Here is a 65,157-nt window from a genome sequence, read left to right on the forward strand (position 1 = left end):
TGCCTTTGTCATCAAGAGGAAGAGTCATCTTTCATCTTTGCCTGCTGTTGCGTCTGTCCCGGTTCAACCCCGTGGCCACAATTAGACCCACATGACCTTTCACCTTGAGGTGATGCCCATACAAGTCTGCTTCTGTGCCGTTCTGCCCGTCTGAATCACACCATTTATTTATTTGTTTTGTGTAGATTTATTGCTCTTACCTAGACCTGCCGTCTGGTTTCAAAGAGCCCTCCTTCAATGTTAAACAAATTGACTCTCCTGACAGGCACATAAAAGCCCTCCAACCGCTCTCTCAGTACTCCTCACAATGATGTTTGCTTTTCAGCTAAAGCTTTCATGGATTTCCAATCGAAAAAAAAAAAAAAAAGTACAGTAGACGAACCTCTTTAGCAACCCGTGGAGAAACGTGGTGAATAAGCACTCTGAAGAAAGTCAGGTTCCTGCTCAAAAAGCAAAATTTTGATGATAAATGATGTGGAATGAGCTGACGATAGATTTCTTTACAGGATTATTCAATCCTTTTTTTGTGTGGATTGTGTCATACATACTCATGCTCACAGGCTCTCATTGTCACGCACGCACGCACGCACGCACGCACGCACGCACGCACGCACGCACGCACTCACACACCCCCCACACACACACACACACACACTACGTCTCCGTCTTTCTCACAGCCATCTACATTTCCACCTCCATGGCCGTGCTGCATGGCTGCAGTCTGCGCCCGCATCTTGAGCGCGGGTTTTTGTGTGAGTTTAATGTGTGCTGATTGTCCAGCGGTCAAGCCCCGGCGGAGCAGTGTGGGATGTGTGGAAGCGTCCATGGGGGAATTGGGAGAAGAAAGGGGGGAGGGAGGGAGGGAGGGAGGGCGGTTGAGGACACTGTTTCCTTCAGCGGTGGAATGTCTTCATGCGTGTTCCTGTTTGGAGAGGCTGCTCACAGCTCCCAGAAGTTGGCAGGAAACCACACGCTGCTCACACTGGGGCCGATAAGGAGGAGGAGGAGGCGAGGAGAGGAGGAGAGGAGGCGAGAGGAGAAGAAGCGGGGTTGTGGTGGTGTGAACGGAGGGAGGGAAGAGGTGGGAGGAGGGGGGGCTTTAGTAAACCTTCAGGAAGGTAGATTATCCCACGAAATGCTGGCAGAGCTTCAGCCTTTGTGCACGCCTGTGTGTGTGTGTATGTGCACACGTGTGTGTGGTGTGTGTTGAGTAGAGAATGAAGAAAAGAAAAAAAAAGCAGCTCCTGAGTTTCAATGAATCCGGGGCAGGCTCCACAAAAGGGTCTGCAGAACAAAAGGCCTGCAAGCTGAGAATGTGCATCGCGGAGGCACGGCCCGATCTCACGCTTTGTTAACTCTCAAACATAACACTGAATAAAGACTGAGACAATCACGCCTCGCTTGTCAATTACCTGCCTGTTGATGACAAAGCTGACCGCTCAGCACCTCAGACTGCTGGGTTCATACGTGAGTCCTGTCGCTGCTTCACGCAGGACGACGGAAATGTATCTGTGTCGCAATTCTGAGCACACCGTGGAGAAAATTGTTGTTTTTCAAGAGCAAAAATTATGTCTAGCAGAGAAATTAGTGTCAAGCATAGAATAAATTATTCTGAGCAAACAAAAACAAATGAAAGGCTCAATAGATCTATTTTCGTTTTTTTCTCCAATCCAATGGAGCACTGCAGGAATGAGTCCTAAAACCATGAAATGAGTTAGGATTTAGCACTTACGCTTCCCTCGTCCAAAAGTCAATGGATTTTTGTTTAGACGCCCTTGAATAAGGTCTGTGATTAACACAAACTTAAGGGTCAGTAAATATTCCTCTTGTGAATTTTGAAGCTTATACATGTCAAAAAAAAGAAGGTTGCTAACAAGTGGCTAAATGATGCCAAACACAAGTCCCCCTATAGCTCAGTGGTGGCGACATGACGTTATGTGACCTTGGTGTCGTTTGGTATTCCAATGGAAAAATCCTTTTTTCTCAAGGGAACCAGTGCGAGTCTAATTTCTCAGTTTGGCTATAAAAAATATGTTATCCCTTCAGCACACTATGGCTAGCAGGCTTATCTACAGTAGGGAAATAGTTGAACTTATTCTGTGGCAGTTAAAGAGCAAGTGTGCTCAATTTAAGTACTTCTTTGATAATGCTACTTGGGAAAAAAATAATTATTCTGTGTTCAAAATGTCCCACGCCATAACTCAGAATTCAGACCCAAATATAATTAGCTTCTTGACTCATTATGACGCTTTACATTATCACACAGTTCATCATGGTGAATCAAAAACGATAATGAACCCAGTCTTCACAACAGTCATGCATAAAGAGACGTGACAAATGAGATTGGATAGAAGGGTCGCCATGGGTCACCGGTTTCTTCCTCGCAACGCCGCTTCTCAGAGAGTGGATGGACCAAGAAAAATGTCAAACATGCACAATTCAGTCCATTTTTGGATTCTGTTTCTCCGAATGCATGGGCTGTTTTTTAACCCACTATAATAAAATTGCATGGGCTGAGCCTCACATGTCCAACCGCAGTCTATAGTAATTCCCTCAAGTGCGCACACACACACACACACACACACACACACACACAATCCGGGGATTATAAATCACAGGCACTTGGGAAAGGTTTCAGCTGACTACGGCTGATGTTTATGGTTTTCTATGACTGGATCCAGCTGTTTTGGAGCCGCACAATGCCCCGAGAGGCACAGTCAATTTGGCAGATTAGTGTATTGACAGATGGCATGCCATCCATCCAGCAATCAATATGTTTTATTTTAATCCCTTCAAATGTTGACTCAAGAATGTGGATGCAGAAAACGCCTCTCTCCCCCGGGGCTCCGGTGGCTATTCTACAGCATCCCCGCCCTCCTATTACACCTCCTCCCCCACCCCCTCCGGCTTTCCTCTCACTCTCACAATGACTTTCTGGCCATCCGCGCAAAAGCAACACTCTCCCCCTCACCCAGAAAGTGCAATAGGGAAACGCTCCCCTCTCCTTAGAGTGGGGCAGCCAAATCGAGCCAATCAGAGAAGACATCCATCACCATCCTGTGGGGTGGAGTAAATGACCTTGATGTAGTCTTCACACTCAATTTCAGATACCCTTGGGCTCCATTATGAGGAGATTTAGGCAGCGAGAGCTCGGCCGGCCTTCACATTTGATTCGTGCGATACTCGATGTGATGAGTGTGTGATGCAGCGCAGAGGAAGAGAGTAATTAGGGAGGAGGTACAAGGAAGGAGGAGGGTGAGTCAGCAGGTGATGAAAGCCCCGGCACGAAAATTAAGATGGAGTAAGAGGGCTCTGGGAGATGAGAGGAGGAGATGGTTGGTAGTGGCTGGAAGAGCGAGCATGCGGGTGGAGGAGGATGGATTGTTTTTCAAGGACTTGTGCCCCTCCTGAAACAGAACGCTAACTCAAGAACCAACAGCACTCCAGGAAGAGTACAGATGCAATATAAGGGTCGTTTTCAGACAGGGAGGGGGAAAAAAAAGATCTCAAAGAGTGATCCATCACTGCGGCAGCATGTGAGTGAATTTAAGCATCTGTGAATATAAAAGCACTGGCGCTCTCTTCTCTACTAGCTGCTGGAGAAGAAAGCCAGACCCGATGTGAGGGGGAAAAAAAGCATGCACAGAGGAAAACGTGTTTGCATACCAACATCACACACAGGAATGTACAAGACATCCGCAGCGACTAAAACAAAAAGGGATTTTTTTATGTAAATGGATACGGACAATGGTTTCCTTTTCATCTCCACTTCGACTGATCCTTTATGTTATACCAGTCCAGGAGGAACGAGACGCTCCCCCGGGAGTCCGCTTGAGAAACTCCACCTGCAGCTTTGAGTGGCATCATTAACAAAGGTCAGGTGTGCTCACTGTGAAATTATACACACATGAATTTCTCATTGACTTGTTAATACACCAGATTTCCTCGCCCGGGGTGACAGCTTGCCCTTTGCCGACTTCCGTGGGGGAGAGTTAGACGAGAGTGCGCCACGTGGGCGCCGCGCATTTTGATTTAATTAAGAGGCTGCTGATAGAAACACTCGAGTCAAACAAGCATGTAAATGTTCATTGACGGACCAAGAGACAAAACAAGCCTACGGGATTTTCCAGAGTGTACAGTTGATTGTGGCACGGTGATCGATGTCTGAGGCTGCAAGTTCTCAGCTTTGCTTTGGAGTTCTCTTTTTTCATAAACTTTACATTTAACATAACTATTCTATTGTTCTTTTTGTTCCAAGCGAAAAGGTTACGTGATGCAAATTACTTTTCTTTTTATGTGGATAGCCATTCAAACAATGTGGATAAACTAACCCATTCAACATGATATTGGTAAGCTTTGCCAGGTTGGAGCGTAGCAGTCTGTTGCTCTGACAACAGGTCCAGATAAACTCAAAGCCAGCCTCAGAGTGCTGAAAACCTAGAAAACAGCTGGTTGGTGCGACGTATTGTCGGACAACGTCGGAAATCAAAAGTGTTTATAGCTGTTTCGAATGGTCACACTGGAAGGAGGTTTGAATAGCCAGTTGCCAAAGAGAGAGGGATAAGAGATTGTATATATACATGTATTTATAGGATTTTTGTATCTGCAGAGATGATGGTTTCTCCTGTAAGACGGTCATAGTGTTGCATTTGATTGTTTGCATGAAAAGAGCCAGATGTATCGGAGTAAGGAATGAAAATAAAAATTGCCAATCCTCTAATTTCCAGCATCTGAAAGCTGTGGGGGAAGGGGGTTCCAGCCTTTTGACCATCACAATGACAATTTTGCTACGCTTCACTTAAATCTTAGATTTATCACCACATACATGCATACATGAAATTTGCCTCATTTGTTTTTATTTTTCAGGAGCAGCAGGAAGCATCCAACTTGGGGTTCAGTGTCTCGCTCACTTCGACATGTGCAGAGGAGGAGTCGGGGATTGAACAGACGACCCCAAGCTCTGAACACATATAACAGCTGTGCCTGATGGGAATGTCATTACATTTTGCAGCTTTTTGGTCATAAATCAAAGTATTGGCCACGTTTTAATTTTGACCTGTTAGAAGGGGGACATACTTGTTATACAATTTTATGAGAATCCACCCATTTCACTCAAAACCACAAATGTCAACTTAATCGTGGCACTGAGGGAAGGTCATGGGATTTAGATTCATTCTCTGAGCAACATTAATGTATCGAAAACATTTCAATGAAAAAAAAAAAAGAACACAAAATGTCAACTTCATGGTGGTGCTAGAGGAAAAATAAAGGGGTCACCAAAGTCGTTCGGACTCTATGCTCTGGGGACCATAAAGGTCTGTACAGAACATCATGGCAATCCAACCAAAAGCTATTAAGATATTATCTTCTGAACCCAAGTGGTGGACCGACTGACCTCCATTGCCCGACCATCCATAGAGCATGACTAAAGACATTTCCTTTAAATCATCGACAATCAAATCAAGCATTCTGCTCCTACCAGTTTAATACACGGGGAAACACACCGACGAGCTATTCACACATGTCCCAATACATCGCAGACGCGGCTTATCACCAGGGAGGTGAAAACACTCCCAGATAAATCCTACATGTGCATCTCACTAATGATCCCGCATAGCATGAGCAATTGGCGGTCATAACATTGTGAGAAGGGCTGTCATGTGAGGGAAACACACCATTAAGAGTCAAGCAGCTGTGTCAGATCCGACTTTTACACAGCCCGCTGCTTTGTCATGTCAGAGAAAGGTTGCAGCTTGTCCTTGTCCACTGAAGCGAGTGTTTGCACAGTGGAAAACGAGCCCAGGGCAGGTTACGGGTGCTGCGCTCATCCATGTAACTGTAACATATAAAATACTCCGGGGGGGAGGGGACTTCTACTTCTCTGCCTTGTGAGCAAGTGTTGCATGCTCACGTGGATGAGATGCAATCATGGTGACACAGTGGAACCAGGACGGGTGCAACAGCGCTGTGTGTCATCACATTGTTGTGAGCACATGAAATGTGACTCGTCCTGCAGATGACAGACTGTCACAAGGAGAAAAACTGCATAATTAGAAGACGTGCTTAATGAGGTCACAGTTTAAGAGTCCCCCTCCCCCCCAATTATACATATATATTTATTACTATGGAGTCTGAATTCTGAGCATGGGATGGAATATTTTTGAAGCACAATAATATTTTGTCGTGAAAATTATATTTAGGCAAGGAAGTATTTCAATTGAGAAAACTGGCTCTCTAAATGGCATAGAGTAAGTTTAATTAACTCCCTACTTTCCGGTCATCCTACCAGCCATGGTGTGATGCAGGGATCATGTGTTTTTGTAGGCCATCCCAGAAGTTCTGGTACTGGTTCCCTTGACAAAAGGCTGTTTGGATTTTTTCATTGAATTTTCGATTATTGCAGAATATAAACTCTGTGCTAAACAAAAGTTTATGATATCACACGTTTTGTTCTGAAAGATATTCTTCAGAATGTTTAAATATATATATATATATATATATATATATATAATATATATATATTATTTTATTTTGAAGCGTGAAAGCAATCGTCAGAAGTAAAAAGCATGAGTTAGGCTATAAACGAAGCGCACCATGATCGCATGAGCGCACGGGGGACTAGTGGGCGTACCAATGTTATGTAACTTATTAGCAACCACCTTTTTTAAGACATAAAATCCTAAGAAGGTGTTTACCGATGTCATAGAAATAAAACTTAAATTATATCTTAAGCTTGCGTTTAACCTTATTTAAAGGTGTTTAACAACAAACACATTCAGGAAACACATCGCCTTTGAGAAGAAGGAACCGAAAGTGTAAAAATGCTAACTCATGTCTGTGTTGTAGGACTCATTACTGCAGCGCTCTGATCCTTTCTATTTAAACTCCCTCTAATGCACAAATTGAAAGAACTAGGGGGATTACATTTCACTGGAATCGTGTCTTATATAATTACACTCGACACAAAAAACTGATTGATTGATTGGCTGATGGGGAATCATGTGAGAGCATTTAAAAACACTTTTACTAATACAGGGTTTAGAGCCGTCTCAGATATAGCGCTTGCGCTTAAGGCATTTAGTTAAGGAGTTCATCAGGAAGGTCAGGTCAGGTTAGAGTTCATTAGGGTCAGGATTATGGTCTGTCCACTCGGGTTTCCTGGAGGGCAGGATGGCTGTCCTGGAAACCGATCCAGTCTAAGCCCGACCGAATAAGAAGGATCCATGTGTTGCACCAAAAAGGAGAGGCATGCATCCACTTTTCTAAAAATGAATGATCTGATTGTGATAGAAGTGTATTCTGGGCTTCTGTGACACATAAGAAAAATAATGGGCTCGCTTATTAAATTATGCCTCACCTTTGGCTTCCCGTAAACAGTTAAAAAAATTGTCCATATCCCTTAACATGGTGTTGCCTGTAACTGGTCATGTGATCATGCAACAATGTCAAGTGATTGCTTTTTTTAGCTAGCGACATAGCTCTACTGACATTTGTAGCTCCCAGACAAAATACCCCTATGATCTACAACATATTCATCTGATCCCCAGAGGATGAATCATTCTGATTTTGAAGGTCCTCTGACGTTTTTCTCCAGCAAAACCACAAGATTTACATTTGTGAATAATCAGGTCGAATCAGGTCATCAGATCAGGCAATTTCTTTAGTCAAATCCTTGCAAAACTAATAACATTCACATCTGCCTTAAACTATACTTTGTGTTTTATGCTAATTAGCAACAGTAAGCATGGTGAACATGGTACATATATCTGCTAAGCACTAATATCTGTCATTGAGCATGTTAGTATGCTTACATAACCATTAAACTAACTTAATGTCTAACGTCTAAACACAAAATTGTTCTGATGGATCAGTGAAGAAATAATCTGTTCAAAGTTTTACTGCAAAGCCTACTGCCGAGATTGCTGAGTCATAACTGTTCTTGGTATTGTTGCAAAAGTCAATGGGCTTCCACTTCCTTACTTACTTGTAAGAACCGGCCAAGAAGCTTAGTTACAGTATTTTACAAAGCTCACACTATGTAATTGTGACTCACTTATTCTCAAGTGAGTCAAAGAATGAATGACATGTGGTTCCATAGTAGGGCGAGTGAAAAGTTTCAATGAACCTTTTTTTAGGTCACAAAATAAGTCAATAACAAACATGTAGATAATGTGTAATAATGACGCCAAACAGACTAAACAAGTTGACAACAGCACGGCATCCTTTCCCTATTACATTCTAAATAGACATCATCTCACAGCTTGGAAGATCACAAGATGCTCGTTTTCTCTCTAAGCTCGTGTCCAGAATCGAGGTCTGTTCTCGATTAGAGCCTGTCACGAAGCCTTCTGTCACACGCTGGGATCCTCCAACAAGCTAGACGGTTGTTTGACTGCCAAGATGTACATCTCCAAGAATGAGCCTGTTGGCATTAGACTCTCTGCTATATGTTGCACTCCATCTCTCACTCTCTTCTGCTGACATGAACACTGAGGATCACCTACTCTCTGATTCATTCACTGCTGCTTTATTGGCTTTTGAGAGAGGTCTGTGTGAATGCTGAGCACTTGTTGAGCTCCTTGACATGTACACAGCGCAAGAGTAAAATAAGTGAGGTCAACTTTTCAAAAGAATTTGACCTAGACCAATGTTGCACTTTGCACATATTAAACAGGGGAAACAGATAAGTATGTAATGCTTTACTTCCCTTTGAAGAAACATGCTTTTAAAATGTATTTTATTTTCCTTTGCTATGGTGCCATGTGGACACAATAACAGAAACTTCACACATTCCCCATAGCTACAGAATAGGTAGGTATTTTTGAGCACCTTTTTCTCTATAATGTACATATTATAGAAAAAACAAATATTTTCTTGAACTAGACACAATATTTTTTGGGTGAAATGTGCTTTTTTGCAGAGGTCAAATTGGTAGAACAACACAACTCTTGTGCCTGTACGCTTCATATATGAAGATAGAGCCAACAGGCAGTTTGCTTAGCATAAAGACCGTTAGCCCAGTTCTATTTGAAGCTCATAGAAAAATCTGCCTAACAGCTCCTCACTTGTGTGCATGCTATATCATGTTTGATTAATCCGTACAAAAAGGGAGATGTAGAAACAACAAGTTCTGGTTTTATAGGGAGTTATGTGCTGGAACTGTTTTCCCTTTCTTTCAGTCCTTTTGCTAAGCTATCGCCTAGCTAGCAATAGCTTAGCTAGCTAACAACCTGTTGGCTCTAGCTTTAAATGTAGCGTACAAACATAAGAGTGGCATCAATTTTCTCAAGAAAATATCAAGACAATTTATATTTGCCAAAATGTTGGACCCTACTTTTAATGTGAGGACAAAGGAATATTTGCCTATCAATGCGTTAATGACTATTTGCATAATTTGTAATTTTGTGGAGATTAGGTGGGACAGTCAGCACAAACGATTATCCCATTGTACTAATAGTTTTAATACATGAGATGAGTAGTTTGTCCTGAACAATAAGCATTTGTAGAGCAAACTCTACTTGACCCCTTAAGGCAAAGTGACATATCATCTCATATTTTTCTACACTTGGAAAAAGTCCTGAGTTTCATTAAAGGGGACTGGCGTGTCCTGACATAACCCACGGGCTGTGGGGGAAGTGTGTGAGCAAGCGTGCATGGCTTATCAGCACACAAGTAGAACCACGAGTATAGCTAGCATCCCACAGATGTGTGAAGGCTGGAGTCTGCTGACTGGGTGGGCAGGCGCCTCATTGATTTTTGTGTTGGAGAGATTAGTGCATGTTAGGGTTACACACTCTGGGGCTGGGACATATTAAAGAGGAACATACACATTTAGCCCGACTGCAAATCCCCCCCTCCCTCTCTGTTCATGAAGATCAGACGATGGGCTGGACCAGGGTGCAAACAGATGTATTACTAAAATTATGCATCTCATGTCTTTTGATCTAATATGAATGAATGCTAATGTTATTCGACTGAGAAGACATTGTTTGAAATAAATCAACATTTCTAATTCCAATGAAGAGCGTTATTTAAGTTCATAAATGTGCACTTACTACATTTTGGAGTTTTTATCTTATGGTCTTCGTTCAGAAAATAAGGGGGCTTTCTTAACTTTCTCACTGTCGATGACTTTGACCAGTTCTTTAGTGTTCACTGACAGTCAAAGCTGTCTGCTTCATTTATTATGTTACCCAGGCTTCTTGGGTTACACTGATGTGCCTCACAGCTGTTGCCAATGATTTCTTGAATCAAGCACCAGTTGAATGATCATCCAACTGTTGCTGCTCGTTATACTCAGGTGACTCCATTCTCCTGGAGTCAACACGCAGCGATTGGTACCCGAGAACGCTGGAAGCTGCGCTTTTGGGTGGCAAAGTAATCGGCAGTGCACTAGTCTGTTCCTGGTGTCCATAATCAAAGGCTCCATCGTAGAGAGGGGAAAATCACAGAAATGGGCATATCGACAGAAACTTTCAGACAGTCGCTACTCAGAAGTCGTCAAGAGTAGGTAGCAACCTGGCCAATCACTGAGTGGGCATGCTAATTAGATTGTCACGTTAGCAAAATTACAAATCTTGTCGGACACAGCTGTCCGATTCTTATCAAATCGTTTGCCCCATACTGACAACTTTGAAGTATAAAACAGTGATATACGATCAGAAAATGTATAAAGAAATATTTCAAAAATTTTTACCTCCAAAACACCAATGCAAACGACCAGTCCAATAACATCCTACTAAATCTTGTAGCACGCCTTCGGAGAGATCAGAGTCTCCATCCAAATTGCCTTTGGACTGACCCAAGGTCAGTTAAAGCAGCCACTCAGCTGGGGGTTCACAGGTCAACCGCCCTAGCGTACAAGTAAATAGATCCACCAACCTTAACAACAGTTCTCCAAGTGCAAGCCGGTTATCTTATAGCTTCATTTCTCTTTCAGCTCACAGCCAGCCCCGCTGCAGATAGTTTTTATTCCCCATTATCAGTTCTTATCTGATCTGACACCGTTCCCGTGGCTTGACACAGCATTTACATACAACATGCGTATTCCATTGCTCTGATGTCAGGGAAATCCACTGAGCTGCCAGTCACCTCGCTGTAGATGTCGAACGGCAGAGCCGAGGCCCTCCATTCTGTAAACCTAATGACGCTTTATTCATTTTCTGTTTTTTTGCTCCTTGTTAACACGCTCGCTGCAATGTTTCATTAGCCCCAAGTCTGGTTCTTTGATGAGAATCAAGTCTTTTAAACTAGAAAGACAGTGTGAGCAGGAAGTTCAGACTTTTTTCTTTAAGTCGTGCTACACTGAACGCAAATTTCCTCTCTTCTCTCCCCCCTAAGCCCCGAAGTATTACCCTCTCCGTTGATGCCGCGTGTCAGCTGGTAAGCACGGCGCTGAACCACGCTGATGTAATCTACACCTCTCCGTGCCAGAGAACAGCGATTGAAACGCAGCGGGCGGCCGATCCGTGACATGCTGACAGGATCGGCATGGCGACACATGTGCTGGTATCTGCTTTCATGTAACGCACCCCAGGGGAGGTTGGAATATGGTAGGAGGCGAAGTCTTGTAATGTGTGTAGGGGTTGAAAAGAAGTGGTGCGGGAAAAAGAAAATGCTACACGACTGGGTGGGATGCATGTGGGTTGGCTGACACCACGTGAAAGAGATCTGCGGAGAAGTGCTGGGTGGAGATAAGGAAGAAGGCCAAAAGTGAGAGGGCGAGTGGGGGTGGGGTGGGTGGGAGTGAGAGTGACAGAGCATGAAATAGAAAGAGCAGGTTAAAGAAAGTGGGGCTGACTCAGTGGGAGGAGAGCCTCAGAGTTGCCGCAGAGGAAACGTGGCAGGGTGATCAGGGTGGAAAGTCCACAAGTTTGTTTGCTCTGGGCATGTCAACAAAAAGAAAAAACACCCGAGCCAAACACACTTAGAAAAAAAAGAGGAGGCGGAGTGCGTTTGTGTGTTGACGCTCGAGCAGGAGCTTTTATCTGTGGCAAGATCCCATGTCGGCAGTGTCAGGGGAGCTCGTGTGCAGGGGTGCTCGGGGAAGCCTTTGTTCACTGTCTGGTTGCAACATACCAACATCCGTGAGGCATCATTAGTTTGAAGCTCAGCTTCGCTCTGCTCCGAGCCGAGAGGGGCAGAAACGTGGGATTAACACTAAGGCTAAAGGGCACCGTCCTGTGGAACAGAGCAAACACAGGAACCGCCTCGGAGGATTCCCTTTTTTCCTCTTCTGACGAAGCTCTGATCTGCTCACCTCTGAGAAAAAAGGAAACACCAAAGAGCCGGCGCGATGGTTGATCAAACTAACCCCGGCTTGGAATGAAGTGATACGCCAACAGCTTGTCGACACCAACCAAGGAGAGCTTTCACCCGGTTTGGTTATGATTTCCACACCATGCGCCGCTTTTGTTTTAGGAGTCACAAAAGAGCCGATCGGTTCCACGAAAGCGGAGCGGGATGGAGGCGAACATGCAAAGCGACGGCCGAGGAGAGGGAGAGCGGCAGAGAAGCAACAGCTCTGGTTTTATGTTGTTTTCCTACTCCCCCAGCACTTAGAGGATCCCTCCAGCACATTCTCACACTGAAATATTAATCGTGTTTGACAGCTGTTTTAGCTGTGAAAACAAACACAAGACCAGAGCTGAGCGCGGAGACATACGATCGAGCGTGGACTGGCTCGGATAAGGAACAACTGTCGTGGGGGAAAAAAAAGACGGCAGTCTGTGGAAGCAGCCTCATTAGAAATGGGCTGTTGTTTACCAGTGTGAAATGTTGACGCCACGCTGTGTATGGTAGCCCACTGAGTGGAATACATGTAGTTTAAAAACGGACGTTTAGATATCAGCATGTTGAAGAAGCCTCAGTGCGTGGCTGCTCATCCATGTGACTCTCTTCTATCTTAACACCTACCTACATCCCTGGGACTCGTACGCACTTAACAAGGTGGTAGAACGATGACAGGATTTCTCACACACACACACACGGCGGAGGCAATTTGCAGCATTAAGCCGCCTGATAGCACATGTCCACCGAGAGTTAGGGAGTGATTTAACGGACATTGCTCACACCAATTAGAGTGAATCAGCCAGGCGAAGCTACTGACGACGAGTGGATGCCGCCGCTGTCAACACACACACACACACACACACACACACACACACACACACACACACACACACACACACACACACACACACACACACACACACACACACACACACACACACACACACACACACACACACACACACACAGCGGAAAAGGAGGGTATTTTGCTGTTTCTTTTGTGATTAAGAGCATGAAAATAGCCCATTTAGATAATCCCTCCCCCGTCAGCACTGTCAGCCTGAGAGACACTGAAACATCCCGTGCACTCATTCCCTCATTACCATACGCCAGTCACTCACGAGAAGGATCCCGGCTACAAAAGCCAGAAGAATGAGCCGAAGAACGGGGGGGCGGCGGCCACCTGCTTCCCCTTCCTCGTCTCTTCGCCGGCCGAGCCTGGAGCGACATGACACAGTACAGGGGGCCACAAAAGGGAGAGCCGAGCCGCACCGGGGCGAGAGAGAGAGAGAGAGAGAGAGATGGTGCACAAAAGGATTTCTATTTGCACGACCATTGGAGGGGATGGGTGGGTGGGTGGGTGGGGGGGGGGTTCAGGCCCTGGAGAGCACCTGATTCATTTCTTCTTGAGGGCTATTAATCTTTTCAAGCACCAGAATCACTTTGGCTCTCAGGAACAGCAGCAGAGGAGATTGAGTTTTCTATTACAATCAACCGGGGGCAGTGCGTCGGCGGGGAGAGAGAGAGAGGGGGGGGGGGGGGGGGGACCACGCTTGTCCTTGATGCCGCCTTTTCCCATTTGAAACAAAAATGAGGGAGGGAATAGCCAGCATTAACGCATTAGTGGGATCATTTTTTTTATTTTTATTTCTATACATAGCAGGGGCAAGCAAGGTTAATGGTTCATCTTCACGGACACAGAACCTTGAATGATTTCAAATGAGGTAATGTGTCTGTTCATATGGTCAAATACTTCTCCACGTACAACAGATGGCCTTTGCTTAACGTCTTAAGCCTTTTGATTTTAGATATGCGCAGAATGACCACATAATGTTTTTTGTTTTTTTTAACCACAGGATGCGATTAAGATTCTTAACGTATTTTCCATACGTTGAAGAGGATGTTGAAAACTCCCCCCAAAAAACGGAATTGCACCTTGGGTTTAAGGCAGACTCTGCTTTCCCTCTTGCTGAGAGTTGTAGGGAAAGAACAATACCACTCTCGTATACGCCAATTAAATACTAAGTCAGGAGATGGTTAGCATAGCTTAGCATAAAGACTTGAAACTGTTGGAAATAGCTGGTCTAACTCTGTCAAAGAGTAAAAAAATGAAATCTTTCTACAAGCATGACAAAAGCTCACTAATGTTAAATCTTATTTGTTTGATCAGGACAAAAAAACAGCACAATGTGGTTTGGTGAGGGGGGTTATGTGCCGGACTCTTTCTGGGCCGGGTGCAGTGACTTCTTGGAGTTTCACCCGAGTAGTGAGCTTTAGAGATTAGTGATAGTAATTGCTCTTCTTATCTAAGTGAAAAGAAGCTATTTCCAAGGTGGAGAGTGAGTTCCCACATGCAATGGTTACTTCTTTTTATTCCCAAAAAAGCTGAAGATTTCTCCCATAAAGATATTCTGGTGGCACCCGGAGATGATGGCCTCGCATTTTCCAGGTACACATAAAGTATGCAAGTACGTATGAGAACAGCTCAGCCGTCATGCATTGGTAAAAAAGCAAATAAATCACCGGGCTTAGTGGCCTTCCCATCGTCGACATGTGCTGTTGCTAATGGGCTAATTATCACAGTGGCCCACATGAGTCCTGAACGCATTACTCCACTTTCGCGGACCCTTGAGGGTCAAAGGGCACTCTCGCTACACGAGTAAGGGGCTGATTTATCAAATCCAAGTCAAAATAGAGCATAGACGTCACATTTATTACTGCCCCTTGTATAATTTATCAGTCACGTTCATTAAAAACCCTGGCAGTGCCTCTTGAAAAATGTTCCGTCTGCGAGGAGCATTAATTGCAGAAGAACCGAGTGAAGTGCCGTGCTTGGCCTCGGATCCCCCGGTCAGGCTCCGAGACGTCTGCGCTAATGTGTGGGGGGGGAGAGAATATGGAGGCCACTTTAAAATGAAAAACGGCAAGAGAGCCTGGTGTCACTTAATCAATGTGAAACCCCAGCGGGGAGAGGGAACCGCCGCCTGCGGGGGAGGACAGTCCCCAGACTCATGTCCCTAGGAACGATGGGAGGAGGGAGGGGTTTAAATGGGCCGGCTCTCGCTATGTAACTCATCTCAGTCACAGCAATGATGGCGCTCGCTCCCAAGGGGGTGCTGCAAGGAGGTCGTCTCTTCTTGGGAGGTGTTTAACAACACCATCCATCTCGATAGCACAATAGCACGGACACCGCCTACCCGAGGAGCCATCATCACCGCCGGCTCCTCCTGAGCGGACTTCATTCATGTGGGAAGAAATTCTCCTTTAAAAAAAAAATATAAATAAGCCAGAGGCAACCCAGTGCTTGGCTGTGCTTGACCGATCACTCCCTCAGCCTGTTATGACCAGTTAAAATCATAAAACCAGGCGAATTCATTTCTGTAACTCTCCTTCAATTACAGTAATGAACACAAGCACACTCTGGGGACACAAATTAAAATCTATTTCCCTGCAGGGTAGGTGGATATCGTTGCAGCCAATGTATGAGGACATCTCCATGCATGAGCTGGCCAGAGTGTCAGATGCCCTCGGGGTTGGCCCTCCAGGGCGCTCTTATCTCTCAAAAAACAAACCGGATCCCTCGCCGCGGCCTCGCTCGCAGCCCTCATCCATCTGCCTGACATGTGCTTCCTTGTTTGTTTTCTCTCGCCACTCTAGACGCGGCCGGCGAAATTGAGCCGTGTCGACGACGCTCCGCCGTTCGTGCCAGATGAATCGATCACTCCCGCGCGGCCCACAGCTCCGTTTAGTGCCGACAAGAGTCTTTTCCACTTCAATCAATGCTTTGGGAAAGCAGTTAGAGCTTCTCCTTCTATTTATTGGGAAAAGAAAAGCTCCCTAAAAGTAGCTCCGAAACCACCTCGTTTGTCAGTCACCATGTTTGTCAGGTCCCTGGAATGACATTCCTGTTCGGTTTCATTTCGAGCCTAACATGCATTTATAGACTGAGTTTGTTACTATGGCTATACGCGTGGGTAGGAGAGAAGATACACACTAACAGCGGAGGTCTAGTTCACAAACTAAAGCAGAAATAATTCATATAAACTCAAACACAGCATGTTCAGAGAGTGGAAATATATTTGTGGAGCATGTAGAATGCAGAAGAAAAAAAAAAGTCAGATAACACATGAGGCAGAAGAAGTACGCTGCCTCTCTCTTCTATACTCTAAATGACAAAAGCATACACTTGCTCTTTAAACAAACATATCAAAATGAAGTAAGAGAATATCATTATTTAAAGTCAATTTTAGAGGAGGGTTGCAGCACCAAAAATTGTTTCGAATTGAAGTCATCAAAAACCAAATAGTCTCATGTTCTTACACAGAGTCAGTTAATAATTCATCACGTAGCTCCCAGGTTCCACAACATCGTCTCTCAGCAGATGAAGTCGCTCTCATCGAGATCCTCCCGTGTTTGGACGATGAGCAGGGGGTTTCTGCGAGGACTCGGCTCTAACAAAGTCCCGCTGCTCCTCCTCCTCCTCCTCCCCGGTGTTGCGTCTTCTTTCGCTGCTCCGCTGTTCACCCGTGAATCTGTTCTCTCTGCTTCGCGGCAGCTGGAGTCTGGAGAGATTCTCAGCTCCTCCGCCACCCGTTCCCCCAGCTCCTGGATCAGCAGGCTGGAGCCTTCTGAGGCTGAGGGGAGGGCACACTCCGCCTCCCTCTCCGCTGAGAGGAGTGTGCTCGTGGGCTCCTGGGGGATGGGAGAGGCAGCAGAGAAGGGCTGGGGCTGTGGAGGGTTGTCCTTAGACGCCCCCCCTCCTCCTCCCCCTCCCCCCCCCTCCCTTGTTGGATTCGGTGCAGCTTTCCCCTTCAGCCTCAGATTCCTCGCTCTCATCGGACGACTCACTGCTGCTGCTGGAATCTCCGCTGCTGTCACTGTGGGATGTCGGAGCGCAGTCAGAGGCTGCTCCCTCTTCCTCCTCCTCCTCCTCCTCCTCGGCCACCATTGTCGCTGCCTCCTCTAGCTCCTCGAGTTCCAGCTCCAAGTCCTTTTTCTGCAGGGAGGCTTTTTGTAACGTCACGGCCAACGCTGACAACTTCTTTGACCTGAGGAGATAAAAAAAGTGGGACAAGTTAGGAGAGAAAAAAAAAAAAACGTCTCTTTGTTCAATCACGAGCTGCATGAGCACAAAGGGGGAAATAAAAGAGACATCAAACTACTACATCAGTGGTACCCGAGAGAGAGAGAGAGAGAGAGAGAGAGAGAGAGAGAGACTGAGTGATCGACTGGCTCTGCGTACTAAAGACATAGCCACAGGATAACCATCTACAAATCTAATACCCATTAACCATATCCCATTCTCATCTGAATGCTAAGTAGACCGCGATTTGCCGAGGCGCGGGGGGTGCTCAATGAAATATGGAAATATGGATGTTTAATAATGTAGGGAGATGAGCTGCAGTGATACGCCGGGCTCGTTCTCTCTCTCCCTCTCTACCTCCTCCCTGCCCCCACCGCTGCTCCCTCTGCGAGAGGTGATAAGAGAGGGATTACAGAGAGAGAGAGAGAGAGAGAGAGAGAGAGAGAGAGAGAGACTGCCCCTCCCCCCACCCCGGTCCTGCACATGCAACCGCCCGCTCACTTTCACCTCTGCATTGTGAGAGGAACAAGCCACCAGTTGGAGGCTGCAAACAGAGGAGCCTTTCACACCAGACACGATGCGAATAATATATATTATAAAGAATGCATTTGTGCTGTTTTTTGGTTGATAAAAAGATTCTGACAGTGTGATCTGAATTTTTAACTGGATATTTTATCCAACAATCAGGCTGTAGAGGGGATCTAAAGCCGGGTTTGCACCAAGAAGTTCCTGTTGATCTTAGTCCTGGAACTACTTTTCAAGGAACTAAAAAGGTTCCTTCAGCCTATTGTCCGGAATAGTGACCTGGAGACTGAAGAGGGCTGCTGAAGGTTGCAGGGGAAATACACTCTGCAGACTGCAGTTCAGTGTTGCGGACCGTTGCATCTATAAATACACGTTGATTTGGGTTTTGTCTCCCTGCGATGACATTTACTGCTGTACAGTATTTACTGATGCACGTTGTAATGAATGAAGTGAAGAGGAGGGAAGTAAAACTAAGAGCGTTTGTCTCCAAAGAAAATCATCTGTTGAGTGTTTGATGGTTATTTATTTGTGCTATAGAATGTATCCGCCATAAAAGAATCAAAATAACTCTTTCATTCTGAGCATCACTCACAGCACCGCCGAGCAGTCTCTCTCTCTCCTACCGCTCACCCTCTCTTCTTCTCTCTCTTTTTTCGATGATAGCAGAAAGCAAAACCTTTCTTCGCATTTAATGTTATCGCAGAAAGAGAAATGGGCTCCCCTCGTTTTTAAGATTACCCTAAATCCTCCTGGCTTTATCAACGAACCGGTACACGAGTTGAAGCAGTGGTGCTGTGTGTGTGTGTGTTTGACCAATCAGCGAAGGTCAACCCCACAAACCACATCTCAAAAGGTTCCTGTACTTTCAGAAAGTACTACCCCAGGGCCTTAGGGTGGTAAAATGCTGGTCCCTGTGGTCGAAACAAAAACATCTTCCTCAAAAGGTTCCGAATCTTTGCTGAAAAGTTCCTGCGGTCCAAAAGGGGCCAAATACAATCAAAACAAGCACATTTTGAGAATAAATCCTGTAGAATGGGATCAGGGTAACAGATTGCAGTCGTGCAGAAAACAGTCAATAAAAGTCTGCACAGAGAATGGTCTACGAGCTGCAGCCTGAACGTCTCCACAGATTAAGATTAAGAGAAAGCCCCCATAAAGCAGTACATTAAACAATGTCCCCCGTTCCCCGGCTTCAGTTTTATAGTTGTGTCCCCCACAGAAGACACAACAGACTCCATGAAGAGAGGGAAGGTGTTTTATTGCTGTTGAATGTCCTCCTACACGGCCCCATTTGTGTGGAGCCATCGGATTGTTGGGAGGCCCCCGCTTGCACATTATTCACGCTGGGAATGCCTGCCACGCTGCCAAAAACTTAAGTGGTTGCTATTCGTCGCCCGGCGCGGTTTAAGGCGTGTGTGCCGCCCCTACTGCCATGGTGATTACAAGATGACCTCTGTGGGTCACTGCGATTCAGACTATGGCCATTCAGGGTAGGATAAAGTGTGTGTGTGTGTGTGTGTGTGTGTGTGTGTGTGTGTGTGTGTGTGTGTGTGTGTGTGTGTGGGGCTACTCCTCCGCTGGCATTCACATTTTCACACTGGGCTTTCGCTGCCCTCTCTGGCCCAATTAACCCACTGCTGAGCGCCAGAGTGGCTCCTCATTAGCGGGCCGTCCTAATGAGCTCCCTATTCTGGTGAGTAAAGTGTTTATGGAAGCAGCGTGTAGGGGCTGTGTATTCATTTAAGACCTCAGGAGGGACTATGTAAACAGATCTTATAGTCCAGCACATTCTCTTCTCTGTACACCGAGAAAGGAATAGTCTTGGGGTTGAGGGTGGGGTGGGCGGGGGATGTGGGAAAGCGTCGAGATGCCCTTTCTCACATGGCGCCCTTAATCCAAAAATGTTTTGGCAGTTTTTCTCGGTCACAACGTGGCAGAATTTGAAAACAGTAGCCAAAGTCGATTTTTCCTGCTAAGATGCTCGGGCAACCTGCCAGCTCAGAATGTAGAAAGAAAATACTTAAAAAAAAAAAAAAAAATCTTCCCCTGTGGTTTCAGTCGTTGAGCTGGGAGTTGTGGCTGAAAAATGCACGACATTTTCGAGCTACAAAATCTGTAAATCCCATCAAATTAAACCCACAATACACTAAATAGAAAGGAAAAAAAAAATGTATGTACATTATGAATAGGATTTGATTGCTTCTTGCATTAAATATGGTAATATTCTGCATTACCATATTAATCCTTTAATGCATTCTATTGATCCTACTGACAAGTCTTATTTGTGTGGCTAAAGCCTAAAATAGCACACTCCTCTGTGCCATAGAGATCCTATTAAAAACAAATCAATGAGCCACACTGTTAAACACGGCGACATGTTCCATCATTACTGCAGTGCCCAGCTGTTGTAGGACATTATGTTTGCCTTATTTAGCAATGGAAAAAAATACATATATGAGCTGTTTTTATGACATCTTCAGTAGGGAGCAATGGACCGGACAGAGAAGGGACGCAATCTTTGAGATGAGACAAAATAACTGCCGCAGTGATAACTTTAAAGGCTTCTCCTGTGTGATGGTATGACAGTATAAACTGCCGTGCAACGTTATCGCATCTGAGAAGTCTTCAGATTCCCTGCTCTCAAACTGGACTCCGATTATGTCATGTTCACTGGTAATTCGGGTTGATTTCGGTCTGAACCCCAGTTTGGGCACAACAGGGCTTTGGGTTGAACACTGAAGTCATCAAGCAGTTATAGCATGCCATATTCACTGTCATCCTTCAGTGTGTTAGCATGCAAACATTAAGCAAATTATTGCCAAACACAAATTACCGCTGAGGCTGATGGGAATGTCATTAGTTTTCCATGTATTTGGTCATTAACCAAAACATTGGACAAGCTGAAATTTTGGCCTGATGGCACTGGATCAATTGTGGATCTGTGTACCAAATTTGATGGCAATGCAACCAACAGTTGAACAGTCAGTCCAAACAAAAGTGGACCAACCAACATTGCCATCCCTCAACCATGTTGTCTGCTTAACGGCTGTGTAGCGGAAGCTGATTTTCCAATTCATACAGTAGCACATAAATGCACCACACTGACAGACTTACCAAATCAATCTGTGCATTACAAATTAAAGTAGAAGGGACACCTTGCTTAATATACACACGCAATCATGTCAGCACTTGAGTTGTCTTAAGATGCGAACAACAAAAAATGCTTTCCTTTTTTGGGATTCTGCGGTCTCCATGTGTAAAAGCCACTAAACACAGGCACAACTTTTTTTTCAATATTTTTATTTTTATTTATTTTTTTTACAAATGGCCCTTTCCCCACACTGACTACAGGATATGAAGGCATTAAAATGTAGCCCTGACTAATGATGACGAGTGTGTGCAGGCTGCATGGAGCCTGTTTGGGTCCCGGGCTCCATAAAAGCCACTTGAGAGCTTCCTGTAGTGAGGCTCGGGCTAGAAGAGCCTCCTGCAGCACAGCCACTTCAAAGACTGCCCTGTATTCTCTTTCCCCCCCGTGGGAAGTCATTATTGAGTTAGCATTGGGGAGGCGCGCTTGTTTTCTCTCCCCCTCCTTTGCTCTGTGGTTGGAGAAGCTCAGCCTGCGGTGAATACAAAGGCTCTGTCCAGGAGGGATAATGTTGTACACAATCCAGTCATTACTGCACCGCTCTTGTGGCCTGCCTTCATTAAACTGAGGAGGGCTGGCTTTTTCAAGGTTGGAAAAACTTCTGGCGAGACAAAGACGCCTCCATCTGCCAAAGTCTTTAGATGAGAATGGGATGTGTGTATGTGTGGAGGAGCCGAAGCTAAATTACAATCTGACATTTCTTTCATCGGGCTCGTGTTCATTGAAACAGCAACTCATTCAGCACGCCTGTGCTCTTGAAAAGCATCGCAGATAAAGCTTGTCTTCAGATGTATAAATCTGTGTAATATGAGCACCAGAGTTTCCTCAGTGCGACTCGGCATCCTTCGCTAGCTGAGGGGGATAAAAAGCCGACACCGGGAGATGCGATCCGTCACTGTGACTGAATGCTGGAAGGGTCTGAGGCACTGGATGCCACTTCCATTCCAGAAATGTGAAACGCAGATGTATTTATTCAACACGCCGGTGTTGTAGCTCAGACTTCGAGCTGCTTGTGAAAGACTTATTGTACTGTACAAACACTGATTTGTCATAAATATCTGTTAACTGTCAGGTATGGATTTTTTCAATCTGAGTCTCTTTTTGTTTTTGCCGCTTTGGACGTCATTCCTACCAGCTGTAATACAATCTTAACAATTTCATGACATGACATTCATGAACTTGCTTACTCCATTGCTAACTTGTATCAGAAAACTTAGGCAACTATTTGACTTGATAGCCAGCGTGTCGGTAAATTGGAATTTGCAGACCTCCTGGTTTATCTTTCTAACTGTACCAACAGCGTTTTTTTATCAGCAGCCAGCGGCTTGGGTCTGGGAATGGCAATGTCCTGTGGACAACACACCATCACTTTTAAATGTAATTTCTTGACAGCTATTGGATGGATCCCCATCAAACGTTGTAGATTTATTCATTGTCCCCATGAGGATGACACCTATTGACTTATGTAATCCCCTGATTTTTGCTCTAGCACCCCCAATGGGTTGACATCTGTGGTTTTAAGTGAAATCTCCAACAGCTATTGAATGGATCACCATTCATTTATTGTATTTTATTCATGTTCCCCAGAAGATGAAGCCCATTGACTTTGGCGATCCCCTGACTTTTCTTCCACCCCAATAGTTGGGTTTGGATTAAATGTCTTGACATCTATTGGATGGATGACCATGAAACTTTGTACAGACTTTCATGTTCCCCTCGGAATGAATTGTAATAACTTTGGTGATCGATGTCAATCATGCTCCCAGATCTCAACTTCTACCCTGTTGAGTAAAATGTTACCATAACCAATAGAAAGAATAACAAATCAACAAAAGTAAGACTAAGTTTGTATTTAAACAATTTATTTTCCTTCAAAGTCCAAGCAAAATGGAAGTTTAAGCCTCTTGAGCTACTGTGCTGTAACTTATTTCACAGTTACAATAGGGGTTTAAATCAAATCCTTTTCATTTGAATTAAAGCTTTTATACCGCATTGAATTGGGCCCTCTTAAAAAAAGGACTTCTCTATTATCCACAAATGCGGTTTTCTATAACCAATGTGGCTGGCTAGTGACCCAAAGTCTCACTTGATTTCTTTATTTTTATTTAAAGTGAGTGCAAGATGAGTCATGACGTATATTTGATATATAACGAGAGATAAATTAACAATTAACAGAGGGACAAATGATTAAAACCGGGAGAATGCATTTTGCAGTTCACTGGGGCTTGAAGGTGGAGCATACAAAGGAATGTTGTTGTTGTTTTTTTTACTACAAACTACATTCAGCTCATTTTTAATCTGCTTTTCCTGTCCCCTCTCATATTTTGATACAGGTTATCCTCAAACATTAAATACCTGAAATTGTATTAATATATGTTCAATGTGTCTGTTTTACATTTAACTGTTAATATCTATCTATCTCTAAAAGTGACAGGAAAGCTGATGCTTGTAGCACTTGTTTAATCAGCATCTGCAAAAAACGATAGAAATCCCTTTAGTATAATCGATTGTAATAACTCGAGTGGGCACTTCAAACATGGATGGAGGAAATTATGCAAACGCAGTGTGTGTTTAAGATGAGCCTGTGTACTCAAGACAAAAAGCTGGAGTGGCCTCACGCTGGGTGGAAATCTGTACTACTTATCCCCGTTAGCCGGGAGACATTTGCATCTTTGTTCTCCCCAGCGGGGGCCTCCAGGCTCTCCTTCAGCGCTGAGGCTAACATCTGATAGAGCAGCTCCATTATCTGTTTCAAAGCCTCCAGGGCGGGCGTTTGACAGCTGAGTGACGCTGCCTGGTGGTTCTAAGCAAACAACTGGTTGTCACATCAGCTGTGTGGTTGGGCGGGGGGGTTGACGTCAGCCAAGCTACGAGACAATTCCTCATTTTCTTCCACGTTGGGAGCATAACAAAACAGAAGTGGACCTGCAACGGCTAATTTGAATTTTCCAGGGAAAAGCCGCCAAGCACAAGTAAAGTGAAAACACCTATTTTGCTAAGTAGCCAATGGGAAAGTCTGGGTAATAGGGGCCTTGAGCTTAACATCACAAAGAGGTGTACTAAGGTGAATTGACAACAGGGGGGATGGGTGTTAACACCAAGCACCAAGTACACATTTAAAGCGTCTGACATGCTGACCCCCGTAATTGACCCCCCTTGCCCCGATACGTTCCCAGTTGTTGCAGCTCCAGATGCGGTTCTCTGTGGGGGAGCTGCTGCCAGGAGCTGCCGACGCTCTCAGTGTCCACTGTCAGGCACAAGGTGCTGAGGGCGAATGAGAAAAAGGGAGGAGGAGGAGAGTGTGTAGAAATCCTGAGGGGTTCTTCATCCTCCAGAAATCAAAAGGATGGGCTCCCGATAAAGAATGTCTACGACTTCATTCTTGGCAGCTTCCTTTGTTGTTTTCATGTAGTGCTGCACGCATTCTTTTTCTTCGTCGTCCTCCCTTTCTTCAGTGAAAACAACACCCATTGTTTTGTGTTTTTTTTTTTTTTTTTTTTTTTTTTTTTTTTTTTTTTAGGGAGGGGTGGTGGCTGCTCACTTCACACCTTCCATTCACAAGTTTTTAAATCCGGCCATTTATCTGCGATTAATGTCTCAACCATTTCTTGTTAATTCTATAGTCTCTCTGGAGCAATGTGCGATTGTCTGATTCTCACATCCTTTAGACAATTCACAGATTCACTCACTGGAAACATGAGTCTCACCTCACTTCCCTCCTTAAACCTTGGAGCACAACGCTCGTTTGTTTTTTTCCTGCTAGAATCTAATTGACCCAATTAATTAAGGTAGGGTGGATGGTTTCAAGTGAAACGGCGCTGGAAAAAAGGAAGTCGAAGCCCTTCTTATTTAACTGAGGTACAGTAACACGACACCAGGCTTATTTGTCTTTGCTGGCTGCCGCGGATCTACGCTGGCCTCTGTCCAAGCTTTTTTTGATAAAAGGGAAAGACGACAAAGAAGAGAGAAAGTGAGGCGACTTGCTTTTTACTTCGCAGTCCAGCAGCTCTGCAGGGTGCTTTGGCATCTGTGGACCTCGGAAAGCAAAGCCTGAAACTAATAGACTGGCGACTGCTGCTCCATTTGGAGGATCTGCTAGCAATAAATGGGATCAGATGGGTGAGTTAAGGGTGAAGGTAAAACAGATTCCACGAGGAAAATCTGTGTTAAATTCTGGAACAATGATCACTGCGGCAAAAAAAAAAAAGACAATGTGAAGAGCAATTTGCTTTGAGGTTGCACTCTTGATTTCAATGGGGAGGGTTGTGCTCTGACTCCGTGTGTCGGAGGAAAGGGGAGCGCCTGCCCTGAGGCTTAAATCACACTGAAGCCTTTACGAGGTTGTAAATTTGAGACCGATGTCTCGGCAGTCAGAGAAACTTTAGGAGTAATGCATGTGCGACAGTGAGGATATTAAATAAATCAACCACCCCCTGCCAACAAACATCCTTTAATCGGCACGTCCATCATGCCCAGCTGATCGCGGCGGCTGGCTGCACGGAGTGACAAGATACAGGGATTGCACCAGGGGGGGTATAGATTACATCTCATTTTACCGCTCGGCTCCCAGAGGGGACTCACTTAGCGGAGGATGACAAAACCCTGCACGGTGGGGAATATCTAGCGCCAAAAAAAAGCAACGCCTACGCGATCAGTCATCAAACCTGTCAGACGGCACAAAAGGGCCGCCACAACAAACAAGCGTGTGTGACGGCGGAGGGGTTGTTCTGTTCTCCAAAGCTCAGAGAAAAACAGGCCTGGCTCTCCTGTGCTGCTTTGCATTTTGACTTTAATATCATACTCCAAACACAGGAGCAGAAACCACTAGTGATGACTGCATGGATGTTCTACCAGGACTGAGCAAGAAGACATTCTGCTGAATTGGTTGCTCTTTCAAGTGGTTGGAGATGGAAGTGGTTTTCCTAATCCGAAATTATTTAACACAACATGTCGGCTAATATAAGAGGATTTAAAAACTGTGGAACTTCCTTCCTTCCTTTATTGACAGGAGAAAAAACAAAAACAGAAAAGGGCAAATGTAACAATTCAATCACAGGTCGCTGCTACGAGGGCTCGGGCTAATCCATTTAATGATCGATGCCGGGTGTAGCAGGAGCCAGCATGTTAGGTCAGGCTGACATTTAGTTCCAATGTACAGCGGAGGAGCAGAGAGGAGGAGCGGGGGCGGGGAGGGAGCCTTTAAAAGTGCAAGTGTGTCTTCTCAGAAAGATATCTATGTGTGACGTGCAACTTTTCCACATTCAAATGTCTATAAACATCTAGACCTATGTTATATATTTTGTTGAGTTGTGCTCTTACATTATCCCAAATGTTTCCAACAATTTTCAGAGAGAAATTATCCGTTTCATTTGGTTGCCTGTCAATGGCGTCATATCGCCTTTGCGCATGCATTTCCTACCAGAAGCTGTCATACATCTACTTTTTATCCAGTTTACAATGTTTTGAATTATATATTTGAACTGGATTAAGGATTTGAGGCATGGGACATCTGGATCTTAAGCAATCAGAGAAAACAAGTTAAAGTGGCCCTATTATGCTTTCCCACTTTTTCCCTCTTCTTTAGTGTGTTATATATATTTTGTACATGTAAAAGGTCCGTAGGGTGTAAAACCTGAAGTCCACGCCTAAAAGGAGTTACCCTCCCCCTCAGAAGCTCCTGATCTGCCTGAAACGGCTCCATTGAATTCTCTCCTTCACTTCTGTAACTTTATGAGGTCACAATGTTACGGAAGTGACGCAAAACTCTCCGGCTAGTTTGGCCCGCCCTCAAACAACAAAAGAGAGGGATAGAGTTGAAGCTCCGCAGGAAGAGTTTTGTGAAATGTTGCCCAATCACAACAGAGCGGGCTAGCTGACCAATCAAAGCAGCGTTAGCTGCAGGCCTTCCGTACACTGTTTTTTCACGTGAAACTGCTTTATTCTGTGTTTTTACCAGTTATAATCAGAGGGTCCCTTTTTCCAGGAGATATTTCATATAATTTGGAGAAGCTGACTGCAATGAGAACAATGGTGGTGAAGACAGCTCCAGCTATGATCCAACGCTACTATAAGGCTTCACCAAAGGGTCTCACCGAGAGACCCCTAGCGGCAGTAAGTTACATATTATGCATTCAAGATTCCAGCATCCGTAGCATTTTTAAGAACAGAATTCAAGACATTAGTTGGAAAAATGCAGAAATGAGTATGTGGGGAGGGTGGGGAGGAAGAGGAGGGGGGGCACTAAATCCCTGCAGACCTTTTATCGTGTCTGCATCTGGGCGCCAAGCCTACAACATCAGGCAAGCATTTTTCAACTGGGCTTTTTCCAGGCGAGCACACCACTTGGCTGAACCCTGGCCAAGAGTAAAACAGGCCTCATTACTGAGCGATGTGCTCGCGGGCTCACATTTGAAATGTGTAAGCAATTGTGAAATACATTTTCTGAGTAGGAGAGATTTATGGACCTATACCATTTGGAGGAAGAGTGCAGATTTTTGAGAGTTTGGCTTGCGATGCTACAGCGGAGGTTCACACCCACGGAAGACACGGGAAGCCCCGGCTCACACGTGCGATTTTTAAAAATTTCACACGGAGTGAATCTGCTGAGTGCGGCCGGGTCTTTTAAAACTTGCTGATGGTACTTATTACACACGATAAAGGAGTTAAGAGAGGCTGCATGTCTCAATGGCTTGGTCATTCAATTGGCCCTGCTGTGACAAATGAGTCGTCTAATCCTCTCCTCTAAAGCACTGATGTATCATGGGGACCGAGTGGCAGGTAGCTCTCTGAAGATGAACGTCTCTGATGTTTGTGCGTGTGTGTGTACGTGTGAACTTACTTGACCCTCTGGATCCAGACGCAGTAGTCTGTGATGTACAGATCGTTCAGTATGTAGGCTGGGTCGTTCTCTCGGAACACTCTGTGAATATCCAGCAGGCATTTGAGGACACAGGCTTTCCCTGGGTACAGGAACACACCGCGGCATGCAAATGGAAAAACAGTGTTATTCGCGCTCGGTATTAAGGATGACAATGCACTCCAGCTGCTGGCACACGCAGCATGCATCTAAAGAGCTTGCAGTCATTGTTCCATACATAAAAGGCGAGGTAGAAGATCAGAGGGAAAACCTGGCGAGCTGCGGAGTAATTTGATCCATGCGGTTTAAGAAGACTTCCTGAACCAAGAAGTGGTTTCGACTGAGACAAAAGACCCAAAGAAGACAAACTCTATTTTTTGGCTCTCAGTCTGTCAATTTAATGGTGGATCTGCTCAGGCTTTCTGTCAAAAAAATGTGTTTGCCTTGATCCGTCAAAAATAGCACTGAATGCTTTTGATGATTTTCCACTTGAAAGCTATTCAAGTGTGCCCATGCGGCATCATTAGAGTCTTCATCTGAATGATTGTGATCTGACAAACCCAAAAGGCCTGATTTAATCATTTATTGTTTTTACAGTGATCAATAATTCAATCCAGTGAGGTAAAAAAAAAAAGTTTTTTGTGTATTCACTTTATTAAATCCAATATAGGGCACTTAACTACGCAGCTTCAAGCCCTCTGGGGCGCTCTCATTTTCTTAAAGTCCTGTTTGGTCTTAAATGAAGAGTATCAACATGTCAAAGCCTTCGAGGGGGTCGAGCAGACAACAGCGTATAACACAGGTGCGATGTTATGCTGATGATACCGTAGTATGGATTTGCCACCCACTCTGAATCACAGCTTAGGTGTTTGAACTACTTTAGTAAATGCAATTTGGCTTCTTCTCTTGTTGAAATATGGACACAGCTACAGACTACTGTGATACTACTGGGCTTATGCTCAAACAAAACCATTTGAGAGATTACTTTATTCCCCTGCCCCGTATGCAAATGTCCCCCGCTTAAAGAAGATTAATTTGAAGATATTTGTTGGTTTTATGAAGCTCTGGGATTGGGTTGGAGGCAGCAGGAATCAAGATAAATATCTCAAAACCTTGGCACGTAGAACCAAAAATATCTGCATAGTATATCCCACTTACATGCTATTGAGGAAATATGGGCTCTTTGGGGACGTGGGTGAGCTGATGCCTTAACAACTCAGATAAAGAGTACAGAAACATTATAGTTTCATCTACAACCACCAAAAGCACACAACACTTCTCCTTTAAATTAAATCCTATTAAATTAAAACCCCGTCATCTGCTTCATGGTTAGGAAATGACACTTTAGAACATAATCTATGTAGATCAAGAGGTAACCAAAGCGGTTTAAACAGTTTTTGTTACGAGTCATATGACATGGTTTATGGTCGACACCTGCACTAAAATATGATAATTTCAGCTTTCAACACCACTAAGGCATCACATGGGATCTCCATTTGTTATTCTGGCAAATTACTTCCCCCCCCCCTGCTGCATACAACAAGCCAAACAAGCCACAGCCCTTCTCCCTCCAATCAGGCGTATAAATAGCCTCATGATGTGGCTAGTGATCCACCGAGGGCGAAGGAGAGAATGCTCCCCTGTACCTCCGCAGAGCCGGTTGGCATTGTCCAGAGACATTCCAGCCGAATCAAAATAAACTGCGCACTCCCAGTGAGGAAAACCTTAGGCAAACATTTGGTTCTCATTTAAGAATGGGATCGCATGCTGGGAACTCAAACTCAGGACTTGTGTGAGGCAAACACACACTCGCTTCCAAGATTTGACTTATTTTTTTCAAAAAGGGAAGATAAATTAATTGTTTGAAGGAAATGAGAGGAAAGGTTGCTCTCAGTTCAACACTGATGTTTTTTGGTGAGATACCAATAAGAAGTAGGCAAGGGGTCTTAATTGGGTGTGAGCAGGTTATCCAATGAGTGTGGAAAATCCAAATTCAAATGTACAACAGTAATTCCTTCATGGCTGCCAAGTGAGAAGGCTTGTATAGATGCAGAAGTGGGGCGTGAAGTGGAAAAAAAACAAAGCCTGCTGTGTCTTTTGGACAAAAACACAAAAATGCAGAGATTCCAAAAGCACCCCCACCCCACATTTAATGCTTTACTTCCAAATGAAATAAATACATCAACATTAATGTTTATTCAGCTTGGAGTTCTGTCCTAGTATGTAAAGACATATATACTAAGAAACATATCTCATGTGTCAACCCCATCGATTTAAAATGTTTCTGTCTTACACCAAATATTTACTAGGTGTGCTATAATTGGACCACAACTTTGTTTTAGTGTCTATTACAAAAATGGAGAATAACATCCATGTCAGTTGGATTGGATTTACAACTCTCCTCTCCGTAGCAAGCCACGGAATAGATTTATCATCACTGAATCAGCTTGTACGCAGCAGTATGGGTGGAGAAGAAAATGTAGATTCACTTAAGTATCGCAATATTGTATTTCATGGTTTATTCTTCGATACTGTATCGATTCTAAAAAAATAAAATGCAAAGATTTCTGGCAGAAAGCAGCTCAATTTTGTGTTGTGTTTAAACCCCTCCGACCGCTAGATAGCAATGTTATAATACAGCCCTACACAGTAGTAAAGGATGGCATGTAGTTTCATATCAGGAGACACCAAATTTGATGATGAAATTTCTGATGTTCATTTTTTGATTCGGGATGATTGCATTTCAATATGAACCAAGAGATTGTTTTATGTGTGGAAGGGACAAAGATAACATAAAAGTCTCTTTAAGGTAGAACACTACTGTTATTGAAATTGTGACTCAGAGGGAATTGGGTGGGCCAAACAGTGCTCATTATTTGAGTAGAATTCAGCTTGTTCTGATAAAGAATCTGTGTCTTTTCTAAGATATTTAAAATGAAAAACATAAGAATTTTGTGGTTGATACCAGCATAACGCAGATTTTGTCCAGTTGATTTTGTTACTTAAAAGGAAGCTAAACTTTTTATCTAAAGATAAGTATGTCATCTGCAAAGAGAAAAATGTGATGACCAGTAAAATATACTATTGCTGGTTTAATGACTGAACATTTCCCTACTGCCTGGGCTAGTGGATCCATTGATGAAATAAATGATACAGGGATAGTTCTTTCCAGAAATGTGATAGCTAAAGTTTTTTTTAATTTTACTCAGATGAAGAACATTTCTTAAATCTATTATTATATTCATTCATCTCACTTTACAGTTTCTGAGAGCAAGAACAGGCAGCCAAAGTAAAAAAGGAAAAGTAGTACAAAGACTTCTGCATTTGTCTGATTTTGCCACTGATGATGTGCTTTAAAAAGGCAGGAGAGGCACATCTTCATCCAGTGTCAGGTCTAAAGTACCAGGGCAATCCAGCCACGACCACTGCACTGACATCACAATCTAGTTCAATGAAGTTCAATAGTCTAGTTCAGTACATCTAGTTTAAGTCAATGCACATGATGTAGCATTCAATATCAGCCACCTCCTGTCATACTTTCCTTTTCATTCAAGTCCTTTTGTCACACATGACCATACACACAATCCATGCATCTCATCCCACCAGTGCCCCTTAAATGTTCACACCCTTCTCTGGTTGTAGAATCTCATCACTCTTCCTCGATTTTCCATAATTATGTCAGAGTGCTTTTTTGACCTACAATTTGATTAAATCCCAAACTTTCCCTGCCCTCTTAGAATTTCGGAAGAAATTCCATGACCAGCCCAAACTATGCCTCAATTAATGACAGCAGAGATGCCTGTTGTATAGCTGTGTAACAGAGGACCTGATCTGACATTTCTTGTCTACCTGCCCAGTAGCTTTAGTCACAATCACTTTGGCAGCGTGGAGAGTATTCTCAAGGAGCTCCTCCACCTGCTTCCTGAGGGCTGTTCAAATATTTACCCCCCGGATAACATTTCCTCGAAAGGCCTTAACCTGTGCGCTGCCGTTAATGGGTTTGTTTTGCTAATACCTCTGAATGTTTGCTTTCACGGCCACTTAAATTAAGTGCCTCGAAACTGTAGCGTGCATTTCCATTTGCTTTATCCTGACAAATTAATTAGTGTGTAATGCAATGCTGGGAGAAAACACACCCTCAGACACACGCCAGGCTGAATTACTGTAGTGTTACAGTTCATTAAGGGAAAGCCATATTACTCAGACTTCCCTAATGCTTGAAAATAATGAAGGTTATGAGTCGTGAGCAAAAAACAATAGTGAAATAATGTTTTTCCCCCCCCATTAATAAATTGACACAAATAAACAAAGCCGACACGGCAGAAAAAGTGTTTCTGAGGTAGGAGAGAGAAGGTGAGGGGGAAGAGTGACTCCAGCTGCTGTTTCCCTGGCTCTCTTGATCAACTCATCTTCCTACTTAATGAGGCGCAGAAATGCTAATCCGGAGCTTAAAAGGCCTTTAATTTGCTGTCATTTACCAGCGTTAAAATCATCACAAGCTGGATAATCTTAGCCCTCACACATCCTGAGTGTGTTTACACCGCTGCGTTTCATCTGTCCGTGGGGGCTTTTGATTTAATGATTACTCTGGGATTTGAGATATCCAAGTCAACAGTCCGTTCTCCACTAATCCACATCCCGCTCCCCAGAAGTGGTGGGAGTGGGGCCACTCTCTTGTTTGGCTGGGGGGAATATTATTTTAAAAACACACACTGGATCATGAAACACTTTCTCCAAACTCGTTACGTCCAGCAGGCTGCTTCCGCTCGACAATGTGCCCTAAAGGCATGCTGCTAAAGAGTCAAGATGTCTTTCTAGCAGCTTACACACACAGTAGCTGTGATTCCTTTCAATTGTCCAGTTCATTTTTAAATAATGAAAGCAAATAAGGTGTATTTCTATCAACTGGTTTGGAGCAAATTAACTCAGCTACAGTGTAGTTTGGTCAGATGTTGGCGCTATGGGATGCGCAGGGTCTTCAATCCACCCGAGTGGAAGAAGACGAGGTTGGGCACAGACTGTATAGAAGAAGTGGACGTAGTTATTGTGACGTCACCCATTGGTTTGGGGACTGAGGATTTGAAGGCTCGAGTTTGGAGATTTCGCAATCGCCTTAGTCTTAGTGTTGTTTTTGTCGCAACCAATGAACAAAAGTTAAATTGTTTGGAATGCGGAGGATTGACGTTGAGACTCCCCTTTATGGTCTATTTGACTCTAAATGGACCATAACTTACCAAATGAACATCATGCTGTATTGAAAAAGAAAAACAAGCAATTGAGGGGGGGGGGGGGGCATGGTGCTTCGGGCAACTCACCTGACTGCAAAATCTTTGTTGTGTCACGAACAGCCGCTGATACCATTTTAAAGTGTCTATAGAGTGGGTAGCACAAAACCCTCCGTCCAAATGACACCAGGACGTCTTGCAAGGAGCCGTAGGTCTGCAGAACAGAGAACACGAAACTCAGAAATCTATCCTGCACAAAAACAGACCATGTTTTTTATTCAATAAGAGAAGGAAGTGGAGATGCAGCTGAAAGTAAAGGTTTTATTTCGTCCATATATTTCGAGCCCAGATTATTTTCCTTCCTCTACCTTTTTTTTTTTTTTTTTTTTTTTTTTACTGGATCCCATTGGTGTGCATTGCAGTCGCTGGTGCGCTAATTACTCCTAACAACTCCTGGCAAAAAAAGGGGCTCACAACTCTTAAACACCTCGGCAGCCCTGTCCCTGTTAATTGCTGCTTCTCTCTAATCACTGCCTTCACTCTCAGATTTTCTTCTCCGCACTAATGGACGCGCCGCCCCGGCGACAGAGCCAGAGATTGTTATCTCGTGTTTCTCCCTCTTTCTTTTCTCCGTGGCTTGTTAAGGATGTGTTGCGAGCTCGCGAGTGCGTGTCATCCGGGATCATGCTCTCTCCCTCGGGCTTGTTTGGCAGGAGTGTAAATAAGGTCTGCTGCTGCAGGGAGTCGCTCACAGCCGCACCAGCGCAGTTGACTGAGGACAAGTAAACATGCAGCAGATGGAGGGAGGAGGGGGTGAGGTTGTAGCGAGGGAGGAGATTGTTAGGCATAGGGGAAGAGAGATAGACAGTGAGAGCGGGGGAAAAAAAATAAAATAGAGATAGCAGAGAGGGAGAAGAGAGTGAAGAAGCAGAGCTGATTTCAGCGGTGACACACAGACAGACAGGCAGGCAGTCAAAGACAGAGAGGAATCTATTGTAGAGCACAAGGTGAAGGGAAGAGGAGGAGGCGGGGAGTGGGGGGAGTCGAGCGAGGCGGGACTGTCAATGGGAGCCGACAGCTCTGCAGACTGACTGACGAGCAGTTAAAGGGCTGCCAGGCAGGTGGAGACTGTTCTCAACTCCAGTGTCACCGCGGCAGGGGAAACTACAAACACTCAAACTGTGGTCAAGGTCCTGGCAACCGAACTCCTCAAGGCCGCCTCAGTGGCTTCTTTATAATTACAATGATTTGATCGCGCCTTCTGAGGATGCTTTGGGACACATCTGTAGTGAAGACTGAGCTCTAATGTGCAACATTTTTTAGAAGGATCGTCTATTAAAGTCTGTCTAGGCTGATGCACAACTGGCAGCCCGCAACCCTCTTGGCACCAATAATAATAGAATCAAATACAATAGAGGCATTGGGCAACAGGCCTGGTCTACAGAAACAATTTGTTCTAGCCTTCATTATCATTAAAATAGCTGAGGTTTGCTTCCTGGTGGTTTGTTCAGGGGTTAGGGCATATGTGACACGAGCCTCCTCCAGAATGTGATAACACTAAGTGCAAGAGACTAAGAACTGCAGCAGAAAATATTTGGTTCTTTGATAAGAGGGTCAAAGGTAAGTCTGTTTACATTTTTCAAGCTGGAGGTAAAAAATTATTTAAATGTTTCTTACCAAAATGCACCGTAAGTCATAGATTTGAAAATTCTTTTACATTTGTGGCTGAATATGCAGGAAAATATCTGATAGGCCTCTTAGCCGCTGCAAACAGTTGCAGAGGCTTATGGGCACCATGCCAAAATGACAAAACATGAGAAACGAATATGAAATCGTTCAAACTGGTGGGCATAACATAAACCTTTATGATCTTTAGATCAATCGGGAGTGTGATGTGCGTTTCTACGTCCAGTTGAGGGTATTGTTTTATGATGAAATGGAAATACAGAGAGAGGGGAAAAAAATTCCAGAAGAATTGTGATTGGCTGCTTGGGATTTTTCCTACAAGTTTCTGAAACAAGTGGAGAATGTTGATAATGAAGAGTCGTCAGTGAAATAGTTACTTGGATGTCAGTAAAGTGCTTGCATAGCCCAACTGTTACGTCGGGAATATCAGGATTAAGTATGGTACATCCCTCTTGTTATCAACATCTGAAATCCGATGCTGAACTCAACATCTAAACATGCACCATGAGTATCTAAGATGAGCCTCCCATTAATTCAATTCAATTCAGTTTATTTTGTATAGCCCAGAATCACAAATTACAAATTTGCCTCAGAGGGCTTTACAATCTGTGCACATGCGACATCCTCTGTCCTTCCCTCACATCGGCACAGGAAAAACTCCCCTAAAAAACCCCTTTAACAGGGAGAAAAAAGGAAGAAACCTATGGGAGAACGACAGAGGAGGGATCCTTCTCCCAGGATGGACAGAATGCAATAAATGTCATGTGTACAGAATGAGCAGCATAACAGTTCTTAGATACAACACATTCAATGTATATGACATAAATTCATATACAGCCTCTAACATCAACTACATCCAGCTTTACATAGATGCATTCTGATGCCATGCGGGAACTACAATTTATATGACACATCTACATGTCATGTGGACACAACACACTCTGTTACCGCTCTGTTAAGGGCCGTTTCTCTGTCCCAACATGGTGATGAGGTGCTAGGGCTGGCAGTGCCCACATTACTGTAAATGCATGTTTCCTCTACAATTTGACTTCCACACTGAGAAGAGAACCTTCAAACAGAATTCCCTCAGCCTTGCAGAACAGACAGAAAACTACATTATTTAGGACAACTACACCTGCAAAGATACTATATAACTGAAATGTTAAGAAATGAACCACTACCGATATCGGGGCCGATACTGACTCAAATAGCTGGATCAGGTAGAGATGGCAAGGCGATGATCTATCACATTCAATTCTATACGTTATACTATAAACATTATATACTGGAATTTTAATTTGTGTTGATGTTTTGACCAATTAGTTGCTGCGTTAAAAAAGGTTTACATTTGAATTGTAATTCCTGTTGCTTGTGTCTGACTTATTCTTTAAATAATAAATTCAACAATTCAATAAATGTACATCTATGTATTTATTTGTTCACTTTGTTTTAAAAAGCAAAGGTAGCAATGTTTAAGTCAAGCCGGATGTTTCCTTTAACGTAAAAAGAATGACCAAGAATCCAAATTGATCTCATATTCATGTTTACACGCAAGAATTAAGTCTTCATCTAAAAAAAAGAAAAGACAAATGAAACCACCATGTTAACACCTGAATTTGACCATACAGAAATACTAAAACAAGAGATAACGGGGGAGCAGGAAACACTAGAATAAACCGTGTGATTTGTCTGTCAAAACAAAAGCATCCTATCAACCACTTCACTAGATGCAGCCATCATCAGCCACAGGAGGAGGCAGAGATTTAGCTATTCCCTGCTGTTTTGGCAAGTCAATGTGGAACCTTACCCTCTATAAAATCATCTGGTGTGAATGGATCCCAGTTTGACACAAAACATGCTGTCCTGCTATTGTTCACATGGGCTAAGATGTGAGGTGTGAAAACTCCTTTTTCTAACTCCAGTCACGCACGCTCCACACTCAAGAGACTGTCTAGTGGCAGGTTGTGAGCAGACAGACCACACACAAACACACACACACACACACACACACACACACACACACACACACACACACACACACACACACACACACACACACACACACACACACACACACACACACACACACACACACACACACACACACACACACACGCCATCACTTGCTCTTTGAATTGGGAACACCTGTTACTGCTGTTGTACAGGAGCGTAAAAAACTCCCTGAAGATCCCCCTGAAGGTCTGTGTTGGCGACATTGATAGTTCCTGGACCTGGACTGTTAACTTCAGAGTCATTAAACTCTGATGCATCTGTCAACATATTTACACAGAGTGAAACCATCTGTGTGTGTCTGTGTGTGTGTGTGTGTGTGTGTGTGTGTGTGTGTGTGTGTGTGTGTGTGTGTGTGAGTGAAAGTCACACAAACCCATTAACACATCAATATTCACCTCGAGAGTCTCTTTAATCATTTTATAAACACATCCAACCCAGTTGCCAGTAAAGGCAAGGAGCTGCAGAGTCATGATTGGAGGCAGCTGCATGTCTGAGAGTCATAAGAGGATTTCTAAAAAGAGGTACGACAATCTTAGTCATATTGTTGCTTTTTCAAAGAATCACAGTTCATCGCACCCACGTTGTGCCTCATGCAGCAACATTCTCTTAACTTTCTTTTATATTTTCTGTTTAGATAAAAAACTAAAAGTCAAATCCAGATGCACCAAACGTTCTTAACCATCCACATCTGCTGCTACCCAGGTGTGTTGATTGATAAATATCACTTGAGCTTACATAAGAGGCGTGTGGCCGATTGTTTATGATAAGCACAGGGAATGCTGTGTGCAAACAATCTGGCACATGCTCAAGAATTGAAGAGATGCCACAAAATAGGTGTAGAAGAAGAAGAAGAAGAAGAAGAAGAAGAAGAAGAAGAAGAAGAAGAAGAAGAAGAAGAAGAAGAAGAAGAAGAACTTCAGCAATAGCTACATTGAGGTACTGTTAAATACATTTAAACAAATTTAAATTTGATTTTCTAAAGTGTCCCTACTGGTGTTACAGGAAAATATAAACGCATCGAAGGGCAGTATGTAAGCCATTCTGAAGCTGAACACACCCAATATCACGCAAGGGTTTATGTAGTCTTAATTAGGATTAATGGACCAATAGTATTTCTTCAGCCCGCAAATGAAATAGCACAATCATTTCAATTAACTAATATAATTATCTATATTCTTCTTAAAAATTGTCTTTCCTTTCATTGGACAACAATTTTTGAACTGTAAAAACACGTTGGTTTTTTTTCTTGCAGTGCTCGTAATATCTTCTCTTACCTAAGGGTAGAGCAAAAACTTTAAAACATTGGTGAATGCCAGAAATCAATGTGTACTCACTTGTGGATAGGAAGAAAAACTGAGAGAAAATATGTTCAATCCCTTCCTGCATGAGGCTCATTGTTTTTATTAAGTTTGTCTGATGGCTGAAATAACTGATGGAAAAGTATAGCAAAATAAGTAAGAATAAGTTTTCTTTCCTTGTTTAACAACCAGTTCCTTTGTCAACATAAACCTAACTTGAAGGTTAGAAGAATTGCTTCTGTGAGAATGCCATCATTGAGATACCGGGCAAGCCACTCAACCCAGTTCGCCAAAACCCTCCTGTCTCGCTCTGATGGGAAACACTTCAATGGAAATCATTCCGTTTCTGCCATGAACCGTCTCTATATTTGTTCATTTCACTCACCTCCAGCCAGCAGAGAGTCCCACTGAGTTTTCTGATAGTCCACGGGGACTCAACCTGCGGGGGGACAAAGGAGACCACTTATCACCACAACAATAAAAGACAGGAAACACACAGTACAATTATTGCTGCTTGGAAAAAAGCATGTTCACAGTAAAGAGCAGGCTATAAGCTATTTCAAATAAACTAGGGGGCTTTTAGTTAGACTCTCTCCATATCAGAATATTGCGTATGGAAATTGAATGTTTTAATTCAACATTCTGCAGTATCAAATATCCCTGGTATGTCATGAACACATGCTATATGAACCGTCTTTAACAATGAAATCAGCCCCGCTCACCTTGCCTTGCTGCACCTACGTTAGAGGAGTGACACAAAGAGGCCTGGACTGAGCTCACGGATCTGCTGGTAATCTCTTAAGGCTCTGAATGAAATGGAAGGGGGTCTAAAGGATTTGAGGATAGAGGGCTTTGTCATCCAGGGCTAAGTGCTGCTGCTCTGGAGGAGTCGCCTCTTTCACACAAACACACACTCACGTTGTGCTCTCCCTCCGTGGAGCGCGCTTCGTAGCAGTAAGCCAGCAGGACGTCCACCAGGCTGAGCCACACTTGGTGACGGGACGTCTTGTCCAGCAGGTACGAGCGGTTGGTGAATTTCCTCAGCTGCTCCTTCTCATCGTCGGTGAATGATACAGCTGCACGGGGAAGAGGAGTTTACAGTTTCATTTCATTTCAAGTCGCCACGAGTCTTTGCTATATTTTAAGACACAGAACTGCAAAAGAATCTGTAGTGGGCGAGAAAAAATGGCTTGTTCAGAATGGAACTGCTGTGATAAAAACGGCTTAATAAAGTAGGGTTAGTGTCGTACGTCTTTAAGATGAAGAAGTGCATCATTTTCTCTCAGTTTTGTCCTCCTGTCCATAAAACCCCGCAGATTTCACATCCAAATCTGAAAACACAGACCTCACGTTCTAGTGTGAACGAAGCCCTTTTTTGAAAACAATGACGTATTATGGTGAAGGGTTAAACTCTGGACTGAGATTCTGGTATTTCCTCTGAACTCGCCCAAATCTGCCTGGGAAGCCTGGATTTGCAGCATGTGTTAGAAAGTCCATCTGGGAGCGCCCGCGTGTTCACAAACTGAAGCGTACCAAATAATGGATACGTATAAACGCCATATCCAAAACTCATTAACGCTACCTCGTACGTGTCATCGACGCGCCCCAGACCTTGAAATGCCATTGTTACGGTAATGGAAGCGGATCGGCTGTCCAGCTGCTGGTTATTTTCACTCTGATGTAGCAGCTAACGGTTCAGCTGTGCGGCAAAAACATGGTTTGGAATAGGTGTGAACAAAAAGGGGGGCAAAAGGTGTCAAATCAAAACCTCTGTGTAATCACACTCGCAGGATGGAGAATTAATCAGAATTCAGAGGGCATTTCAACAAGTCGACATTACTAAACGTCCAGGAACAATTCTTACCACAGGGTCAACGCACCCAAACAGCTGCACGAAACTGATTTTCCTGCCGTGCCTCACCAAACCCTGTCAGGACATACATACCTGAAGATCTCGAGAATTGGAAGCATGTAAACCATTTTTTTTTAAAAAGTATTTTCCAGTAACTTCTGCTTGACGTTCACACTGTTTTACATATTCGTATTCACTTGGAACTGCTATTCTGGAGCAGTTGGGGGCAAAGTCCCAAGTTGAGGCGCAACATGATTGGAGTTGATGAGGAGCAGAAGGACAAATTAGGCAATTAATTACATTAAATTAAGAACATTAGTAAAGCCAATCCCATTTAGACGCGTTTCACGGCTGAACAGCCTAAAATGTAAAGTTCAATCATATGAGAATCTCTCAAAACCTCTGCTTCCCCTGCTCGCTGCAAATTCACTAACTGTTGCATTTTAAAAGAGACATCTGCCTAATAGGGGGTGGGGGTGGGGGGATCTGTGGCAAGCCTAATGGGGCGACACAAACAGACTTCAATCCCATTTAAGCTATCTGCGTGGCTCAGTATTGAGAGGCGCGCTGAATGCCTGCAGGAACGTGCAGTAACTCAACTGTTTTTTTCCTTCCTCCCAGCAGCTTATAGAACAGCTGAAAGCAATTGCTCACCCTCCCTCCCTCTCTCTCTCACCCTCTCTCTCTCTGCATGAGGAGAGGAGAGTCCCTGCGCTGAGATGTGCACGCTGAGATGCTGCGTATTGGCTAGAGCACTTGCACAAACTCACACATCGACGCACACTTGATATGCACAACACTCACACATCACACACACACACACACACACACACACACAGACACACACACACACACACACACACACACACACACACACACACACACACACACACACACACACACACACACACACACACACACACACACACACACAGCTTCAGAATGATCTCTCTGGTTGCGGTGGGATCGCGGCTCTGCTGGGAAGGAGATTCCTGCAGCATTACGTCAGGTCTTAGCTCCCTGCAGGCGCTACCTGAGTCCCTCATCAGCGCAGCTGCAGCGGGAGGGCCGCGGCCGAGCAGAACACACACAGAGCCCACGTGCACAACGCATCTGCACACCCAGTTGTTCAAACACTTACAAAAGACACACACACACACACACACACACACACACACACACACACACACACACACACACACACACACACACACACACACACACACACACACACACACACACACACACACACACACACACACACACACACACAGAGAGAGAGATTCAACACACTGCCTTGCAGAGGCACCGGCAAACAGATATTTGAGCAAACAGCCACGATGTGCAGGCACTTGAGATATTAAAATATAAGAGCAAAGATGTATCTTGCATTTGTTGATTTAACGCAGTGATTCTAAAAGTGTTTTTCATGGATTTGTGCATTCACACAAAAATAATCCAGGAGATTTCAGGGGATATAAGCATCGTCTGTTCTGAGCAGAATTGTTAAAAATTAAAAGCCAACATTCACAATAACCAAATGCAACATTTAAACGGCAATGGTTGCAAGTTGGACTCACGGTGAGGATGTCTTTTTTTTCATAAATTCTGCAGCAAAACCGGTAAAGGGAGGTAAGCAGACCTGATTGATTTCTGCGGTGGAGCCCGTCAGCTCCATCGGGGCATTAGCACACAGTCTATGATGGCTTCTGCTGATTGCAAATTAATTTCTGACCTAATTCCTCCAGTTGGAACGGCAGCCCGGCTCTTCACTGCTCTCTACAGGTCCAGATGGCCTGATGGCATGGAGTAAATATGCTTTGTCAAAAACACTGCTGAGGGTTTGGAAAACACTTCCAGAATTTTCTCACAAATAAGAGGGGGTGAACATGTGACCTTGGACGGCAGGTACGGTTAATGTTGTCACGCTGTGATCATGTCAAGTATCAACTCAAAAAAGGGGTGTTTTACGACACAGTTGGCTCGGATTGTAAACTGTGTGCAGTAGTCTTATCTAACTTGGTCAGATTTCCAAACACAGCCATAACAAAGTGTAGCAGGTTGGAGGAGACTCAGCTGACAGGACCATTTAGCCTGGACCGGTGTGGGAACACAGGCCACCAGTGGACAGCTGTGGCCTGTCAGTGTCCTGGCCCCTGACACCGGAGAGCACAGAGGGGCCGGTTTCTACTTCATTAGCACTTGTGTCCACATCCATCTGTCAGGTGACATATCTATCAGTCCAAAAACCCACACGGAGTAGTCGTAGTCGCCATTTTTAAATATACGACAAACAGTTAAAAATCCTGAGCACACTCTGCACTATTTGATGGTAGGCCGCTTTAACATTCTGACTGATGCCATTCTTCACACTCAGCTGAGGCTAATGCTATTCACCCTGTCAATCAAGCCATTAAGTTTAATTTGGCCCATTTATCTACGCCTGGGCTCCCGACTGAGGCACTCAGTCTCAGAAAGCCGAATGAGCCGGCGGGGCTACAGGGAGCCCTAATGTTCTACAGAGGCTAAACTCGGGGCTGCGGCTAATGGCCTTTGCATTGCTGACTGATGGCTGCTCATCAGCGATCGGGCGCCCTCGCCGCGCTGGTGGAAAAGCGCCACCGGCAGCACACTCCCTCCTGCGATAATGCTATCTGTTTAATCTAAATCCTCTCGCAGGAGCACAACACCACCGTGCACTACACATAAGCTGTGGCAGTGAGCCACGTGCCTGCTTAAACAGTGGAAGTGCTGGAATTAGCAGGCTGTTGGAGGAGCCGCATGGCACAATTAAAAAGTCTCTCGCAGCGCAGAGGCCTCGCAAGCTATCGCTCCCGTGCAGGAGGCGGAACGGAGACGTGAAGCCAACAAGCAACACGTTTCAATCTAGGTGAATGAGCCATTGATTAGGCAATGGATGGGAACAGATTGCAAAAAAAGAAAACCTGAATTTGTGAATTATAAAAAACAGACGTTGAAATGAAAGAAGTTAAAATGGCCTTTAATTTAAATTGCGGCATTTTCTAAATCTGCAGATGTTTAAATTGGTCAAAATGCAGCAGAGAGACTTGGTGATCAGGGGAGGTCCAAGTTCAATTTCTCATAATGGAAAGTGTCTTTCCTGTTCAAGAGCCCTGAGGCTCTTTGGCGGTGGAGTGCAGCTCTGTTTCTTTCCAGCCAACCTCTCTCTAGAAAGGGGGGGGCAGTGAAAAGACTCATGGGTCCTTTGGGGATTCAGAGATTGTCAGAGAACAATGTCAGCGCCTCGCAGGCATAACTCACAGCCAGCAGGCTCACGTTTGGCACTCTGCATTCACACTATTACAAGAAACAATATACTACTAGTGGACAGTTGGGAATAGTACTACTGGGGGTGGTAAAAAATGGTAAACGAGAGTATTTTAATTTGGTCAACATAACAATGCATGATTGCCCTCTCAATTTTCTGCAACTTCACGCCACCTTCTGGTAGCCTTTGGTCACTGCTTTGCAGTGTTTTTTTGAATTGCTTGAAGAGCTTAGATGATACACGTTTATATTTACATTTGATATGCATCCCTCTAATCAATATTTTAACCTTTTTATTTTATCTTCCCCCCCAAAAAAATTGGTGTCTTTTTCGTCTATAAATAGTCTGTTCACTAGAAAAGGAAAAGCGCAGATTTATGTAACTGTTTTTCAAAAGCAGGCACATACTTTATTGATCCTAGCGCCTCAAGTCAGATTTAAAAGATCTGCATCAAAAATAAAAATAAAAAAAAAGGATTATGAAGGGAGGATTTGAACTCACCAGCTTCCCCGTCCTGCTCAGTCGAAGGACTCAGCTTGTCCCACCATGGCTTAAACTTCAGCAGCCTCTTTATCTCATCATCCTCAAACAAATCAGCCCTGATATGACACAGAGCTGTTAGCAGACAGAACAGGGTAAAACCTTTTTTTTTTGAGGGTGACAAAGGTTTTCAATCCGATAAACTCACAGGTAATGGTCAGCAGAAAAAGCAGAGGCCTCTGCGTGGAGCCGTGCCTGCCTCCTCTCTGCTGCCGTCGTTCCCTCTGGGTTCTTGACATCCGTCACGTCGCTCAGTTCCTCCTGTCAGGACAGTCCCAACATTTAACAGATTGCAATATCGTCTTAATGGGTATATGGGTACCATATTTTTCCATGGTTTTGTGTCTAAGTGTGTCTAAATTTTTGAAATTGGTCCAGTATAGAGGGAGAACGATGCAGACGACAGCAGCTAAACAGACTTTTTAATAACATCCGATCGCCTGGTTGAGGATGCACTCCAGCTCCACTGTTTCACCCGACACCCTTTGCCAAGGGGCGTTTTTCTGAACTGGCCACACTTGTTGATCCGGCGTTTCGGAAGTTTTGGAAACTAAGCTACACTTTCTGTACTCCGAAACAACAAACTCTGATGACACTGGCACTCCTCTCTTCAACTATCACTTGCATTTCCACTAATGTCTTCTGGCAACAAGTCACCTCTTGCCAGATTTCAGATTTTCCTTGAGCCAGACTTGGTTAAACACAATAACAATCAGACCGGATCAAGCAAAAGGCAACAAAACTGTTTTGTATTTCTCTGTAGGGTTCTTTCCATAATGTTGTCAGACACTAAAAATACAATGTATTATATAATGTAATATAATAATAATGTAAAGACACTGATAATAACACGTAATCCGTATATCTGACCTCACCTGTAATCTTGCAAACACTCCACACCTCTGGTTGCCAAAGCCATATTTCTGCAGGGCTCCCAGCTCCTCCTCTGAGCTCTCCTTGTACACCTCCTGCTCAACCTGCCAGTCAAAGTCTTCCTCATCTTCTTCTTCTTCTTCTTCTTCATCATCATCTCCCGCGCCTTCACTGCATCCTTTGAAATGTAAAGAGGCTACGGTTGGTTCTCGTTGAATTTATGATTAACAATCTAATTAAGCTGATGTGTAGATTGGATTTACCTGTGCTTAAGTCCTCTATGAGTGGTTTTGCTGAACGGGAGCCTTTCGGGGCGAGGAGACTCGTCAGCATCTGGAGTCCCTCAAAGTGCTCTCCAGCTGTTTCCTTTGGGACCCGAAGAGTGACGAGACCTGCAGCAAGATGAAGGGAACGATTGTTAACCATTATAGAGCTCCTTTTTTACAAAGTCGATTGAAAATAAACAAGTTTCCCTTAAATACATTGTTTATTTCTACTGAAAATTAACCAATTACATAACTGACAGTTAATCAACCACAGTCATAATTTGGATTAATCTTTTGTCATTTGTCAAATCTAATTTAACTTTACCAAACAATTTGGTGATTACAGTGTCTCAAATGAGACATAATTATTTACAATTAAATATTGTAACTGAATACTATTTTTGCAACTAGTTACTGGACAAGATAAGTCACTTCCAGCTCTAGTTATTTCAGTAATTTTAGTTTTGATATTCTGTACGAGGCAATCGATTAAAAAAAAAAAAAAAAAAACATCTGAAGATGAATTGATTATTTAAATAGGCATTACTTTCTAGCGGTTCCCATGAACAATATCAATGACATATCAATTACACTACGTTGAGACAGAAATGACTCAATGTTGTTTATAAACTGACATGCGATTTGTCAGATATGACATGATGACTCACAACATGTTGAAGGAAGAGGACTAGAAAAACATAACACACTAGGAAGTCAACGATCACAGACTACTCATTTGGATCCAAAAGAAAACAAACAAACTGTGAATGATCACTTTGTGTACAGTCATACATTTTAAATTCACCTTAACTCCTTATAACAAACGATAGCCAATTAAATTGGCCACCTGTGCGCGCAATGCTTCAAAATTAAGTTGTTTCTTTCCAAACAATTATTAAAAGTTAACAGGGAATACATGATTGATGAAATAGACTGATTTGGCCAGACCTCACAGAAAATCTGATGGTCGCCTGAAGACCTCATAAAATTTAAATCCCGCCCCAAAGTGTTAAAGCTTAGATGTGCTTAACGATGGGAGCTGACTAATTGCTCGAGTTGCGGGCCTTGCAGGAGTCTGAAAGAAGGATCTTAATGATCATTGCTCATTAAAAGTCTAAACAAGGACACTCATTAGTGCAGCTTTATTAGCAGATGTTACAGGCTTATTTAGACACAGCGAATTAACCGGGGCCACGCTGACAGACGGCCGACGACGTGTCAGAGTCCATAAGGCAGATGTCCCCATAAAGACAACTTCATTAGAGATGATTATGTGCAGCAGAAAGAGAAATCACGGTGACAGACAGTCAGTGTGTGCACACTAGTGCATGTCAGTGTTGTCATAGTGTTTCATTTGCTCGTTATATATGTAAAGAAAATCCGACATGAGCTCCCCCATCATTGTGACAGGAGATATTAAAGGCTGCCTGCAAGCTGTAATCATGGTGACATTACAGATGGCTCCGCTGGCCCTTTAAATGGGATGAAATGACATGATCAGTGGGTTAATTTACCCTGGATGATTGACTGAAGTACAAACCAGACGACCCCCGGGGATCAATCACTGTCTGCAACAAGAACCATGTGTTCAGTCAGTGCCTTGTAAGAGTGTGACTGGTCTACAATATCATGCAAATCTATGTAATATAAGGACCAATTTAAACCAAGCATGTATGAGTTGTTGTTATAAAACACTCTCACTGTTCTTGCCACCAACTGCAAACCCTAAACAACATGTCAGATCACCACCTGACATATTCAAGTTGCAGACCACATTCACTTCCATCCCTCCAAGTATACTCTCAAGAAAAGTGCTGTTGTAACAATATGAGCTTTGCGTTTTTCCATCAGGCTCGCCGATGGCTCTCACTCAAGAACTAACTTCATCTCACTGATGTAATATCAATGATAACTGTAAATCAAAAATTGTTTCTCCCTATACCTCTCCTGTCTCTTTCGTCACTGTGAAACTACCCAATAAAGGTTACACTGTCTTAAAAAAAAACCTGTTCAGCATACAGATGACTGGAGTGAGATACAGCTCCAAATGTTGAAATGGCATTTGTACAGCTTGGAAAACAAACAAAAAAAAGCTAGAGGAAAGCTGTTTTTTCACTTGTTGAAAGAAAGGTCAGCACATTCTGACAAGCACCGGAGGGAAAGAAACTGTTGTTAGAACTAAGAAATGTATCCTTTTTACTTGTTTCTCTGAGTCTCTGTGTTGACAAAAACACAGAAAAAATAAATTGAATGGAAGACATCACATCCTCCGATAGAGCTTCTCATTATTGTTTTATCCTGCCTCCCAGCGCTTCTCTGACTCGATGCTCATATAGTGTTAATATTCTATATTGCAGTGGGTGACAGACAATCCAATCGCATGACAGTTTTAAACAACTGCAACATTACAGAAACTAATTGAAACATAAAGATCAAATAAGACAAAGGTAAATTGAGTGTAAGAAACATGTTTTGGGAAACTGCTTGTTCCCGCAGATTGTGTTCATGCTAAATCCATGCCCCAAAAATATATTGGCTCTGTTTAATGCAACAGCTGTCTGTGCATTTACTGAAATACCTCAGCAGGCATTTTGTTATGTAACATCACCATGCAACTGACATGACAAGAAAGCTGTTTTACTGCCACCGTATGTGTTGTCATTATGCAATAATGTGATTTACCTTTATCAATGTCAAACTTGGCTTTTTCTCTCCCATCCTCCACTATTCTTCCAGGAAGAGACAATCTGAAAAAAAAACACATAGACCCAGACTGTTACTGTCACTATTAACAAAAGGATACACCTTATTTGTTTGGTCCTGTCAATTTACTATTCAGAATCGGAATCAGAATCAGCTTTATTGGCCATGAATGGCCAAGGAATTTGACTCCGGTTTCTAACGCTCACTAATACAGAGAAACAGACAAATAAAACAAAACAAAAATACAAGGAGATCCAAGAGGAACAAAGGGTAAACATTTAACTATTATGTACAACATGTAAATAAAAATGCAGAAGAATATACATGAACACAATAACACAAAAACAATGACAATGAAATGTAGATACAAGTGCAATGGTGCAGTGTGCAAGCTGCTAGAATAAATATGTGAAGGTTGCGACAGGTTATTTATGAACAGATTTAGAATTTAAAAATGTGAGTTTAAAGTTTCCGGGTTATTTCACATGGATTTGTACCAGACAGAGGATGAATGATTAATTGTTCATGATAGTGAAGACCAACACCATTGTCAGATAATAAATGATTGCAAATGAAAGCCTGAGAGAGATGGTACAACTTGATGAATGCCCATGAATTAACTGCTTTCATCACCATTGCTTTCACCCGTCTAGTTTATGTTAATTGTTTAACTCACCTGAGAAAGTAGGGCTTGGCAAAGAACTTGAAATCGGTTCCATCGATGTAAAGGTCAAACTCTGATGTTCTGGTGTAGGGCACGCGGATGCTGAGGATCAGGAATTCTGGATCTTGGCTCAGGTCGAACGCGGGAGTAATCATTATGACTACTGATGTAACACAGACCTGTAGCATCAGTGACAGGAACAATATCAAGCTCCAGTAACAGTGTAAAGGATTGCATTCACACAGCAGGCTGCCTGTGGCGTAGTGGAGAGCAAGGTAGTTCTCCAATCAGAGGGTCGGTGGTTCGATACCCGGCTTCGGCAGTCGATGTGTCCTTGGGCAAGACACTTCACCCCAAGTTGCTCCCGAAGGCTTGCCATCGGTGTGGACTGGATGTTGCATGAATGTTAGTTAGAGTCTGATGGTGGCACCTTGCATGGTAGCCTGTCATCAGTGTGTGAATGGGTGAATGATATGTAATATACTACTACTGATTGTAAGTCGCTTTGGATAAAAGCAAATGACAGTCAAGTAAATGACTGTAATGTAATGTAAATGTAATGCCTGGCTGACTCTAGCGTGCCACCTTGTGGTTGTTTCTATTAAACGTTATTCTCCTCAAGCAGCAGCAGCCCACGTGTGCCACACTGAGGAACTGTAAACACAGCTTGTGTAAAACATAACGACTCCTCTCTGACCGGAGCAAGTTACAATACGCGTCTCTACTATGGTTTAAGAGTAGCTGGTGACCATTTCATTCCGTGCACTCTTGTTTAGAAAACCCCGTTTCACCAAACTGCATCCGAAAATCGGGACATTTGAGAATGTTTTACTTGTTGACAGACGGACGCGTCATTCAAAACATCGCTTTATCCATTTCACCAAATGAAATGTCACGTAGTTATGTTCGGCACATACTAAGTTGAACTGGAATCTTGTTTTAAAAGATATTTGCCAACGTAAATGTTACATACTTAAAATCTTAAAGAGCTAACGAGGGAAGTTGATGCTCTAAATAGAGTTAAATGAAGTGTTTATTGGCCTTTAAGCATTCCGAATGAAACATTAAACTCAAATAATCGAAAGGAAGCGGTGACACATGAATGTAATATATTTGTCTTGACTTCACGGGTGTTTTAAATGAAGTTTGGCTCTCACGTTAGCTCGCTACTAGCCTGTTTACTAAGCCAACACATGATTTGTCTCCTCGTGTTTCGGCTAACGTGTCACAGTAGCATTGCTAACCTAGCTGACAGATTACGCCACCGCTGCCTTACAATACTTTTATTCCAATGCAATGCGGTGGGACTGGGCTGTTTGAATCCCTTCATTGACAGTCACTAAAACACAGTACACATTTAAGACACCGTTAAAAAAAGAAATACACACTCACCAGCAAAACACAGAGTTATCCCAACAAGCTTCACTGGCAGGTCGTGGATGTAGCGCCCATCTTTTACCGTAGTACAAAGTGTAAACTGGCAACAAAAAGGTTCTGACAAAATGCATATATTTATTTTTTTCTCAAGACATACCTTAATGGAAATAAAAAAAAATATCAGGATCTCTCAGTCTGGCAATGACAGTGGTTAATTACAAGAAGTGGCCCACATTGCTCCCCAAGTTGAGTTCAAGGGCTAAAGGTCTTTGGGGAGGTGAGAAGGGAAAAGGCTACAATTCCAAATAGTTTAGTTTTCCCACTTTAACAAGTTAATGCATGAATTAAGAATAGAAAAAACAAAACAAACACATCTTAAACCTTCATCAATGAAAATCCATTATCAGGAGTGCAGTGACGGTGGCATGTGACTTTACATTTACTCAATTAGTGTAGCTACTTAAATGCAATTTAGAAGTACTTGTACTTCACTTGACTCTTTCCTTTTGAATCTACTTTATACGTCTACTTTACAATATTCCATGGAGGAACATTGTAGTTTTTACTCTGTTAAATTCATTTGACAGCTTAAGTTGACAGTTTAAGTTACTAGTTACTCTGCTACTAGCATATAAAATATGTGTACCCAAAAGTAGAAGTAGTTCAAATTAACAACAGCTCCAATAGCCACAACGTGAAAATGCTGCCTACTCAGTGATGCCACACAGGCCATTCTACAGCATATTGAGCAACCTATACTTAAGCACATTTTGCAAAAATGGTAAATGGACTGTACTTGTATAGCGCTTTTCTAGTCTTCCGACCACTCAAAGCGCTTTTACATTACTAATCATTCACCCTTTCATACCCATTCATACACTGATGACAGGGGCTACCATGCAAGGTGCCACCTGCCCATCAGGGTCTCTCTAATCATTCACACCCATTCATACACCGATGGCACAGCCTTCGGGAGCAACTCAGGGTTAAGTGTCTTGCCCAAGGACACATCGACATGGACTGCCGGAGCCAGGGATCGAACCGCCGATCCTCTGATTGGAGGACGACCCTGCTCTCCACTGAGCCACAGCCGCTAAGGTAGTAGTATTTTGAATCTCTTCATTTTCCCACTGTGGCACAGATTCATAGAACAGGCCTAGAGGACACAGGCTTGAGAGCCCAAGGGGTCACAGGACACTAAATCAAAGCCTCTGTTTGAAGTGACTGCAAAGATTCATAATTGCAAACTACAAGGACAAAACTTTATTTTGAAAACGAGAAGATATCGCCTAAACATCCCCTTTGAAAAGACAATAAAGGGTCATTATGATGCCTTCAAACTGATTCAAGTTTTATGTAGGATCTGCAGAAATAAATCATATAACAACACTACTTTGTGGTCACTTGACCAGCACATGATGGCAATTACTGCTTTACAAATGAAGATAAAATAAGATAATCCTTTATTAGTCCTCCAGCGGGGAAATTTACAGGATTACAGCAGCATAGAGGATAGTGCAAACAAGAGACATAGTAAAAAAAACAAGATAGAAAATAAGTATTATAAATAAGCAAATGAGCAACAAAAAAACTGTAAAAAACAGTAAAGAATCCACAGTAACTGAAATATTATATATACAGACAGAAACTATTATAACTATTGTATTGCACAGTGTATTTGTTTTGCAGAGGTTTCTAGTGCCATGTGATCTACTGGGAGCAGAGCTGGTTGTGCAACCTGACAGCAGCAGGACATCTGATGTAATTACATTTTAATGAGCATCTCTTACAAAAACTTACTGTGTGAATAATTCAAACATTTTGATAAACACAGATATTACATTCAAAAAATATAAATATCCATCTCCTACAACAGAACACATTTCCGCCCCTACATAGTAATTACAATATACCAGTGCGGTATTATAACCGTGATTACGGTAACGCCGTAGAAGCCCCGCCTCCGCTGTGTAATCCTCCATGGACGTGCAGACGCTCCTCTCTCCACTCTCCATCATCATCTGCAGGAAAATGCGAGCGGGGAGCGGGGACAAAATGTCAACTCGGGCTGCTCTCCCCCGGCCGCAGTCATGAGCGGGGTCCCGTCTGCCTCTCCCAAGCGCAACAAGTTGCTCTCACCATGCGGATCCACTGCAAAGTAGTTGTGATCGCCGTGTGTTTCGGAGTTTTCCTACTTTTGTACTTTTTGGGGGGCAACGCCGCGGACGATCCGCTGCTCAAAGAAGTTGTGGAGCAGCAGCAGCAGCAGCAGCAGGAGGAGGAGGAGGATGGCAACTCTTCCAGGTCGCCCCCCGAGCCCGGACGCGATGTCGCCGCGAAGTTTACGAAGAAATCGTCCGCCGGGGGAGTCGGCGTGCGTGCGGAAGAGCCTCTCGGGGGACGGAAAGAGGGGAGAGCGATCAACAGACGGGCCAGCGCGAATGCAAAGAGGTGAGGGGCGAGTTAGTGTCTTTCCTCCTCCTCTCAGTCGATCCACAGCCTCGATGAGCCCCTCAAAGCCTAGTTCCATTTGTGCAAACGCAAAAAAGCATCGTTAACTACTTTGCGTGGCTGAATCTGGTCTTTCCTGTCGTTGGGAAGTTAAAAAGAGTGCGTGTGTCAGCGTTTAATCGACCTCCTCCCTCCATCAAACAGCCCCACATTGTGCTACACGGACGCTGGCTTTTTTTTTTTTTTTTTTACAATAGCCTGATCTGTCAAGGGACACTTGCATATGGGCATATATCTGCGGCTTGGCTGAATTTAACGTGCATTATGATTTATTTTTTTTTTTTTTTTTTTTTTTTTTTTTTTTAGGGGCTGCTCAAATGTCTAGGCTGAAATGTGAGCACAGACCATGACTAATGTGATTGGGTGGAAATATTGGCAGTATTTGCAGAGAGGACAACAGCTCAACAGAATGAGTAATAACAAGCTGACCTCTAACTCTTGATCATTTGACCCTTTTTATTGAGGCCTTTTAATGTAGTCCTCTGGTGCTTTGAAGGGGGGGAAAGGTCACCTTGAAAGACATAAACTGACATTAATAGGGAATGCAAACGAGCACAGAATGAATTGGGTGGCGTGTTAACATAATTTCACTGGTGAGATGTTACTGGGAATGACGGAAAACGGACACACATCCTGTTGACCGTTGTCTCGTCAAAGTCTGCCAAAAACAATCTAATGTGGGAGTGAAAAGCTTGTCAGGTGTGAAAAAGAGAATCTGCACACTGGCAGATGATCTGATTGAGTCACCATCTCTTTGCAGACTTAAATAAAAGGCAGATTTTGTCAGTTGCTATTTCTGTTCAAGGATGGGAGCTTTTTTTGTTGTCTTCATTTTTTATTATGTCTTCCAGCTTTCTAATTCCAGCCTCGCACATCCCTTGCGTTTCTTCCCCCCGCTGGGCCGAATGCCAGCAATGCCATAATAGCCACAACGCTGTTGTGGAGTCAGTAATATGTTTTCTACTCCAAAGCCAGACTGGAGGTTTGGGGACGCTGTTTGCTAGATAAAAGCCATCAAGGCGTCACATTGAGAAAGGACCTTTTTGCGTCCTCCCAGAAACCACGCTCCTCCATGTGTGCTCAGCACTGATAAGGGAAATGGGGTGGAAGGGGTCGCCGGTGGCCGAAAAGAAAGAAGAAGGAGAAGAAAAAAACACTCTACCAGGTTTGGAGAGCGCTCCAGACTGACGGCTGCGATTAGGGGAAAGACACTGAGCATCTGGCCAAAGCCTCCAAAGAAAACTTTCTCCCATTTAATTGCATGAGCTAATCAGATGGTTGGGAGTAGAAAAGCAAGAGGGATCCAAACAATAGGGTGTAGTTTTCTGGCAAAACACATGCAAGCCTTGGCAGAAAATAGTGAAAACCAATGCTCTGTTAAAGTGGATCATAGGGATAATAAGTGTACACTTATTAGGGCTGAATGATTGATCTATTGTGACCTCTATAATTCCCACTGACCTTTGCATAAAACAGATCATATAGGTGTGTATCTTTGCCTCAGACACTCTTATTCGTCCGTGAATCTGGGGGGAGGACAGATTTCCTGCGCGGCATGCTTTATAGACAAACATCCCCGTTGTTCCCAATCATATCATTTCCTCTTGACACATCACACTACTTCCTGTGGCCTAAAATAGAGATCCCCCCTCCCCTCCAGACAGATAAAAAAACATACACCGTAGGCTGTGGCGGGTAAAACAAACGCAGATCATACGGATTTGAGCCAAACATCTTTAGTTGATTAATCAAATAGTGAAATGACAGAAAGTTAGTCTACAAGAAAACACCAAACACTTGCTGGTTGCAGATTCACAAATGTGCGTTTTTACTGCTTTTTCTGTTTTAAATGGTTTCAATTGAATATCTTTGGGTTTTGGGACTGATTGTCGGACAAACAATCAATTTGAAGGCTCGATTGATCGATTGATCAAAAATGTCTATAACTGATAATAAAAGCGTGTCGGATGCAGCCCTAGACATCAAAACCTGTGATGTATAATCGTCACAACAGTTCCTTTACCTGTAAGTTGCACATTCCTTCACTCTCATCAATTCATCACCTTCAGTATCATTTTTCAAATGCAGAATAATACAGATGTATCCCCTCTAGCTGCTTTGTTACCTTGAATTAAGTCCTGCATCTGCAGGATTAGATGGGGCAGATACTTTGTGTCGAAACAAATCCCCTTGCCCTGTTGCTTCAAATACAGTTCAGCAGTGCTCCTCGCAGTAAAGAAGTCACTCTCTCTCCGTGGCATTATGCATAGCTATAAAAATGTCATCTTGCATGACTGAACACTCTCTCTGCTGGGAGTGTTTTGAAATCTCCACGCTTGCCTGTGCAGCCCCTGACGCGGTTGGAGGGGGTGCTTGTGTGAGCCTCATCAGGGGCAGTTAAATCTGCCTGTTAGACTAGCTAACTCACTTTTTAATTTACTGGTGAATGACATATAGAGGCTGTGGAGGGAGAAAGTAGAGCGATAGAAAAGACGTGCCTGGGGAAAAAATGGTTTCTAAGGAGCAGGATTTGAGAGTCAGAGCTCAAAAAGTGACAAATCATGCCTTATGTTTTTCTTGAAGATAGCCTTTTCTTAACAGTTACTGATCCAGGAAATGTTGAAACAATGAATTGATTAATTGATTAGCTGAATGTATTGATCTGCGAAGCCAATCCTGATGCATCGGCGCTAACATCCCCCGCAGTAACGCACATCGGTGTGCAGGTCCTCTTAATGACCAGCTCTAGTTTGCCATGCCAAAGACACTCTCTATACGAGCTGTACATCCATTGTGGCATTGAACATTTCTAGCAAGGTTGAGCTTACAGTTTGACTCACTACCCAAGCTTTTCAAGTGGAACTCGCTTTTGAGAATACATGTTTGGCTAAGATGCAGATCCAATTGAAGTCTTTAGTATTTTAGTATTTAGTATTCAGTACAGGCGGCAACCTCCTGGTCTAAAAAGTGAAGCCAATGACGAAGTGTCTTGAACTTGCATTCTTTCTTATGGTCATTAGGGGGTGACTCCTCTGGATGCAAAAAGAAGTCTGATTGTATAGAATTCTATGAGAAAATGACCCTACCTCCGACTTTTTTACCTCAGTAAACATTGTAAACGTGAGTTTATGGTCTTAATTGCTAGTTTCAAGTCTTCTTCAATACAGCATGATGTTCATTTGGAAATGATTGTCCCATTTAGAGTAAAATAGACTATAAATGAGGGTATGCTTTAGGGCGTGGCAAACCTTGTTATTGACAGGTCGCTACCACAGCAATGTCCGATCTGGGAGTTCTGTGTCGTCTTGCAACTTTAATCCTTTTCACTGTTTCTTTTCAGTGTATGAAAGTTTATGTTGTCTTTGCCAGGTTGTACATAACTCCACCCTCTTGTGTTAATTCTCGTTGCAAAACAACAAACTGGCAACAGCCAAAATATCGAACAAAACTGTAGTCTACAAACCAATGGGTGAAGTCATGGTGACTTCGTCCACTTATTCTGTACAGTCTTGGATTCAATACCTGATGATCAACACGTGGTCTCTTAGATGATTTACGTTTTTTTGGTACATATTTCAGTGATCCCTTATAAAGCCTGTATACACAATGTCATCAAGTTAAATGAGCACATCTTGGCTGAATAAAGAGTTGGAGTTGGAGGGATATTTGTTTTTTTGGCGGTTCAGCTGGACATCCTGATGTTTGTAAATCATCCCAAAAGGCTACAGGAATGAAAACAGATAATCTGCTTCACATGTAAATTAGAAACAGCGGGCCAGAGCTTCATCCACAACTGTTTTTGACTTATCACCACATCTTTGCTGACGTTTCTGAATTCCCTCTGCTTTGCCACGTCTTGGCATCGTGTTGAATCGGTCTGAAGAATCCTCTCTAGGTTTCATTGACATGTGGCATTACATTTAGAAAAAACAGCACTCTGGTCCATCCCCCTATAGAGGGAGGGAATGATGGGAACATGTTCAGTTCAATGGTCTTGAAGCCCACTGGTTTAAACCAAAGTAAACATGCTGGATACAAGCCCACCAAATGACCCAATATGCTGATTAATTAAATGCCATCAAGGTGTTTTTGGGGTACTTTGTACTCTGGTTCTTCACTCTGTACATGTACATTTTTCTTTGACATCATCTTCAAAGGTGCTGCTTTTTTTACCCCCTCCCCTCACATGATTTAAAAGGGTTGGCTGTGGTGCTTTGTAGGCAGGCAGAGGGTTCCTCATGTGCTCACTCTACAGCCAGTAATGAATTCAATCCTTTTGTACCTCCTCTCTGCTTTTTTTTTTTTTTTTTTTTTTTGACTGCTTCCAGATGTGGGGAACGGTGCCATGACACAAAACATCATGTGTGCAGCCCAATGCTTAGTGCAACAAAAGGAATTTGTGTTTATCTTTTGTCTGTGCAATTTTCCACAGAAATCATTCCAAGGGCATTTATTTTGCACGACTAAGTGCGACGTAATTACACCCCACGGTGTAGGAGGTATGGATTGCAATTTCCGCGGGAGAATAGGAATGTGTGTTCAACAACCTTGACAGAGTATCGGCCCTTTTGAAGCGCGGCGGACAGATTTCTCAGCACCTTCTCGTTCATCCTAATCTGCGGTCCATCATTGTCCCTCAGCCATGCAGAAAACGAAGTGTCACGCTCGGAGGCCGCCCTGCAAACCCCACCTGTCAAATTTCACTCTTCACCCTTCCCAATCGTTTTTATGGCTGCTTCCTCCAGGCTCAGAGGAGATGCATGCCTTTTAGAATATGCAGTCTTTGCTGGTAAAAAACATTTACCTTCCACTGTTCTCCCAAAATAACACTGCATGCTGAAAATAAAAGCTTCTCTGTTTTTTTTTGTTTTTTTTTTATGTGCCAGTCTTCTCTCCCTACGGCTATGACAACATTTATGTTGAACATGCTGTTGTTACAACCAGCCCCATGGAGCGTGTGTACGTGGAGGACAAGTATACGATGTCGGCCTCTGCTTAAGGCTCCCCCCATTGTTCAAATGTTTCCGTATCGTGGTGGGAGATACTCTGCACTGCTGAGTGTATTTTAACACAACAGCACTACTAGCTCTGCAGAGAGAGCACTTTTTTACATCAGATAAAGGACCTCCTTGCCTTTGAGCACGGAAAAACAAAGTCCCGTGGGAATTTAGCGGAGCTACAAAAGAAAAGGAGTGGTTGTGTGTGTGTGTGTGTGTGTGTGTGTGTGTGTGTGTGTGTGTGTGTGTGTGTGTGTGTGTGTGTGTGTGTGTGTGTGTGTGTGTGTGTGTGTGTGTGTGTGTGTGTGTGTGTGTGTGTGTGTGTGTGTGTGTGTGTGTGAACAATGAATGAAGGCACTGATGTCTTTGAGAAAAATCCCTGATATTTCACCTTGTCTGTCTGACAGGAGGATGAAAGTAATGATCTGCTATTTCCTTGAATGCGTTGCTTGTTATACCTGTCTTGATTCTCATAAAGTCCAAAAATGAATTTCTGTGCTTCCGGCGTGTCCATGAAGTGGCGTGCCATTACTGTTCAACAGTAACATGTTGACAGGTGATGAGAGCTTCCATGTGCCGCTTTGCTCTGAGACAGGATGGATTAGGTCTAAAGTGGAAGTGTTTTCAACAGATACATTTTCTGGATGTCTATGGAAAGATCTTAACCTGAATTCATTCTGCTGCAAAATTCGGGCCAGATTCTGCACATAAAACACACTTTACGGCACAGTCTTTGTACAAAGACCAAAAACATTCTTACTCTTACAAATGAAAAGTTAAATTATTAGGCAGCAAAACACATCCTTACTTCAATAGACTCAGGGGTTTTGCCTCTACAGCCTTACTTTGTCTAGTATGACCAGTAGCTTATGTTTGCTAGCGTTAGCAAACATTAGTAAACGTAATTCAACCGTTTCGCTGGATTTTTTCTACTTGTGCTACTGTTACATTATGTTTGAGCATTTATCATTATCTTGTAAACTTTACTTGCTTTACTGTTTCGCAAAATTTCCAGTGTCTCATTTTACTTCAAGGCTAAACAATTTAATTGTTTTTAAAAGAATGCAAATTGCACAAGCCTCTTTGTTAGTGACTGTATAACTAACATAATTGTTTGCTAGCACGCTCGTTGTTGAGTGTAAAATGACCAATGGCTGGCAGACAGTAGTTATCTTCCAGTCAAACTTTTAAGCTAATATCATTGTTTTGAGCTTATAACTGTAACATCTCTGCTCTTTCTGTGAAAACTGTGGTCCTGTCAGTTTGCTAACGTAAGCATTAGCTCAAGTCGATACATGTCGAGTTTTTTTGTTTGTATAACCATTGCTTTTAAAATTGTTCTCACAATATTCGTCTGAAAAAGATTATAGTTATAAAACTCAAGTAGGTCAGCCCTACTTCTATCCTTTTATTATATCACACAGAGTCTATATTTACATGATGAGCAACTGTGATTTTTTTCAAATGCCTAAAACTAAAATTGTCAGTTATGTTGTCATTGAAATATGTCAGGCTGAATTACTAAGACGTGTGTAAGCAATGCACAACATTTTCTCTTTGACGGATTATGCAACCAGAAAAAATGTCTGAATGTTATCTTTAATACAAGCATGATAGCGCTGCAGTGAAGCGGATAAAGGCTATGTTTTGTGTTGATTATCAACCATCAAAACGTCCATATTGGTCAAATCCACTATGGAGGTGTTGAAATACAGTTTCTATTTCTGTTCTTTTACTTGGTTCAGTACGTCTCTTGTTGAGTACAAATTGCTCTTCACAAGCACTGCAGCACGAAGGCCAATTTACAGTGCAGGCGACGAGTGAAGGAAACAAGGTTTGTGTAATCAGTGATCCAAACCCCCGCCACTTTCCCAACACATGGCCTTGGCCCATTTAGATCAAAAAACATTGTTGTAGGCTACATCATTTGTTCACTGAATGGGGTCCATTTGTATCCCCCTGTCCTTATTGTTGCATTGAAAAAATACTCTAATGGAAATGTGTTCAGTTTAAACAATCTATTGCACATTTTCTGTTCCCCTTCCTTGTACTAGACTCCTGGCACTTTTTCATCCCAGCTTTTGCATGTCTGTTCCAGCAAACGGCGGAGTATCGTGGCCCGACCTGTGACCAAGCGCAAACGGGCGGAGGAGGTCATGCACCTGGCTGTGGTTGCCTGTGGGAATCGTCTGGACGAGACCCTCACCATGGTCAAATCAGCCCTCCTGTTCAGCCTCAAGAGGATCACGTTTCACATTTTTGCAGAGGACCCTTTGGCTCCGCAGTTTGAAGAAAGGGTAAGAACCCTCCAGTGGCCCCAGATGCCCAAATATATACAGTGCAGGGTTTTTCTACAAAAAGATCAAAAGGGTAGCCGCCGTGACTTTTGCTTTAAGCGCCACTCCTTTTGGTTTCTTTTACACTTCTTTAGTGAGTCCTCTGACTTCCCATATAATCCAGCGCATGTTAACCCCCCCTCCCCCATTGTAATAGATGATATCAAGATCAGAGCAGTTTTAACTCTGACTCCCCCTAGTACAGACATATAACCCTTTTATCTCAAGGCTGGGGTGTAATATATCTCCAAGACACCCTGCTTTTTTTTTCTCCAGCACCATGCATCACTTCAAAGTCACCTTAACAGAGGTGCCTGGCGGGATTTTGATTAGCTCCACTGATATGGCAACTAACAGTCTATTAACATCACGTCTATTAATGGACCTTAAACAGCGCCTGAGGCACCTTGAACAGATTTTGAATCCGAACCCTAAACCTGTGAGCTTGCCGTCATGTGGAGCGGGAAATCATTGCCAGTGTGTTTAAAAAAAAAAAAAAAAAAAAAATCCCCTGGTGGGAGACAGGGAGTTATGCTAGATAATAGGGCACATATGCTGGGTATGCACAGCGAGGATCTTATGTACAGCCACAGTGTAAAAAGACATGGTGACCGTGTGTTGAGGGAGATAGGTTTGTCCATAATCACCTTTGATTTCTTATCCTCTTCGGCACAAACGCTGCAGATGGCCTCGCAGCGCTCCATCACGTTTCAGGGCCAAACTGATGATTATGGAGGGAACTCGGCACCTAACAGGTTGAATAACGCAAGCTTCGACGACACACTGTGGAGTTTAAGAGAATTTCTTTCTTGTTTAGGTTGTAGCTTTTTATCAAACAACAGCTGGCTGTTGCTTGCGTTTTGTGCAGAAACACAGCAGTTTGAAACATGGCTTCATCGCGTCAAATGGACACTCTTTTATGAGACATTTAATGTCAATAACTCTGTGAAAAGAGAGTGATAAGCTTTCAGAGTAGTTTTGATAATGGCTGTTTCTCACACCCACTTTTCCTTAATCCAACCTTTTAAGAAGTTAGTAACACAATTCCTCTGTATAAAATGTGTCGCCGTTTTTCCCCCAGCTGAACCAGTGGCCCCGCTCCGTGTCCGCCAAGTTCCAGCACAGGATCTACCCCATCACCTTCTCCGTGGGGAACGCCGACGAGTGGAAGAAGCTCTTCAAGCCCTGTGCTGCTCAGAGACTTTTCCTCCCCGTAAGCCAGCAGCACTTATCTCCTCTCATATCCTCACCGTGCATAATGTCCTAAACCGATGTTAAGAACAAATGTCATCAATTTGTTTCATTTCCCCCACCCTTTCATTTCATTCCAGCACATGGTTATAGATAATTCATTACTGTGATTATTGACGATTTCACACTTTTTCTGCAAGATTTACCTAACAAGCGATCTCCAGAGGCTGAATCCAGTAATTTCACCGAGTGACGGCCATTGATTTTCTTTTTCTGCTGGTGTTCATTGAAATAACTTAATAAGCTTACTGACTGTGTAATGAACACATTGCAGGTAAGGCAGATCCATAGGTGCTTTCTCTGGCTCTAATGCCGCGTTCACACCAAAAGCGAAGCAAATTTTTGCAACGCGTCTTCGTGTCAGTTAACTCGCAGGTCCATTTGTGTTTATTCGCTTCATTCGCGCTAGACTCGCTGCAGAGGGGAAGGGGCTTATCTCCAACGAAAACTCTTTCAACTCAGCTATTTATTTCCGCCATCAACCATGGAAGAAATAACTACTATTTCTGCTTTATACTTGTTGTGGCAGTCCCAGATATCCAGGGAAACTCAACGCCGTCTTGTCTGGTTCATAACATTAATCCGTATTCACTGAATCCAGCAAGCCACACGTCGGCTCGTTTACTACAGCTGTATGGACCGAAAATAAACAATTTTACTGTGATTTTATTGCAATAAATGTACAAAAAGGGATGCCGAAATAACAACACAATGATGGTTGTTTGTAAAAAGTCAGAATTCATGTTTTGTTAGTTCTCTCTGCAAGACGACAAGGAAATCACTTTTAATATGCTTGTTTTGTGAACGGAGCTCGGATCGATGACAGAGTGACAGGAGGAGAATCTCAACGCTGATTGGCTTTCGCAACACTACGTCATGCAAATTTTTCGCCGGAGTTGAAATACTTCAACTTGCGCGAATCGAGTGAATGAAGCGAATAAGGCGAATTTCGCGATTTCGCCTCATTCGCGCCGCCAGGCTCGAGTTCGCATCTACTCGCGTATATTCGCGTCTGTGCATTGACTTTACATGTAAACTAAACGCGTGACTTCCGTTACATTGTGACCTCATGATATTACGGAAGTGAAGGAGAGAATTCAATCGAGCTGTTTCAGGCAGATCAGGAGCAGTGATTCTGAGGGGGAAGGTAACTCCTTTTAGGCGTGGACTTCAGGTTTTACACTCTAGGGACCTTTTACATGTACAAAAATATATATAACACACTAAAGAAGAGGGAAAAAGTGGAAAAGCATAATATGGCCACTTTAAGGTTTTCTAGCCATTGTCATTGGTTCTTCTTTTGAATCCACTGTTCTCCATCAATTATTGGGATGATGCCTGTAAACTAAAGCTACAATATGTCCCTCAGAAATGTAGAGTAGAATAAATATAAAGTTGCATTAAAGGGAAATATTCAAGTAAATTGAAAGAACATTGAAATTATATTAAAGTAAATGTACTTGGTTACAATCTTCCACTGATCTTAAAAGTTTACTGCGGGCATGTAGTAGGTCAAGCTGTGAGTAAGACCCTTTGCTGGACCGCAAGGCAAACTGCAAATGGCCTGCAGCAATTACACAGAGTACATTTTTTTGAACACGTCAGAGTTTTATTTTTTTTCTTTGCCACTTATTTCAACTATGGAATTAAAAAGAAAAAATAAATGATTGTGCTGCATTCAGCAGTTCATTCACCACCAGATTTTCCACCTCCCCATGTTCTGAGTAAGTAGAGAATCAGGCAGTGGGCTGGTTTGTAGGCACGGGGGAGCAGAGGGGGAGGACCAGCAGCTGACCTGTCCCGAGGGACACACTTGGATCTGGAGGTCTGGACTGGTGCCAGCCACGTTCTTTCTCTCTCCTTTCTATCCTACTGTTTGTGGGCCTTTTATAAATTGCAATTCCTTGCATAAAAACGTGAAAGAAAATCAATACCACTTCATTGAGGTTAATTACAATTTTGTTAATTTGGAAATGGAAATTTGGAAACGCACACATGTAAAATGAGGCTGTTTGAGCAGCGGGTTACTGCTCTGTTTGGGCTTGTCGGTATCGATTGCTGCTTTGTCACACACACCAGTACCCGCTCCTCGCTGCTGTCGGCAACATAATTCCAGCAGAACCAGAGCAGTCCTTGGTCGGAACACACTGCAGCATTGTGACTTGGTTAAGCTCTACCCAATGGCTTTTAAGTGCTCCTGTCTTTACCCTACACCTCATCATCCCAGTTAGCTTCGTTGTAACTGTGAACCTCTGTCTGTTGCATATTCTAAATGGTCTATTGTGACTAGTGCACTCTGTGACATTATGTAATACTTATGAGTACATAATGTGCTCTCTCCTTATACTATATACTAGGAAGTCACTTCCCACTGCATCCCAACTGTTATGTATGATGATATGTGAATTATTCGACAAATCACATCAAACCAGTATTATTAACTCTAAATTCTCAAATCTGAGGTTGTCAGCCCTTTCTGAACTGGGGGAAATGATTAGTGTGGAACCATATGCAGAGCTGTGGATGTACACACATCAAATGAGGCTGTTGAAACAGCTCTGTTTGGTAATGTTGAGAAACCAACACGAGAGTAGGAAGAGTACGAGTAAGAGTACGCTATGTTTTTAAAGTCATCCAACCAAAAGGCCTGCCCAGTGTTGCCAACTCTTTTCCAATAAAGGTAGCCAGCAGCACTTGGTCCAAAAGTCCATAAATCTACCAAGAAAGTCATCAAGTCGGCAGTGTTATGAAAATACTGAAGCTTCAGGGTTTGTTTGATGTTGAATCCCACTTTATATCTCAGACATTGCGTTGATCTGATCTGAACTGAACCCCTTGATGCTTTCTGCATATTTTATAGTTATGTTTTATTAATATGTGAGTTGCTGTCTGGGAGAGCAAGCTGTTTGTGCCAAAGAGGAGGTGCACCTAACAGTGTACTATGTCACCGTGGGAAAACAATGAATTTTTCATTTCATAGTATTTCTTTAGATGAACGATCATGGTCATGAATATACAGTGGGTACGGAAAGTATTCAGACCCCTTTAAATTTTTCACCCTTTGTTTCATTGCAGCCATTTGCTAAAATCGAAAAAGTTCATTTTTTTTTCTCATTAATGTACACTCAGCAACCCATCTTGACAGAAAAAAACAGAAATGTAGAACTTTTTGCAAATTTATAAAAAAAACAAATAAGTATTCAGACCCTTTGCTCAGTATTGAGTAGAAGCACCCTTTTGAGCTAGTACAGCCATGAGTCTTCTTGGGAATGATGCAACAAGTTTCTCACACCTGGATTTGGGGATCCTCTGCCATTCTTCCTTGCAGATCCTCTCCAGTTCTGTCAGGTTGGATGGTGAACGTTGGTGGACAGCCATTTTCAGGTCTCTCCAGAGATGCTCAATTGGGTTTAGGTCAGGGCTCTGGCTCTTGTTCTTCTGGTTCTTCCAGGATATCTCTGTACTTGGCCGCATTCATCTTTCCTTCAATTGCAACCAGTCGTCCTGTCCCTGCAGCTGAAAAACACCCCCATAGCATGATGCTGCCACCACCATGTTTCACTGTTGGGATTGTATTGGGCAGGTGATGAGCAGTGCCTGGTTTTCTCCACACATGCCGCTTAGAATTAACGCCAAAAAGTTCAATCTTGGTCTCATCAGACCAGAGAATCTTATTTCTCATAGTTTGGGAGTCCTCCATGTGTTTTTTGGCAAACTCTATGCAGGCTTTCATATGTCTTGCACTGAGGAGAGGCTTCCGTCGGGCCACTCTGCCATAAAGCCCCGACTGGTGGAGGGCTGCAGTGATAGTTGACTTTGTGGAACTTTCTCCCATCTCCCTACTGCATCTCTGGAGCTCAGCCACAGTGATCTTTGGGTTCTTCTTTACCTCTCTCACCAAGGCTCTTCTCCCACAATTGCTCAGTTTGGCTGGACGGCCAGGTCTAGGAAGAGTTCTGGTCATCCCATACTTCTTCCATTTAAGGATTATGGAGGCCACTGTGCTTTTAGGAACCTTGAGTGCTGCAGAAATTCTTTTGTAACCTTGGCCAGATCTGTGCCTTGCCACAATTCTGTCTCTGAGCTCCTTGGGCAGTTCCTTCGACCTCATGATTCTCATTTGTTCTGACATGCACTGTGAGCTGTAAGGTCTTATATAGACAGGTGTGTGCCTTTCCTAATCAAGTCCAATCAGTTTAATTAAACACAGCTGGACTCCAATGAAGGAGTAGAACCATCTCAAGGAGGATCAGAAGAAATGGACAGCATGTGAGTTAAATATGAGTGTCACAGCAAAGGGTCTGAATACTTATGACCATGTGATATTTCAGTTTTTCTTTTTTAATAAATTTGCAAAAAGTTCTACATTTCTG

At 43.3% G+C, this 65,157-nt stretch overlaps 2 protein-coding genes across 2 annotated transcripts in view; one reads left to right on the top strand and one right to left on the bottom strand.

Moving 5' to 3' along the window:
* Nucleotides 1–15,929: 15,929 nt before the first annotated feature.
* On the bottom strand, nt 15,930–49,790 carry shq1 (SHQ1, H/ACA ribonucleoprotein assembly factor). The gene is given in 13 exon segments (XM_054616799.1): nt 15,930–17,071; nt 17,073–17,339; nt 27,886–28,006; nt 33,219–33,342; nt 38,511–38,564; nt 39,044–39,201; nt 43,768–43,865; nt 43,955–44,067; nt 44,682–44,857; nt 44,943–45,071; nt 47,628–47,692; nt 48,325–48,491; nt 49,705–49,790. Coding segments are annotated over 12 exon segments (1,854 nt in total). The 5' UTR covers nt 48,468–48,491; nt 49,705–49,790; the 3' UTR covers nt 15,930–16,665.
* Nucleotides 49,791–51,672: 1,882 nt separating this feature from the next.
* The window catches only part of gxylt2 (glucoside xylosyltransferase 2), an 18,284-nt gene continuing 4,799 nt past the window's right edge, over nt 51,673–65,157 (top strand). Inside the window, exons 1-3 of the mRNA XM_054616962.1 lie at nt 51,673–52,140; nt 59,296–59,494; nt 60,615–60,746. Of these exons, the coding sequence (XP_054472937.1) occupies nt 51,830–52,140; nt 59,296–59,494; nt 60,615–60,746 (642 nt within the window). The 5' untranslated portion in view covers nt 51,673–51,829. The remainder of the gene's footprint in view (nt 52,141–59,295; nt 59,495–60,614; nt 60,747–65,157) is intronic.

The sequence above is a fragment of the Anoplopoma fimbria genome, chromosome 17, assembly GCF_027596085.1.
Source record: "Anoplopoma fimbria isolate UVic2021 breed Golden Eagle Sablefish chromosome 17, Afim_UVic_2022, whole genome shotgun sequence".
Classification (NCBI taxonomy): Eukaryota; Metazoa; Chordata; class Actinopteri; order Perciformes; family Anoplopomatidae; genus Anoplopoma; species Anoplopoma fimbria.